The sequence below is a fragment of the Homo sapiens genome, chromosome 7, assembly GCF_000001405.40.
Source record: "Homo sapiens chromosome 7, GRCh38.p14 Primary Assembly".
NCBI classification, from domain to species: domain Eukaryota; kingdom Metazoa; phylum Chordata; class Mammalia; order Primates; family Hominidae; genus Homo; species Homo sapiens.
Genome location: NC_000007.14, coordinates 63541544 through 63612544, shown reverse-complemented (window position 1 = coordinate 63612544; position 71001 = coordinate 63541544). Strand labels below are relative to the sequence as shown.

Here is a 71001-nt window from a genome sequence, read left to right as displayed (position 1 = left end):
CTCGTGTGAACCATCCCTTTGTAAATAACCCTCCTTGAATTACCCTGATCTCAATCTGCTGTTTTCTGTTGAGGTCTCAGAGAGGCGAGAGCCACCAAAAAACTTTATGATCAAATAAAACGTGGTGGCCCCGGGATGACCACGTAGACCCTGGGGTGGAGCAGAAAGGGTACTGAGCTGCCAGGAGACGGGACACACTCAGGGTATTTCTCGGGTGTGCAGAGTCACTCTTGGATACTCTACTTCATCATCAGTAACACGAAAGTTCACCTAAAACAGCACAACATCTCTCTGGTCCTAACTCCTACAGCATCCTTTTTTTTTTTTTTTTTTTTGCCTTGAGGCAGGGTCTTGCTCTGTTTCCCAGGCTGGAATGCAGTGGTACCATAATAGCTCACTGCAGCCTCGAACTCCTGGACTCAAGTGATCCTCCCACCTCAGCCTCCCGAGTATCTGGGACCACAGGTCCATGCCACCACACGCGGCTAATTGTTGTGGGGTTTGTAGAGATGGGCTTTCACCATATTGCCTGGGCTAGTCTCAAACTCCTGCGCTCAAGTGATCATCCTGCTGGGAGGATCCCAAAGTGCTGGGATTACAGGCATGAGCCACCATGCCCGGCCTGAACATCAATTCTTGAGAGCAGCATATTTCATGTTTACAACATTAACTTTATTTTATTTCATTTTTAAGAGTCAGGGTATGGCTGGGCATGGTGGCTCACACCTGTAATTCCAGCACTTTGGGAGGCCGAGGTGAGCAGATCACTTGAGGTCAGGAGTTCAAGACCAGCCTGGCCAACGTAGGGAAACCCCACCTTTACTGAAAATATAAAAATTAGCTGGGTGTGGTGGTGCACATCTGTAATCCCAGCTACTTGGGAGGCTGAGGTATGAGAATTGCTTGAACCCAAGAGGTGGAGGTTGCAGTGAGTTGAGGTCTTGCCACTGCATTCTAGGCTGGGCTACAGAGCTAGACTCTGTCTCCAAAAAAAAAAAAGAGTCAGGGTCTCACTCTTTTGCACAGGCTGGAGTGCAGTGGTGCGATCATAGCTCGCTGCACTGTAGCCTTGACCTCTTGGACTCAAGCTATCCTCCTGCCTCAGCCTCCTGAGTAGCTAACAGGCATGCACCCCCACGCCTGGTTAACTTTTTGTTTTTGTAGAGATGGGGTCTCACTATGTTGCCCAAGCTAAATAACATAAAGAACGTAAGCATCCTCCGGCCTTGGCCTCCCAAAGTGCTGTGATTATAGCCATGAGCCACCCACGCTCGGGCAGAGGGAAGTTCTTAAAAAGGAAGCCTGGTGAGATGAAGCAATGCACACAATATAACATTCCGTGGGAATGCAGAATGCGCGTTGCTTTATGAAATGTGTGTAAAAGTCAGGTTTTGTTGGGTGAAATAAATATGCATATGGGGGAGATTGGGAAAGAACTCTGTCCTTAGCTAAAAGTTCAACTGTGAAGTCTTGGAGCACTTGCCTGTGGAGCTGAGGTGAGTGTGAGAGTCACATTTCACAGGACCCTCCCCACTCCCCCAAGATGTCAAAGGGACTACGTGGAAACTGCTCTGTGGCTCCCAACATCTTGTTCTAAGCGAAGTTTGTCGTTATCCCAGGGATGCCAAAACACTGAGAATTCCTGCCTTCTGCAATACGTGGATTAACTCCCCATGAACTTAATGTTTCCTTTTTTTTTTTTTTTTTTTTGAGATGGAGTTTTGCTCTTGTCGCCCAGGCTGGAGTGCAGTGGTGTGATCTCAGCTCACTGTAACCTCTGCATCCCGGGTTCAAGCAATTCTCCTGCCTCAGCCTCCCGAGTAGTTGGAATTACAAGTGCCCACCACCACGCCTGGCTAATTTTTGTATTTTTAGTAGAGACTGGGTTTTGCTATGTTGGCCAGGCTGGTCTCGAACTCCTGACCTCAAGTGATCCACCCACCTCAGCCTCCCAAAGTGTTGGAAATACAGGTGTGAGCCACTGCGCCTGGCCTTAATTTTTCCTTTTTAGCCAAAGGTTGTGAGTGGTCTGATGGCTTCTGATCCAGTCCCATCTCAGTTTTCTTGGGCTTGTAAGGACATTTAATAATTGATGGGGTGGCTCCCTTCTGAGCCATCAGGAGCGGAGGGCGCTTTGGATTCTGGTGCTTTGACCTGCAGGAGGAAGAGAGTGTCTCTGGGACTTTATCGCCCGGCACCCTGCACTGTATGGCCTTGGGCAAGTCATGCCTCCTCTTGGGGCCTTGGCCATCAAGTCTATGAGATGGGCCATGTTGTCCAGGCTGTTCTCGAACTCCTGACTTCAAGTGATCCTCCCACTTCGCCCTTCCAAAGTGCTGGGATTACAGGCATCAGCCACCACCCACACAGCCACCCACTTTTATCTCCCAGGAGGGCCCAACCCTTCTCCCTTGGTTTCAATATGAAAAATCCCAGGGGAGAATCTGATTGGCCCAACTTGGGTCACATGGTTGCCCGGGGCCAGGAGGGTGGGGCAGCAGGACGGCAGCCATGTGGCTGGGGTTGGGGAGGTGGGGCTCTTCCTGACAAGGGGTGTCTGTCCAGAACAGAGAGCGTCCCAGCTTTTGAGTGATGGAGGGTTGCACTACAGCCTCTAGAGTCTTCTTCAGAGGGAGGAGAGAGTGGGAAGCTTGGGAGAAAAGGCTTCCAGGAGTTAAGTGGGAAACAGAGCTCCTCGTCTATTCTTGTCCCTTTGATCCTCAATGGTATTGTCAATTCCATGACAACGGGAGACGCTTTTAAGTCACAAGTGATTTTCGCAAGCAACAAACTATATTTTTATCACTCCGAATCCTCCCAAATGACTACTTCCTCAAGGGCTGTGTTTGGGGCCTGCCAGAGTCTCCTCTAGGATCCACAGTGCCTCCAGGTGGGTGACACCCCACTGGTCTTGGGGCGCTCTTGGAATCTGCCGGGTGATGTCATTTCTGCTGCCGGTCGCTGCGTCTGTCTGGCTCCTGCCTCCCGCCCCCTCTGCTCCTGTCTCCTCTGCCTCTTGAAGGACATTTGCAAGCAAATTGAGCTTTGTAGTGGAGAGCGTCAGCCTCAATTTCAGTTGAAACCATCATCTTCAGTTTGAGAGGCCACACAGTCACATGAACACACACAGACACAGTGACACACACACACACACAAACACCCCCAAAACACTGTCACACACAGAAATGCATATGTGCTTGGACACACACATAGACACACACAGACATACACATGCATGCAAGACACACACACACTGAAGCACACTCAGCCACAGACACACACAGACACATTCAGACACACAGAGGCGTGCACACAGATTCAGATAGGGATAGACAGATGAGCAAAGCAGGAGATAAAGGCACCGCACAGATGGACAGACCCAGACACACACATACAAAGACACACACTCAATCTCACGTAGATGCACACACTTGTCAGTCAGTGCTGGACTGGTCAGTATTTAACACACCCAGCGTTCTGACTTGTAGCAGTTGCTAATTTCCATGGTGTCAATATTCCCACCGGATTCCAGCTATCATTATGAGGTCAGAGTTGGGGACAGGGCACACAGTCGTCTTTGGAGCTGGGAGGAGTCGGCTCTGACACCTGTGGCCACTGCCAGGCTCACACAGACACTCACAACAATAGACACACACACGTGTGCTCTGCTGAAAACTGTCACTTCCCTGGTGTCCCAGCAGTCCTGGATTCAACCCCTGGCTATGCTGTGTGTCTTTGATCACATTTCTCAACCTCTGTGAGCCTCCCATTTCTTGTAAAATGGCAAAAGCCCACCCAGGGCTGATGGAAGGATGGGTGGTCATTTGGGAGTGCCCCCACATGGAGCCTGGTACCCGGTGGTGGCTTGGCCTTGCACAGAAGAGAGAGTGCTCTGTGACCATCTGCTTGGTCCTAGGGTCTGGGCTCTGGGCTGGCACAGACACCTGTTCAGCTGCCAGAGCCCCAGGGCCACAGCTGGTGTGTGCCCACCAGCCTGTCGGCAGCCCTTTGGCACTCTTCTGCTCTTGGGCAAGATGTGGGGTATGTCCCCTGGTCTAATTTAGGGCCCCCACCCTCTACGACTTGGTCCCTCACGCTTCCCAGATTTGTGTCTTGGGCTGGTCTCTCTGCCTGGAGGGTCCTGCCTCTGGCTCCTCACCCTTCTGACCATCAGAGTTCATGCTATAGCTGAGCATGGTGGTGCCCATCTGTAGTCCCAGCTACTTGAGAGGCCGACATGGGAGGATCGCTTAAGCCTAGGGGTTCTAGACAACAGTGAACTGTGATCATGCCACTGCACTCTAGCCTGGGCAACAGAGCAAGACCTTGTCTCTACAGAAAATTTTAAACATTAGCATTAGCCAGGTGTGGTGGTGGTGAACCTGTGGTCCCAGCTACTTGGGAGGCTGAGGGGGGAGGGTCTCCTGAGCCTGGGACATCTAGGCTGCAGTGAGGTATGATGGCACCACTGCACTCCAGCCTGGGTGACAGAGCGAGACCCCAACTCTTAAAAAAAAAAAAGAAAAAAAAAAGAATTGGCCAGGTGCGGTGGCTCAAGCCTGTAGTCCCAGCACTTTGGGAGGCCGAGGCAAGTGGATCACCTGAGGTCAGGAGTTTGAGACCAGCCTGGCCAACATGGTGAAACCTCATCTCTACTAAAAATACAAAAATTAGCAGGGCGTGGTGGCATATGCCCATAATCCCAGCTACTTGGGAGGCTGAGGCAGGAGGATTGCTTGAACCTGGGAGGCAGAGGTTGCAGTGAGCCAAGATCTTGCCACTGCACTCCAGCCTGGGCAACAGTAAGACTTGGTCTCAAACAAACAAAAACAAAAAACACACAAAAAAAGAGGCCGGGCTTGGTGACTCATGCCTGTAATTCCAGCACTTTGGGAGGCCAAGGTGGGAGGATCACCTGAGATCAGGAGTTCAAGACCAGCCTGGCCAAAGTGGTGAAACTCTGTCTCTACTAAAAAATACAAAAATTAGCCAGTCGTGATGGGGTGTGCACCTGTAATCCCAGCTACTAGGGAGGCTAAGGCGTGAGAATCGCTTGAAACAGGGAGACGGAGGTTGCAGTGAGCCAAGATCGTGCCACTGCCTTCCAGCCTGGATGACAGAATGAGACTCTGTCTCAGAAAAAAAAAAAAAAAATTACCAGAGAGATTCCACAAACTGTCTCCAAAGGAGAGGACACAAGAGGTGTGCTTCCAGGTTTCCAGAACCTTCCCTGCATCTCCTCGCCAAACCTACTTCCCCTCAGCTTTGGGAAGGGCTCAGGGCCTTGCCTGTACCCCAAGTTTACTCTACATATGGCTGTGATCTGAACTGGGGTGAGGCCAGGGGATGACCCTGTCCCCCTAGTCTGGGCTGGAGCTCCTATTTCCCAGGCTCATGCATGGCTGTGGGTGGGCCCTGAGGGACCCTTTGCTGGCTGGGTCACAGATACAAGGTCCTGGTCTGTGAGCAGCCTGTTCACCGGCTCATGCAGTACAGGGGCCCTGTGGAGTGGACTCGTTGTCCTCCGGCCCACCTCTCTCTGGCCTGGGAGGAGTCTGGGCAGGCCCCTGCCCCAGGGCCAATTCCATCCTGTGGCCTCTTTGCTGATGGAGCCGTCTCTTCCCTCAAAGGGTTTCCTGCTGCTGGAGTGGAAATAATTTCTTCTGAGATTTCAGAGGCAGAAGACATTTCTCACCTTCCCAAAAGCCCGGAGGATGGAGATTAGAATGAGTGGGGTCGTTTCATGAGCAGGGAGGCCAAGTGGGAACCCTGTGACTGATCCATTTGTCCTGGTTCCCGGAAGGATGTCACCCAGGCAGGGCTGAGGGGAGGAGGTGGAGATTCGGGGGTCGAGGGGCTCCCACAGCCCAGGCCTGAATCCGCTGCTGGGTTCCTCCACCTCCCAGCTCTGCCTCTGGAGGAGGGAGAGGCTAATCTTCCTCCAAACACTTCACGCTTCAGGAAATCACAGGCTCTCAGAGTGCAGGGCCCCTCTTGGCCGAGCGAGTGTGATTTTTCCCGGGAAGTGGCTCTTATGAGACTCTCTAAGGGGTCCCTGACCTGAAGAGAAGGTTCAACAGCCCTGCCTCGGAGGAGGAAAATGAACATTCGCTGTGCGTACAAAAATAGCTTACATGCTCAGAGCCTGTGTTTGAGGGGTGCAGGCCTGGCGCACAGGGGTCTGGGTCCAAGCCCCTGCCTCGCTGGCACTCTCAATGAACTTGGGAGCAGGTGCGCCCGTCTCCAGCAGGTTCGTTCCCCATCAAGGAGGGAGAAACAGGCCATCTTCATAGGCCTGGGCAAGGCAGGAAGGGCTGAGTGCAGTGAGGGCCGAATGCTCGCTCCTCCTGGATACCATGGCCCTGGCAGCTGTGGGGAAGATTCAAGGCATATGTGGCTGGATGGGAGTTGTTTCAGCTCTGCCCCAAGCAGGGAACCACGGTGGTGGGCGGAGGGGGTCCTAGCTGGTCAAGTGATGTCTTCCACTCCCAGACTCTAGGAAGCAGGCCCAGCCTCGGGAGGGCAGACATGTTGTTTGTACCGGGCACAAGTGGCCAGGGAATGACCAATGGCAGGTTGCTGCTGACCGGAAGGAGGACAGAACCAGGACAGTGGAGGTCTTGGTTCTAGTGGCTGCTGTGACATTGCCCTCTCCTCTCTCTGCTTGTCTCTCTCCCTGTCCTCATCCTGATCCCCACCCTTCCTCTCTCCCTCTCTTTTCTCCTCTGCCCTGGAGTCTCACTCTGTCGCCCAGGCTGGAGTGCAGTGGCACGATCTCGGCTCACTGCAACCTCCGCCTCCTGGGTTCAAGCGATTCTTCTGCCTCAGCCTCCCAAGTAGCTTGGACTACAGGTGCCTGCCACCATGCCCGGCTAATTTTTGTATTTTTAATAGAGATGGGGTTTCACCATGTTGGCCAGGCTGGTCTCTAACTCCTGACCTCAGGTGATCCACCCATCTTGGCCTCCCAAAGTGTTGGGATTACAGGCGTGAGCCACTGCACCTGGCCTAATTTTTGTATTTTTAATAGAGACAGGGTTTCACCATGTTGGCCAAGCTGGTCTCGAACTCCTGACCTCGTGATTCCCCTCTGCCCTTTTTTTTTGTTTTGTTTTTGTTTTTGAGACAGGGTCTCGCTCCATCCCCCAGGCTGGAGTGCAGTGGCACAATCTCAGCTCACTGCAGCTTCCAACTCCTGGGTTCTAGTGATCCTCCTGCCTCAGCCTCCCACATAGCTGGGATCACAGGTGCATTCCACTATGTCTGGCTAGTTTTTTGTAGAGATGGAGCCTCACTGTGTTGCCAGGCTGGTCTTGAACTCCTAGGCTCAAGTGATCCTCCTGCCTCGGCCTCCCAAAGTGCTGGGACTATAGGTGGGAGCCACTACGCCCAGCCCCCTCAGCCTGTCTTGCCCCAAAAGGTGGGTGCCAGCCAACATGTCCCCCTGCAGGTGCCAGTCACCTTCCTCCTGAGGGCATTCCCGGTGCAGGTGCACAGCTGGGGCTGGCCCTAGGAGCGGCCCTCGCCCATGATGGGTGGCGGCTGGTGGATAAACTCGGGGTTCCTGGTGCCTGGGTTGGGACAGCCACAGCAGCCCAGGGGCTCCCAAGAGGGTTGAGTTCCTCTTGCCCACCGAGGCTCCAGCTGCCTAAAGAACAGCCTTGCCCAGACCCACAGCCCTTCTCAGGTTGCCTGCACGCTTGCTTCAGGGTTGCTTTGGGGACACACCCCTTCTGGGGCTTCCTGCTCCCAGATCACTTCTGCTAAGAAGGGTCTCGGAGGCTGGGCATGGTGGCTCACACCTGTAATCCCAACACTCTGGGAGGCCATGGCGGGTGGATCACAAGGTCAGGAGATCGAGACCATCCTGGCTAACACGGTGAAACCCCGTCTCTACTAAATATACAAAAAATTAGCTGGGTGTGGTGGCGGGCGCCTGTAGTCCCAGCTACTCAGGAGGCTGAGGCAGGAGAATGGCATGAACCCAGGAGGCAGAGCTTGCAGTGAGCAGAGATCGCGCCACTGCACTCCAACCTGGCGACAGAGTGAGACTCCGTCTCAAAAAATAATAATAATAATAATAAAGAGGCGTGTTTGTGGCTGGGAGCGGCGGCTCATGCCTGTAATCCCAGCACCTGAGGTCAGGAGCTCAAGACCAGCCTGCCCAACATGGCGAAACCCCATCTCTACTAAAAATACCAAAATTAGCTGGGGCATGGTGGCACACACCTGCAATCCCAGCTACTTGGGAGGCTGAGGCAGGAGAATCACTTGAACCCAGCAGATGCAGGTTGTTGTGAGCTGAGATTGCACCATAGCACTCTAGCCTGGGCAACAGAATAAGACTCTGTCTCAAAACAAAACAAACAAACAAAAAAAGGCATGTTTGTGTTGGAGACATTCTGTAGCAGGAGCTAAGGTGGAGGCCCAGGGCACCCTGCAGCCATGACTCCTTTCATTCAGCTTACGTGAGCAGCCACTGTGTGCCTGGATCTGTGCTGGGCCCAGGGATGGTGAGATGAAGCAACCGATGACACCTGTCCTCGGGGGGTTCCCAGGGTACTGGAAAAGGCAGGTGGAGGAGCCGGCAGGCCTGAGATGAGCAGGCTCTGGGGGCCTACTGCCTGCAGCTGCATCCAGGGTCTCCTGCTATTGTGTGAGTTAGTACCTCTCTCCATGCCTCAGTTTCCTCATTTGCAAGGGGCACAATAAAAGCCTCCTCCTCAAAGGGCCATTGTGAGGCAGAAATGATTCCTGTGAAGCATCTCCGGTGGGGCCTGGACTGTGGTCGGATCTCAGTCGCTGTGAGATGTCAGCATTAGGAACAGGGCATTGAGCAGGCCTGGAGCTGGGCCAGGGACCCCTGGGGAGGGCTGCAGAGAGTGGCCACCAGGCAAGGGCTGGGCATGGCGGATTGAAGCAGGGTCTCTCTGTGGCGGGGCCTGCCAGGTTCCTGGAGAAACTGCCCTGAGTTGGTGATGAGATAGGAAAGCCTGTTAAAATGAAATGTTTAATTAATTAATTTATTTTTTATTTTATTTTACTTAATTATTTTATTTTTTTGAGACAGAGTCTCCCTCTGTTGCCCAGGCTGGAGTGTAGTGGCGTCGTCTCGGCTCAGTGCAGTCTCCACCTCCTGGGTTCAAACTATTATCCTGCCTCAGCCTCCCCAGTAGCTGGGATTATGGGCACGTGTCACCATGCCTGGCTGATTTTTTTTTTTTGAGGAGGAGTCTCCCTCTGTCTCCCAGGCTGGAGTGCAGTGGCGCAATCTCGGCTCACTGCAAGCTCCGCCTCCTGGGTTCACGCCATTCTCCTGCCTCAGCCTCCTGAGTAGCTGGGACTACAGGTGCCTGCCACCATGCTCGACTAATTTTTTTTTTTTTTGTATTTTTAGTAGAGATGGGGTTTCACCGTGTTAGCCAGGATGGTCTCAATCTCCTGATCTCGTGATCTGCCCGCCTCGGCCTCCCAAAGTGCTGTGATTACAGGCATGAGCCACCGCACCTGGCCTGATTTTTGTATTCTTTAGTACAGACGGGGTTTCACTATGTTGGCCAGGCTGGTCTAGAACTCCTGACCTCAAGTGATCTGCCTGCCTCGGCCTTCCAAAGTGCTGGGATTATAGGCATGAGCCACCGCGCCTGGAATAACTCTTGTTTTAGATACTGAGGGCACACATGCAGGGTTGTTACATGGGTAAATTTTGTGTCATGGCAGTTTGGTGTACAGATTATTTTATCACCCAGGTAATAAGCACAGTACCCGACAGGTAGTTTTTTTGATCCTCACCCTCCTCCCCAACTCCACCCTTAAGTAGGCCCTGGTGTCTATTGTTTCTTCTTTGTGCAAATACGTATAACAGAGTCTCGCTCTGTCTCTCAGGCTGGAGTGCAGTGGTGCAATCTTGGCTCATTGCAGCCTCGACCTCCCAGGCTCAGGTGATCCTCCCGCCTCAGCCTCCCTGAGTAGCTGAGACCACAGGCGTGCACCACCATGCCTGGCTAATTAAAAAAAAAATAATAATAAGGCCGGGTGCGGTGGCTCATGCCTGTAATCCCAGCACTTTGGGAGGCTGAGGCGGGTGGATCACAAAGTCAGGAGATCAAGACCATCCTGGCTAACACAGTGAAACCCCATCTCTACTAAAAATATAAAAAGTTAGCCCGGCGTGGCGGCGGGCACCTGTAGTCCCAGCTACTCGGGAGGCTGAGGCAGGAGAATGGCATGAACCCGGGAGGCAGAGCTTGCAGTTAGCCGAGATAGCACCACTGCAGTCTGGCCTAGGCAAAAGAGCGAGACTCTGTCTCAAAAAAAAAAAAATGTAGAGATGGGGGTCTCACTGTGTTGTCCAGGCTGGTCTCGAACTCTTGGGCTCAAGTAATCCTCCCATCTTGAGCTTCCAAAGTGGTGGGATTACGGGCCCACCTTGGCCTCCAGAAGTGTTGGGATCACAGGGATGAACCACCTCGCCTGACCTGCAATTTTTTTTTTTTTATAAAAGGAGTTTCTCCCCATTACTGATGCAAACCTGCTGGAGAGCTCAAGATATGCTGCATGGTTTTCCAAAGGAATGTGCTATATTTATGTGTGTCTATTTCTGGGCTTTCTATTCTGCTCCATTGATCCATCTCTGTTTGCTTGCCAATTCCACAGGGTCTTTATTTATTTATCTTTTAGACAGCAGTTCTCACTCTGTTGCCCAGGCTGGAGTGCAATAGTGCAATCATAGCTCACTGCAGCCTTGACCTCCTGGGCTCAAGGGATCCTCCTATCTCAGCTTCCTGAGTAGCTGGGACTACAAGTGTGTACCATAGTGCCTGGCTAATTTTTTATTTTTCATTTTTGTACAGATGGAGTCTTGCTGTGTTTCCCAGGCTGGTCTCAAACTCCTGGCCTCAAGCCATCCTCCCATATTAGGCTCCCAAAATGCTGGCATTATAGGTGCGAGCCACGGTACTGGTTCCCCCACCTCCTTTTTTATTTTTATTTATTTGTATATTTATTTATTTTTTGAGACTGAGTCTCGCTCTGTCGCCCAGGCTGGAGTGCAGTGGCACAAACTCGGCTCACCACAACCTCCGCCTCCCGGGTTCAAGTGATTCTCCTGCCTCAGCCTCCCGAGTAGCCAGGATTACATGCGCCTGCCACCATGCCAAGCTAATTTTTGTGTTTTTAGTAGAGACAAGATTTCACCATGTTGGCCAGACTGGCCTCGAACTCCTGACCTCAGGTGATCCACCCACCTTGGCCTCCCAAAGTGCTGGGATTATAGGTGTGAGCCACTGCACCCAGCCCTGTTTTTATTTTTATTTTTTAAGAGATGGGCTCTCTCTGCATTACCCAGGCTTGAGTGCAGTGGCTATTCACAGGTGCAATCGTAGTGCACTGCAGCCTTGGACTCCTGGGCCCATGCCATTCTCCCATCTCAGCTTCCCATATAGCTGGGACCACGGGTGTCCACTACTGTGCCTGGCTTCTGCCTTGATTACTGTAGTTTTATAGTAAATATTAAATCAGTCTTCCAACTTTCTTCTTCAATATTATGTTGGCTATTCTGGCTCTTTTGTCTCTCCATATAAACTTGAAAATCAGTTTGTCATTATCCACAAAATAATTTGCTAGGATTTTGATTGGGATTGTGTTGAATCTATAGATCAAGTAGGGAAGAGCTGACATGTTGACAATATCAAGTTTTCCTATCCATGAACATGGAATATCTCTCCATTTATTTGGTTCTTCTTTGATTTATTTCATCAGACTTTTATAATTTTCCCCATATCAATCCTGTATATATCTTGTTAGTTTCATAGGTATTTCAGTTCTGAGGTGCTAATATAAATGGTACTGTGTTTTAAATTTCTTTTTTTTTTTTTGAGACAGTGTCTTGCTCTGTTGCCAGGCTGGAGTGCAGAGGTGCCATCTCAGCTCACCACAACCTCCGCCTCCTGGGTTCAAGCGATTCCCCTGCCTCAGCCTCCCAAGTAGCTGGGATTACAGGCACACGTCACCACGCCAGGCTAATTTTTTGTATTTTAGTAGAGACGGGGTTTCACCATGTTCGTCAAGATGGTATCGATCTCCTGACCTCGTGATCCAACCGCCTCAGCCTCCCAAAGAGCTGGGATTACAGGTGTGAGCCACTGTGCCCGGCCTGTGTTTTAAATGTAAGGCCAATTGTTCATTGCTGGGACTTAGGAGAGCAATTGACCTTTGTAAATTAACTTTGTATCCTGCAACCTTGCTATAATCGCTTATTAGTTCCAGGAAGTTTCTGTGTTGATTCTTTGTAATTTTCCATATAGGTAATCATGTCATCTTGGAACAATAATGAAGTCATTGGCTTTAGAAATATTTGTGTTATTGAAAAATTCAAATTATACAGAAGCCAAGAGAATAAAACAATGAACCCTTATGTCCTCACCACCTACCTTTGGCAATTGTCAACTCATGGGTGAGCTTGTTTCATCCATACCTGTACCTGTGCCTCCTCCCCTCCACATTCCAGACTTTGAAAATCCCAGATATCATATCATACCGTCCGATTATATATCAGAATCTACTTCTAAAAAAGGATGCCTTTGAAAACCATCCCATAAGGCTGGGTGTGGTGGCTCATGCCTGTAATCGCAGCTCTTTGGGAGGCCGAGGCAGATGGATCGCCTGAGGTCGAGAGCTCAAGACCAGCCTGGCCAACGTGGCGAAACCCTGTATCTACTAAAAAAAAAAAAAAAATACAAAAATTACCTGGGTGTGGTGGTGGGCACCTGTAGTCCCAGCTACTCGGGAGGCTGAGGCAGGAGAATTGCTTGAACCCAGGAGGCAGAGGTTGTGGTGAGCTGAGATTGCACCACTGCACTCCAGCCTGGGCGACACAGGGAGGCTCCATCTCAAAAAAAAAAAAAAAAGAAAAAAAGAAAAAAAAAAAGAAAACCATCTCATGATACCATTATCCCCCATTATCCCCCAAAACAAATTAACAATGTTTCCTTAACAGCATTGACCATCCAATCAGTGCTCAAATGTTTCCAATTGCTTCATGAACTTTACAACGTTTTGTTGTGAAATTTTTCAATGTCACAACATGTCTAGAAGAACAGCATGATGAACCCCTGCAGGCACTTCACCTGTTTTCACTAGTTGTTGAGAATGTTACCTTTCATTATTGATGCAAGAGTTTTACTAGTAGGGACACATCGTTTTTAGCCATTCCAAATGAGTCATTACCCATTGCCTCGATTTCTTTTTAATAGTCAAGTCTTTTTTTGTTTTTGTGTTTTTTGAGACAGTCTCACTCATTGCCCAGGCTGGAGTGCAGTGGCACAATCATGGCTCACTGCAGCCTCCACCTCCTTGGCTCAAGCGATCCTCCCACCTTAGCCTCCTGAGTAGCTGGGACTACAGGAGTGTGCCACTATACCTGGCTAACTTAAAACAATTTTTTATAGAGATGGGGGTCTCATTATGTTGCCCAGGCTGGTCTGAAACTCCTGGACTTCAGCAATCCTCAAATCTTGGCCTCCCAAAGTGTTGGGATTATAGGCATGAGCCATCGTGCCTGGCCAATAATCGGTCTTTATACCAATAGGCTTATTCCAATGTCTTGGATTGTTACTGCCTTTTTTTCCTATAAAAAAGTGGTAAATATTTTCTTTTTTTTCTTGTTTCTTTTATATCCCTATAAAATTTGTAATTATTCATTTGCTAACAAATATTTCCTGAGCCACTCCAGATACTGTAGCTGTTTTTCATATAAATTGTATTAATTTCATTTAATTAATTACTCAGTGTTTTATGTCTTTGCTGCTATTGTGAGTGATTTCCTGCCAGTCTTGTGGTGTCTCCCCTCCACCACTGTTTTTTCTAATCTATCATTGCTGGCATGTAGAAAATGATTGATTCTGCCAGGTGTGGTGGCTCACGCCTGTAATCCCAGCACTTTGGGAGGCTGAGGTGGGTGGATTGCCTGAGGTCAGGAGTTCAAGACCAGCCTGGCCAACATGGTGAAACCCCCGTCTCTACTACAAAAATACAAAAATTAGCCAGGTGCGGTGGTGGGCGCCTGTAATCCCAGCTACTCAGGAGGCTGAGGCAGGAGAATCACTTGAACCCAGGAGGTGGAGCTTGCAGTGAGCTGAGATCATGCCACTGCACTCCAGCCTGGGTGACAGAGTGATTCCGTCTCAAAAAAAAAAATTGATTCACGAATATTACTTTCATAACCGGACAGCTGAGCATTCTTTTTTTTTTTTTTTTTTTTGAGACCAAGTCTCACTCTGTTGCCCAGGCTGGAGTGCAACGGCGCGATCTCGGTTCACTGCAAACTCCACCTCCCGGGTTCAAGTGATTCTTGTGCCTCAGCCTCCCAAGGAGCTGGTACTACAGGTGCCTGCCACCACACCCAGCTAATTTTTTTTATATTTTAGTAGAGACAGGGTTTCACCACATTGGTCAAGCTGGTCTTGAGCTCCTGAACTCAAGCAACCTGCCTGGCTCGGACTCCCAAAGTGCTGGGATTACAGGCATGAGCCACCACGCCCGCCTCTTTTGGTTTTAATTGTGGGGAAATATACACAATATAAAAGTGACTGTTGCAGCTATTTTAAGTGAACAATGCAGCGGCATCGTGTGCATTCACGATGTTGTGCAAACCATCTGATTACATAACTTTTTCACCATTCCTAACAGAAGCTCTCCACCCATGAAGCAAACCCTCCACATTTCAACCTCCCCCAGGCCCTGGCAAGCACCTGAGCTCCCTGGATACACCAGACATCCTGAGCCTTCTTCAGGAATCTCTCTTGACTGAGCAGCTCTTCAATGATTTCCTTTTTTTTTTTTTTTTTTTTGAGACGGAGTTTCACTCTTGTTGCCCAGACTGGAGTGCAATGGCACAATCTTGGCTCACTGCAACCTCCACCTCCTGGGTTCAAGAGATTCTCCTGCCTCAGCCTCCCGAGTAGCTGGGATTACAAGTCCCAGCTAATTTTTGTATTTTTTAGTAGAGATGGGGTATCACCATGTTGGCCAGTCTGGTCTCAAACTCCTGGCCTCAGGTGATCCACCTGCCTCGGCAGCCCAAAGTACTGGGATTACAGGAGTGAGTCGCCGTGTCTGGCCAGTGATTTGCATTTTGAGCCGTCTCTTTTCTTGCATCTCAAACAAATTCAAGGTCAAGTCGCAACTGGTGTGGATATTATACTGCAGCCCCAAGCTAGAGCCTGGATCTGGGGTCCACGTTCCTGGCCCCAGGTGCCATAAGACAGCCTTCCTGCTCTCACATTTGAGAATTCGCCTCTCTTTCTTTTGAGCTCAGCCATGTGTTTATAGCTGGGGGATCTGTATCCACCTGGTACATTTCTGTTGCTAAAACCCTCCACATTTTTTCTCACCCTCCCACATAACCTCTGACGGCAGCCTTTCCATTTACAGCGCAGAAATAATGGTGCCTACCCCCCCAGACGTGAGCTGGGACCGTAGGCTGGTGCGTCGCTTCTGAAAAGTGAATACCGAATGTATTCCAGGTCCAGCTGAAACGCAAAGTCAGGCCACCACTTAAGAAGATTGGAGGGCCGAGCGTGAATTTAAAATGACTACTAGGTAATCGCACCTTCTCTTAACTGGCCTGCTTCTTTGCTGGGTTTTATTTTAAGCGCTTCGGAGCATTTGTGTTGCTTTTGTGATCCTTCGTTCGTTCGTGGCTCTTTTGCAGCCAAACCCTCCCCTGGCTTATGCAAATATGAGTCCCCCAGAAGGCAGCCCCCACACCAACTGCGAGGGACAGAGATAGTAAATTCCAGAGTCAGGTTCTCGGTTTCGCCACCATCAGGAGAGATGAGGCCTGGAGTTCGGGGCTGGGGGCAGGGAACAAAGCCCCACCTAAAATATCCCCACTGCCCACAGAGCCCCCCTCCATCAGCTCTTCTGCAACAGAGGGTACATGCCTTTGGACTGTTGTTACCAAACCAGAGTCTACCCGCCTCGCACAGCAAAGCCTAATTCTGACATCAGGGCTGCAGTGAAGAGAAAATGAGGCGTTTCGTGCAGGACTCCAAACAGGGAGAATTGGGCAGCTCAGCTCGTGCTTAAAACCCAGACTCCCTGACGGCTTCCCAATGGCTTGTGGGCAAGGGTTTTTAAAGGTGGGGAGGATCTGGGCACGGCAGCTGACGCCTATAATCCCAGCACTTTGGGAGGCCGACGAGGGTGGATCACTTGAGGCCAGGAGTTCGAGGCGAGCCTGGGCGACATGGTGAAACCCTCTCTTTACTGAAAATACAAAAAATTAGCTGGGTGTGGTGGTGCGCGCGCACCTGTAATCCCAGCTGCTCCAGAGGCTGAGGCAGGAAAATCGCTTGAGCCCAGGAGGTGGAGGTTGCAGGGAGCCAAGATCACACCATTGCACTCCAGCCTGGGAGACAGAGCGAGACTCCATCTCAAAAATAAATAAATAAATAGAAGTGGGATATCTCGAAGCAGGGACCCACAGGTCATAGGAAGATTTGAAATGCTTTTTTTTTTTGATGGAGTCTCGCTCTGTTGCCAGGCTGGAGTGCAGTGGTGCGATCTCAGCTCACTGCAACCTCCACCTCCTGGGTTCAAGCGGTTCTCCTCCCTCAGCCTCCCGAGTAGCTGGGATTACAGGCATGCACCACCATGCCCAGCTAATTTTTGTATTTTTAGTAGAGACGTGGCTTCACCATATTGGCCGGGATGGTCTTGATCTCCTGACCTCATGATCTGCCTACCTTGGCCTCCCAAAGTGTTGAGATTACAGGCATGAGCCACCGCGCCCGACCTGAAGATTTTCTAATTTGCAATTGCTTTAAGCAGGTGAAGCTTTGTTTAAAAATCTGGGATCAGTAGAAAAGAATGTTAGCTCTGGCCTGTGGACAGGACCTCCTGCCGGCCCGTGGGGAAATAATTTAGAACAAAGAACAGGGGTCAGAGTTCTGTCCTCAGCTCCCCCTGAGGTCTAGGCCTGTCAACAGATCGTTTGGTGGGGGGGTCCAGGTTTCTGAAAAACAACTCAGGGACATATGTTAAGATGTCATCTTTGGGAGGCTGAGGCAGAAGAATGGCGTGAACCCGGGAGGCGGAGCTTGCAGTGAGCTGAGATCTCGCCACCGCACTCCAGCCTGGGTGACAGAGTGAGAATCCGTCTCAAAAAAAAAAAAGATGCCATCTTTAGCTGGGTGCGGTGGCTCCCGCCTGTAATCTCAGCACTTTGGGAGGCCAAGGTAGGCGGATCACCTGAGGTCGAGAGTTTGAGACCAACATGGAGAAACCCCATCTCTACTAAAAATAAAAAATTAGCTGGGCATGGTGGCGCATGCCTGTAATCCCAGCTACTCGGGAGGCTGAGGCACGAGAATTGCTTGAACCTGGGAGGCGGTGGCACCAGAATTCTTGAACCTGGGAGGTGGAGGCATGAGAATTGCTTGAACCTGGGAGGCAGAGGTTGCAGTGAGCCACGATCGCGCCATTGCACTCCAGCTTGGGCAACAAAAGCGAAACTCCATCTCAAAAAAAAAAAAAGAGTTTGAGACCAGCCTGGCCAACACAGTGAGACCCCCGTCTCTACTAAAAATACAAAAATTAGTTGGGCATGGTGGCACGTGCCTGTAATCCCAGCTATTAGGGAGGCTGAGGCAGGGGAATCGCTTGAATCTGGGAGGCGGAGGTTGCAATGAGCTGAGATTGCACCATTGCATTCCAGCCTGGGTGCTAGAGCGAGACCCTATTGAAAAAAAAAAAAAAAGGATGGGCTGGGCACAATGGCTCACACCTGTAATCCCAGAACTTTGGGAGGCTGAGGTGGGTGGATCACCTGAGGTCAGGGGTTCAAGACCAGCCTGGCCAATATGGCGAAACCCCCATCTCTACTAAAAATACAAAATTAGCTGGGCGTGGTGGTGCATGCCTGTAATCCCAACCATTCGGGAGGCTGAGGCAGGAGAATCACTTGAACCTGGAGGTGGAGGTTGCAGTGAGCCAGAATTGCGCCATTGCACTCCAGCCTGGGTGACAGAGCCTGACTCCATCTCACAAAAAAAAAAAAAAAAGAAAAAGAAATAGGGTGAATGCAGATGTAATTAGTTAAGGGTCTTGAGATGAGGTTGTATTGGATTTAGGGTGGGCCTTAAACCCAATGACAGAGGAGAAGACAGAGACACAGAGAGGAGACAGAGCCTGGAGCGATGCAGCCTCAAAGCGAGGAACACCTGGAGCCACCAGAGGCTGGAAGGGGCAGGAAGGATCCCCACAGAGACCTTGGAGGGAGTGTGGGTGGCCCTGGCAGACACCTCAATCTCAGACTTCTGACCTCCAGAACAGTGAGAGAATCAAGTTCTGTGGTTGAAGCCACCCAGTCTGCAATACTTTGCCATGGCAGTCCTAGGACATTAACCCAGCTGGCATGTGGTGGCGTTGGGATTTGAACTGTGAAGATTGATCATCTGAACTGGGTCATTCTTGTCATACTCAACTAAAACAGCGTCAAGAGGCCAGGGGGGAAAAACTGACACAGAACCATGCTCCAAAAATGTCATTCTCCGCAAGCCCCAAGGCTGGCACTGCTGCTGTAATTTGAGGCCAGTTTTCTGTACAGCTGCTGAGATAGCTCACTGCAACCCTAGGACTAATTTTGCCCACCTCTATCACCTGTCAATCAGAGCTTCCCAGGTTCCCTTCCTGGGAACCTCACTAGCACCAAGGATCTTTCTCAAAGAGCAGTATGTGCTGGGTGTGGTGACTCACACCTGTAATCCCAGCACTTTGGGAGCCTTGAAGCAGGAGGATCACTTGAGGCCAGGAGTTCAAGACCAGCCTGGGCAACATAGCGAGACCTCATCTCTACAAAAACAAATAAAATTGGGCCGGGCGCAGTGGCTCACGCCTGTAATCCCAGCACTTTGGGAGGCCGAGGTGGGTGGATCACCTGAGGTCAGGAGTTCGAGACCAGCCTGGCTAACATGGTGAAACCCCGTTTCTACTAAAAATACAAAAAATTAGCCAGGCGTGGTGGCATGCGCCTGTAATCCCAGCTACTTGGGAGGCTGAGGCAGGAGAATCACTTGAACCCGGGAGGCAGAGGTTGAAGTGAGCTGAGATCGCGCCATTGCACTCCAGCTTGGGCAACAAGATCAAAACTCCATCACAAAAAAAACAAAAACAAAACACACACACACACACACACACGCACACACACAAAGAAAATTAGCTAGCGTGGGCCGGGCATGGTGGCTCACGCCTGTAATGCCAGCGCTTTGGGAGGCCAAGGCGGGTGGATCACCTGAGGTCAGGAGTTCAAGACTAGCCTGACCAATATGGCGAAACCCCCATCTCTACTAAAAATACAAAAATTAGCTGGGCATGGTGGCACATGCCTGTAATTCCAGCTACTTCGGAGGCTGAGGCAGGAGAATCACTTGAACCCGGGAGGTGGAGTTTGTGGTGAGCCAAGACTGGGACATTGCACTCCAGCCTCGGCAACAAGAGCGAAACTCCATCTCAAAAAGAAAGAAAGAAAGAGAAAATTAGCCAGCATGGTGGTGCGTGCCTGTAGTCCCAGCTACTTGGGACGCTGAGGCGGTAGGAGTACTTGAGCCTGGGAAGTCCAGACTGCAGTGAGCTATGATTGAGCCACTGCACTCCAGCCTGGGCAACAGAGTGAGACCCTGTCTCAAAAAAAAAAAATTAATTCTAAGAGCAATACGTAACATTTCCCTTCTCTCTCTCTCTCTCTCTCTCTCTCTCTCTCTTTCTCTGTAAAACCTCCTACCTCCATTTTGTTCTTGGACAAACCTAGTCAGTGTGAATGCCCCGAATTACAGTTCTGTCTTCCCAAATAAAACACTGTATTTTCTTTATTTTTTTTTTTGAGATAGGGTCTCGCTTTGTCACCCAGGCTGGAGTGCAGTGGTGCAATCTTGGCTCACTGCAACCTCCATCTCCCGGGTTCAAGCGATTCTCCTGCCTCAGCCTCCTGAGTAGCTGGGATTAAAAGTGTGCACCACCACGCCTTGCTAATTTTTGTATTTTTGGTAGAGACGGGGTTTCACCGTGTTGACCAGGCTGGTGTCGAACTCCCGACCTCAAGTGATCCGCCCACCTCGGCCTCCCAAAGTGCTGGGATTATAGGCGTGAGCCACCCCACCCCACCCAATTAAAACGTTTTAATTTCAGAGATTCGTCTCTGCATTTTTCTTTCTTTCTTTTTTTTTGAAATGCAGTCTTCCTCTGTTGCCCAGGCTGGAATGCAGTGGCGTGATCTTGACTCACTGCAACCTCCACCTCCTGGGTTCAAGCGATTCTCCTGCCCCAGCCTCCTGAGTAGCTAGGGCTACAAGCATGCTCAAGTGATCCACCTGCCTTGGCCTCACAAAGTACCTGGCCCTGCATTTTTATCATGACTTCAAAGAACCCTGATTTACCAAATCAGAGTGGACACAGGTCTTGAGCTCCTTAATACTGGAAAGAAGCCCTAAGAATCGAGCCTCTTACCTCTGTGATGCTGCATGCAAAATTCTCCCTGCTGTTCAAATAGCCCAGGCCCCTCACTGTGTCCCCGGGCCTGCCCTCGGCCTGCAGGCTAAGGCTCTGAGCCTGTGGCCTGGAAGGGGCTGCTCTGGGCAGGAGATGAGGAAGGAAAGCCCTGGCCGCTCCTTCTGGGCACACTTCCTCGACGGTGACAAGGCAGCCGCGTGGCCAGAGGGGCAGGGGCTTAGGCTGAGTGTGTTTTCTCCTTGCAGTTCAGGGCGAGGTCTGGATTTGCCACGGCTGTGGCCTGCAGGGCTTGTGGCCAGCAGGCTCCCAGGAGGCCCTGCTGGGTGGTACTTAAGTGAGTGATAAATGAGATGGACTGTCTGCATCGATCCACCCTGGGCCTCACAGAATGGGAACTGTCGGATAGATACTGTGGCTGCCCAGGAGACGGGGCCTTCTGGGAGCAGCTGTTATCGTGGCTGCAGCTGCCTCGGCCCCCACCACTCAGGCAGGCCTTGGCCATAGTCGTGGTGGGGAAGCACCCAGGCCCTGTAGCTCAAGGGCTCCAGGCCGCCCACCCAGATCTGCGTGATCAGTTTCACAGCAGCCCCCACACCACCCTCCTGGGGAAAGGCGGGAACGTAGCATCATCTGCTGACTCAGTGGATTCCAGGGGGACCCTGCTCCACCAGCTCCAGGATAATCCTCTCCAAGCGGGACCAAGGCCAGGAAGTGTGTTCGTTTACTTCTTACTCTCTCTTTTCAAAATGGCTTTATTTAGGCCTGGTGTGGTGGCTCACACCTATGATCCCAGCAATTTGGGAAGCCGAGGCTAGTGGATCACTTGAACTCAGGAATTCGAGACCAGCCTGGCCAAAAAGGTGAAACCCTGCCTCTACTAAAAATACAAAAATTAGCCGGGTATGGTGGCGCACGCCTGTAGTCCCAGCTACTTGGGAGGCTGAGGCATGAGAATCGCTTAGACCCAGGAGACGGAGGTTGCAGTGAGCTAGGATTGAGCCATTGTACTCCAGCCTGGGTGACAGAGTGAGAACCTGTCTCAAAAAAAAAAAAAGGCTTTATTGGTTGAGCACGGTAGCTCTCACCTGTTATCCCAGCACTTTGGGAGGCTGAGGTGGGTGAATTCCTTGAGGCTGGGGGTTTGAGACCAGCCTGGCCAACATGGTGAAACTCTGTCTCTACTAAAATTGCAAAAATACAAAAAAATTAGCTGGGCGTGGTGGTGCATACCTATAGTCCCAGGTACTCGGAAAGATGAGGCAGGAGAATCACTTGAACCCAGGAGGCAGAGGTTGCAGTGAGCTGAGATCATGCCACTGTACCCCAGCATGGGTGACAGACCCAAACTCTTAGCTCCAAAAAAAAAAAAAAAAAAAGACAGAGTCTCATTATGTCACCCAGGCTGGAGCGCTATGGGACAATCACAGCTCACTCCAGCCTCAAAATCTTTGGCTGAAGTAATCCTCCTGCCTCAGTCTCCTGAGTAGCTGAGACTACAGGTGTGCACCACCATGCCCGGCTAATTTTTGTGTTTTTTGCAGAGATGAGGTATCGCTATGTTGCCCAGGCTGGTCTCAAACTTCTAACCTCAAGTGAGCCTCCTGCCTCAGCCACCAAAGCGCTGAAATTACAGGTGTGAGCCGCCATACCTGGTCTGCACTTGAAGCTTTTGAACTGTTTACTGCTTGATGTCCAGAAATGGCCACATTCTCAGTATTGGTGCTTTCGCTATTGTCACTTTGCCACCTCCTCTTCCTCTTGGTCATCTTGGGGACTTGAACACAGGACAGAGGAGCCAAGGCTGTCTTCCTGGTTCACACGCTCTCCTTGTCAGGGGGCAGTAGGCTGTGTATTTGAGTTGCTAACCACTAAGAAGGAATACAGCGATGACGGGAGGGGGTCCCTGAAGACTTAGCTAACACAGTGAAGCTGGCAGGGCGCTGTGGTTCATGCCTATAATCCCGGCACTTTGGGAGGCCGAGGTGAGCAGATCACTTGAGGTCAGGAATTCGAGACCAGGCTGGCCAACATAGTAAAACCCTGTCTCTAGTAAAAATATGAAAATCAGGCGGGGATGGTGGTGCACACCTGTAATCCCAGCTACTCGGGAGGCTAAGGCAGGAGAATCGCTTGAACCTGGGAGGCGGAGGTTGTGGTGAGCCGAGGTCATGCCACTGCATTCCAGCCTGGGCAACAGAGGGAGAGACTCCATCTCAAAAAAATAAATAAATAAAAAGTAAACACAGTGTAGCTGTGGAGCACGGCAGGGCACTCACAGGGGAGCAAGAGCCCCCAAGGCCTATTTCTGCAGTGAGGAAGGTGTCGGCCTAAACAGAAGAGATAGAAAATCGCCAGGCTCCCTGGGAAATGACTGTGTTCAAAATCAAACAAGCAATCTTGGTCAAAAAGACAGGGGAGCACCTGATAGGGTCAGGCTTTGGGAGGCTGTGAGAATAGTGAGTTCAGAGTTTGCATGAGCAAATTGGGTTTACACAGTTCTGCATGGCAGATGATGGGAATTTTCTGAAAAACCCAGGAGAAAATTATATTTAGATGTCATATTCTAAATACATCCTCTAGGATCCTGTGACTGTGTCTGCAAAAATGAACAAAAAATCTTTTATTTCCTTCCATTCACGGGTCCTGTCAAATATCTGTGGATCGTAAAGTGTCCCACACTCAAGAAAACTGTGGAGTGGACCTTGAAGGGCTTCCCCACCTGTGCAGGAGGGAAGACTCACAACAAACTGCAGGGTGGCCAGAGAGAACTCCTGACCTCAAATGATCTGCCCACCTCAGCCTCCCAAAGTGCTGGGATTGCAGTCGTGGGCCACCGTGCCTGGCTGTATTCTGCTTTTCAGACTTAGTTCAGTCTGTGTTATATCATGTGTACTGCCACATGGGATGGGCTTTTACTTTTATTTTCTATCTTTTTTTTTTTTAAAGACAGAATCTGTCCTACTGCCCAGACTGGAGTACAGTGGTGAGATCTTGGCTCGCTGAAACCTCTGCCTCCCAGATTCAAGCGATTCTCTTGCCTCAGCCTCCCGAGTAGCTGGGATTACAGGTGCTCACCACCATGCCCGGCTCATTTTTGTATTTTTAGTAGAGACAAGGTTTTGCCATGTTGGCCAGTCTCGTCTTGAACTCCTGACCTCAGGTGATCGGCCCACCTCAGCCTCCCAAAGTGTTGCAATTATAGGCATGAGCCACCATGCCCAGTCTTCTATCAATATTTTTATTGTATTTATTTATAAGAGACAAGAGTCTTGCTCTGTTTCCCAGTCTGGAGTGCAGTGCTGATTGTAGCTCACTGCAGCCTCGAATTTCCAAGTTCGAGCAGTTTTCCTGCCTCAGTCTCCTCTGAGTAGATGGGACCACAGGTGCACACCAACACACCTAGCTAATTTTTCTTTTAATAAGAGACGGTGGTCTCAGCCGGGCGCAATGGCTCATACGTGTAATCCCAGCACTTTGGGAGTCCGAGGCGGGTGGATCACGAGGTCAGGAGTTCGAGACCAGCCTAGCCAATATGGTGAAACCCCACCTCTACTAAAAAAATACAAAAAAGTAGCCGGGTGTGGTGGCAGTCGCCTGTAGTCCTAGCTACTCGGGAGGCTGAGGCAGAAGAATCGCTTGAACCCAGGAGGCGGAGGTTGCAGTGAGCTGAGATTGTGCCACTGCACTCCAGCCTGGGTGACAGAGCGAGACTCCGTCTCAAAAAAAAAAAAAAGCGGCAGCAGGAAAGGTGGTCTCACTGTGTTGCCCAGGCTGGTTTCAAACTCTTGGGCTCAAGTGATCCTCCTGCCTCGACCTCCCAAAGTGCTGGGATTACAGGTGTATACCACCACGTCTGACTAATTAAAAAAAAATATTTTCATGCAGATGGGGTGGGGTCTCCTTATGTTGCCCAGGCTGGTCTTGAACTCCTGGGCTCAAGCAGTCCTCCTGCCTTAGCCTCCCACAGTGCTGGGATTATAGGCGTGAGCCACCATGCCTGGACATCAGTATTTTTTTTTATTTTTTGAGACAGAGTCTCACTCTTGTGGCCCAGGCTGGAGTGCAGTGGTGCAACCTCAGCTCACTGCAACCTCTGCCTCCCGGGTTCAAGTGATTCTCTTGTCTCAGCCTCCCAAGTAGCTGGGATTATAGGCTCGTGCCCTCACACCTGACTAATTTTTGTATTTTTAGTAGAGATGGGGTTTCACCATGTTGGCTGGGCTGGTCTCGAACCCCTGGCCTCAAGTGATCTGCCTGCCTTGGCCTCCCGAAGTGCTGGGATTACAGGCGTGAGCCACCGCGCCTGGCTGTCAGTATTTTTAAATGGTTGAATGCCATTCCACTGCCTGCCTGTCTCCCACCACTGACCCTGCTGGCGGTTGGTGGTTTGGGTGATGATGGTGTTTTGCTGTCATAATTACCAAAGCAGGCAGTGTCTCTGTTTTGCTTACAGAACTTCTATCACATCGGAAATTATTTTCTTATTTACTTTATTTTTTTTTTTTTACAAAAAAGTAGGGGAAGGCTCCCAGCCGTGGGTTTTCTGATCAAAGGGAAAGAAACAGTTACTGGTTTTATCTGATTATAACAGTAATTTGGAAGATAAAAGAAAAATCCATTCAGGCCTTTTTTTTTCTGCTGTCATTTCCTTTTGTTCCCCCGTGGGTACAGCTGCAGGGACATGTACCAGGAGCTGCAGCTATCTGCTTAATGACAGATCCCAGAGATAAGGGGACAGCGCCACTAACATTCCTTCAGCGCCTAAGATGCCTCTGATTCCAGAAGGATGACTTGCATTAAAGAGTTCAGCAGCAACAAGAAAATAAAACACACAGACACACACATACACACACAAACACACATACATATATATAGTCTCCCCCCCCAAAATGGGGATTAAACTGTATATTCTTTTTCCCTAGAACATGCCATTTTTTGTTTCTTTTAATGCTCTTTGCTTTGACTTTCATTTTGGATATGGACACTGTGACTTCTGTTGTTGTCTTGGTAACATTTTACCATTATTATCTTTATTTATTACTTTTCTACCTCTCCTGGCCTTGACCATTTGTTTTTGTTGTTGTTGTTGTTTGTTTGTTTTTTGACACAGAGTCTCACTCTGTCGCCCAGGCTGGAGTGCAGTGGCACGATCTCGGCTCACTGCAACGTCCGTCTCCTGGTTCAAGCGATTCTCCTGCCTCAGCCTCCCAAGTAGCTGGGACTACAGGTGCGTGCCACCATGCCCGGCTACTTTTTTATATTTTTAGTAGAGATGGGGTTTCACCGTGTTAGCCAGGATGGTCTCGATCTCCTAACCTCGTGATCCGCCCGCCTCGGCCTCCCAAAGTGCTGGGATTACAGGCATGAGTCACCGCGCCTGGCCTTCTTTTTCTTAATTTTATTTTATTTTTGAGACGGAGTTTTGCTCTTTTTTGCCCAGGCTGGAGTGCAATGGCATGATCTCGGCTCATTGCAACCTCCACCTACTGGGTGCAAGCGATGCTTCTGCCTCAGCCACCCGAGTAGCTGAGATTACAGGCACCCGCCACCATGCCCAGCTAATGGCCATTTGTTTTAGACATGTTCCTTTTAGAAAGTGTAGATTTTTTAGCTGGGCATGGTGGTACATGTCTGTAGTCCAAGCTACTTGGGAGGCTGAGGCAGGAGGATTGCTTGAGCCCAGGAGGTTGAGACTATAGTCGGCTGTCATTGCACCACAGCACTCCAGCCTGGGCAACAGAGCGAGAACCTGTCTCAAAAACAACAACAAAACAGAGAGTGAGAAAACGGAGGCAGCCTACAGGCCCTTCTCATCGCGGGGGTGGTTAAAGTAAGTGCATTACGGTTTCTCCATACCTTGGCTCAATAGGCTGCTGTTAAAATGAAGCTCCTTTTATATGTATCAGTCATGTTAGGGGGGAAACGTTGCAAAGCAGGACTATTGGTAAATTCCCACTTTTTTTTTTTAAATACTGTGTCTGCATGGTTGTGTCTGCGTAGCCTTCATATTTACAGGGTTGTGTGTGCTTGTGGAAAGTTCTAGAAGGATATACCATGCTGTTACTAGTAGCTGACTCTGTGGAGTTGGTAGGAGGGTCACTGGAGAGGAACTTGCAACATATATACACTTCAGTGTTGTCTTTTTTGGGCAGATGGGGCAACAAGTAATATATACTAGTAATAAGATAATAAACATTAAAAACAGCCTGTAATCCCAGCACTTTGGAAGGCCAAGGCAGGAGGATTGCTTGAGGCCAGGAGTTTGAGACCAGCCTGGGCAACATAGGAAGACCCTGTCTCTAAAAAAATAAAAAATAAAAACTTAGCTGGGTGTGGTGGTGTGCACCTGTAGTCCAGCTACTCAGGAGGCTGAGGTAGGAGGATAACGTGAGCACGGGAGGTCGAGGCTGCATTTAGTGGTGATGGTGCCACAGTCCTCTGGCCTGGGCAACAGAGCGAGACCTTGTCTCCAAAAAAAAAAAAAAAAAGCCGGGCGGGCGCGGTTGCTCACGCCTGTAATCCCAGCACTTTGGGAGGCCGAGGCGGGCGAATCACAAAGTCAGGAGATTGAGACCATCCTCGCGAACACGGTAAAACCCCGTCTCTACTGAAAATACAAAAACATTAGCCGGGTGTGGTGGCGGGTGCCTGTGGTCCCAGCTACTCGGGAGGCTGAGGCAGGAGAATGGCGTGAACCCGGGAGGCGGAGCTTGCAGTGAGCCGAGATAGCACCACTTCACTCCAGCCTGGGTGAGAGCGAGACTCCGTCTCAAAAAAAAAAAAACAAAAAAAACCCCAAAACCAAAAAAACTTGCAGGGAGAGAGAGAAGGGGCGTTTTGTTCCTCCTGGGAGGGCACACTTGGGGTGGCACAGAACTTGGGAGTGAGTGAGTCAGGGGGACAGGAGTGCTGCCTGCACTTTCCCTGCTATTTCATGGATCCTCTCTGCTGCTTCCTCCTTCAGAAGAAGAAAGGGAAAGAGGCCATGCCAGGAGCTGGGCTGCTGCCACCCCAAGCTCCCGCCTTGCCCTCTGAGGCCAGGGCTCCTCACGGCATCTCCCTGACTGCTGCCAGAAGGAGCAAAGCCAAGGCCAAAGGGAAGGAGGTGAAGAAGGAGGTGAGGCTCACCGTGCCCTGGTGGGGGGCTGTGGGGGGCTGAGCCATGCTCCTGTGGTCGGGGCCAGGGGCTCCACCTGCTGCTCTGTATTCATCCCCCCTGTAGCTGTGGCTCAGAGAGGTTGCGGGTGACGAGGGTGACGTGGCTGTCCCCATGCTCCAGGGATAAGGAGATACTGGGGACTCTGCTCCTGTCCTCAGGAAATGTCTGCTCTAGCGGGGGCGAGGGACACTGGAACAGAGACCAGGAGACCTGGGTGACAGGCCCTCAGCCCAGCACCAGGTCCTTACAGGGCCCTCAGGCTTGGGTGAATCTGCCCAAGTGGCAGATGATGGCATGCCCACTCCCGACACCTGCTAGCCCCTGCCCAAGTGGTTTTTCCTCAAGCCCATTGGGTGGAAATGCTGGAGATGCTGCTGAAGTTTCTCTAAGAAGGGAACGGAGGCACCTGCCATAGTGATGAACAGAGGTATGGTAGTGAGTACTGAGTGCTGAGTGCTGATACTGAGCACAGAGTACTGAGTATTGAGCACCAAGTACTGAGCATGGGCCAGCTGGGTTTTGGGCCCATTTCACCCTCCCCCTGGCCTCTGGGGTGCCCCTAACTGGGATCCCTGCCATGCACATGACAGATTCCCCCTGTGGCCTGACTGTGGCTCCAGGTTTCCAGAGAGGGTCCCCAGCCCGGCAGGACCCCCGTTCAGGTCCTAAGTCATTTGTCGGCCATGCTCTGTCCCCAGAACCTCAGCAAGGGGGGCGCTGTGAGCAAGCTGATGGAGAGCATGGCAGCCGAGGAGGACTTTGAACCCAACCAAGACTCGAGCTTCTCTGAGGACGAGCACCTGCCACGTGGCGGGGCTGCGGAGCGGCCGCTGACCCCGGGTGAGTGGCCATGATGCCACATGTGCCGGGCGGGGCTGCTGGAGCCTCCCCTGGGGGAGGCAGATCTGAGCAAGGCTTGAGACGGACGGGCTGGGCTAGCTGGGGCCAGGGAACCGCAGGAGCAGAGATCCTGAGGCTGTTACCCGGGTGGATGAGAAGGCTGGACTGGCTGCAGCTTAGTCAACTGCAGATGAGGCAAGAGAGCCGCCTTGGGACCAGGGAGGAGGCAGGTCCTGCGGGGCTTGGGAAGGAGTTCCGTGTTGGCCCTAAGGAAAATGAGAAGCTCTCTGAGGTTAGATGTGGGGATGTGATATGGTCAGATTGGCTTTAAAACGAGCTGTCTGGGCCGAGCGTGGTGGCCCATGCCTGTAATCCCAGCACTTTAGGAGACCGAGTTGGGCAGATCACCTGAGGTCAGGAGTTCCAGACCAGCCTGGCCAACATGGTGAAACCCTGATTCTACTGAAAATACAAAAATTAGCTGGGTGTGGTGGTGGGTGCATGTAATCCCAGCTACCCGGGAGGCTGGGGCGGGAGAATCACTTGAACCCAGGAGGCGGAGGTTGCGGTGAGCCAAGATCATGCCATTGCACTACAGCCTGGGCAAAAAGAGCGAAACTGTGTCTCAAAAAAAAAAAAAAAAAGCTGTCTGGTGATGCACAGAGAATGAGTGGGGGCCCCAGGGAAGGCAGGGAGTCCAGTTAGGAGGCTGTGCTGTCCAGGCGAGAGTGGGTTGTAGCCTGGGGCTGCCGTGGGGGCAGCAGGGAAGGAGGCGGGGCAGGGTGCACACATTAGGAGGGAGAGTGGATGGGAGGTGGGGTCGGGGGTGCAGGCAGAGGAGAGGGGAAGGGAAGGGTGAGGACAGGTGTGGGGGTGGGCGGAGGCCCTGTCCCTGAGACCCAGGTCAGGGAGGGTCATCTGCTGGGGTTTGATGACTATTGGGAAGTCATGCCCAGGCTCGGACCCAGGGGTCTGTAGCCCAGAGGTGAGATCGTGGGTATGGATGGGGGAGCGAGTGAGAAGGAGTCGGCCGCCCCAAGGCTGCATTGGTCACCTGCTGCTATGTGACAACCAGCCGCCACCTGTGTGCATCTCAGGGGCACGTAGGGCTGCTGGGTGGCCATGCAGACCCCCAGTGGCCTCGCTCCTGCGGTGATGGGCTGGCCAGGGGTCAGCTGCTCCAGGTCTGTGGTCCTCTCTGCATGCGTTGTTTATCCTGCCAGACCCGTGGCTTAAGAGGAAAAGTTGGGCTTAAGAGCTCTCTCAAGGCCTAGGCTCAGCATTGGGCCCCGGCCACTTCTGAGAGCCACATGGCCAAGCCCAACGTCAAGGCGTGGGAAGTCAACTCTGTCTGTGACGAGGCCACGTGAGGGCTCTGTGCAGGCACAGGCAGGGATAGGGTGGTCCCAACCATCCCTCTCCCAGCGAGTCATCTGGGTAATGGGAATGTCGGGGACAGACCAGGTGAAAGGTCCCACTGAGAAGGAAGGGCAGGCCCAAGTGTCTCGGCAGGGGCAGGGAGAGGGAGGGAGCAGAGAGTTGGGGCAATGAGAGGTGACCGCCTTAGGGAAGTTTGCCCCTGGGCATTCATTTCCACCAGAAAGAAAAAGTGGATGGAAAGTCTCAGAGGTAGGTGGGGTGTGGTCACATGTACCTGTAATCCCAGTGCTTTGGGAGGCCGAGGTAGGAGGATCACTTGAGACTAGGAGTTCAAGATCAGTTGGGCAACGTAGCAAGACCCTGTCTCTACAAAAAATAATTAGCCAGGCATGGTGGTGTGCACCTATAGTCCCAGCTACTCAGGAGGCTAAGGTGGGAGGATGACTTGAACCCAGGAGTTCGAGGCTGCAGTGAGCTACGATCTTGCCACTGCACTCCAGGTTGGATGACAGAGCAAGACCTTGTCTCTGAAAAGATTATTATTATTATTATTATTATTATTATTATTGAGACGGAATCTCACTCTCTGTCACCCAGGCTGGAGTGCAGTGGCGTGATCTTGGTTCACTGCAGCTTCTGCCTCCCAGGTTCAAGCAATTCTCTTGTCTCAGCCTCCCAAGTAGCTGGGACTACAGGCATGCACTGCCATGCCTGGCTAATATTTGTGTTTTTAGTAGAGACAGGGTTTCACCATGTTGGCTAGGATGGTCTTGATCTCCTGACCTTGTGATCTGCCCGCCTCAGCCTCCCAAAGTGCTGGGATTACAGGCGTGAGCCACCGCACCTGGCCTGAAAAAATTATTAAAAAAAAAGAGGCCGGGCACGGTGGCTCACACCGGTAATCCCAGCACTTGGGAGGCTGAGGCGGGTGGATCACCCAAGGTCAGGGGCTCGGGACCAGCCTGGCCAACATGGCGGAACCCCATCTCTACTAAAAATACAAAAATTAGCCAGGCGTGGTGGCGGGTGCCTGTAATTCCAGCTACTTGGGAGGCTGAGGCACCAGAATCGCTTAAACCCGGGAGGCAGAGGTTGCAGTGAGCCGAGATCATGCCATTGCATTCCAGCCTGGGCAACAAGATTGAAACTCCATCTCAAAAATAAATAAATAAATAAATAAAATAAAAAGAAAGTCCTAGAAGTTTGGCTGAGGGCAGCAGTAAGGTGAGGGCAGACGTCATGATGGAGGATGGTCGCTGTGAGTGTCCGGTGATGGCTGGAACCCAGAGCTTCATGCCAGGCCCAGAGGCTGCTGGTCTTGAGGTGGGAAGAGACAGCACGTGCAGGCTTTCATCCCTGGGTTCACACCCACCTGGGGTCTTTGCAGACATCTGGGGCCAGGCCGGGGAGGGGGCTGAGAGGAGAGGGGAGGAGAGGGGAGGAGAGGGGCTGGCCACGGCACCCTGTGCGTGCCCACTGGTACACACAGGTCTGCACGGGTACACATACAGGCAGACGAAGGAGTGCACATGTCTCAGATCCACAGGCCCACCCAGCACCAGGGCCTCCATTCCAAGGGGATGACTTGGGGGTGACAGGAGGAGGGAGAGGTGTCGCAGACACCCCTGGCTTCAGTCTTGCCTCACGATCCAACCCCTGCAGCCCCTCGCTCCTGCATCATCGACAAGGACGAGCTGAAGGACGGCCTGCGTGTGCTCATCCCCTTGGACGACAAGCTGCTGTAGGCTGGGCACGTGCAGACCGTGCACTCACCAGACATGTGAGTGGGGTGGGAGGTCCGGCGCAGAGCCCCGTGTCCCATACCCGCCCTGTGTCCCATACCCGCCCCGTGTCCTGGCCGCCTCTGTGCCCGGCTGCTTCTCCTTTCTCGGCTGTGGCTTCCCCCGAAGGCACAGGGCAGGGGCATGAGTGGGCTCAGAGCTGACGGGGAGGCCCTGGGCACTTTGAGGGAGTACCAGGTGAACCCTCCCAGGGGCTGGGCACGGCTGCTCCATGGCAGGAGCCACAGTGGGAAGGGGTGAGAGAGCGTGCTGGCCTCTCTCAGGATCTGGACTGTGCCAGCCTGGTGTGCTCTACAACCCCTAGTCCTACAGATGAAGAAAATGAACCCAGAAAGGGGGAGAATTCCCAAATTCAGCAAGTCAGCAAACCTCTGAGTCCTGGTGTCACCTCCCAGTGGTCTAGGAGGCAGTGCTGGTGCTGGTGGGGTTGAGGCCCTCTGGGGAGGTCTTGGCCTCTGCCACCTCACACCTCGTTTGCTCCTACAGATACCGCGTGGTGGTGGAGGGTGAGCATGGGAACCAGCCCCACATCTACTGTCTGGAGCAGTTGCTGCAGGAGGTGATGAGAGGGGGAGGGGCGGGGCCTCGGGAGGCTCGGGGTGGGCTGGGTGTCCAAGGCCACGGCCACAACTGTGTCCACACCTTGGACTCATCCCATGCCCTCCTAGATTATCGATGTGAGGCCAGCTGCCACTCGCTTCTTGCCACAAGGGACCAGGATTGCAGCCTACTGGAGCCAGCAGTACCGCTGTCTCTACCCAGGCACCGTGGTCCGAGGTGAGATACCTCCTCCCCAACTCTCCCCTGCCATCTAACATCTCAGTATGGACTTGTTTGGCTACTAAAACCCAACTCTAACTGCTTAAGAATAAAGACGTGTGGGCTCACATAACTGAAAACTGTATGGCCTTCAGGCATGGTTGGATCCAGGTGCCATTTAAACGATGTCATCAGGACTCCAGCTCTGAGTATCTGTCAGCAGTGCTGTCATCTGTGCTGGCTTCACACTAGCTCCTTGGAGATTGTATTTTACCATCTTAAGAAATCTTACCATTGTACGATTTCTCAGTCCCGGTTTTCCCACACAAGTTCTAGTGTGAACTGACTTGGGCCACATGGTTTTCATTGATCCTACCGCCGTGAGTCTGATCGACCGGGCCTGGGTCAGATTCTCATCCCTGGGGCTAAGGAGTGAGGTCACCTCCCTTTTATTCGTGGACTGAGAAAGATGGGAGGGTGGCTTCCCCTGCAAAGTGGACATGTTGTTAGAATAAGAGAGAATGAGGCTGGGTGTGGTGGCTCATGCCTGTAATCCCAGCACTTTGGGAGGCCAAGGTAGGTGGATCACTCGAGGTCAGGAGTTCAAGACCAGCTTAGCCAACGTAGTAAAACCCCATCTCTACTAAAAATACAAAAACTAGCTGGTCATGGTGGCAGGCGCCTGTAATCCCAGCTACTTGGGAGGCTGAGGCAGGAGAATCGTTGAAACCTGGGAGGCAGAGGTTGCAGTGAGCCAAGATTGCACCACTGCACTCCAGCCTGGGTGACAGAGTGTGACTACATCTCAAAAAAAGAAAAAAGAATGGGGGCTGGATGGAGAAAAACAACAGGTAACCTAGGAAATTTAGGTGTGGATATCAGACAGGCAAGAAAGACAGTCAAATGGTCCAACCCTTAGCTTTTGCAAAAGCAATGTATCCTAGAGAGGGGGTATGGATGTGGATTAGACATTCCCCGCCTGTGCAAAAAAAAAAGCCCACTCACATGCCAAATACAGTCCACTGCTTGGCCTACAATCCATTCATACCCAGAAGATGGAAGCCAATGCCAGCTCAGCAAAACAACAGATGACTGGTCCAGCCTGAGTAGAGGATCTCAGGCCAGAAGACTTAGTTTTTTCCATTGTATTAGTCACTCATTTATCATCCAAATTCTGAAAGTGCTGTTAATAAAGCAGAAGTTGGCCTTAGATTCGGATTTCCTGGCACACGCTGTCCCCCTGTACTGGGAGGTGCTGGCTGTGTTCTAGGCCTGCCTCATGGGTATCATTCTGGATTCTTGGGCCTTCCCTGTCCCTCATCCTGGGAACCACTTTTGTTGTGTTGCATGTTTTTCTCTTTTTTTGGTTCAGCTCCTTGTTTTAAACAGTGGATCTTTGAGTAGCTTTCTGAGGAAGAGTCTGTGGGAGTTAAATTTCTCACATCCTTGTGTATTTGCAAATCTCTTCATTCTACCCTTATTTTTTAGAGATAGTTGAGCTGGGTACCCTTATTCTTTAGAGATAGTTGAGCTGGGTATAAATTCACAACTGGAAATAGTTCCCCTCACCATTTCAAAGACATTTTTCTATTTTTCTCTTGCTTCCCATGTTGAAGACATTCAACATTGTGATTCCAAAATCATTGTAGGAGACCTGCTTTTTTATCTCTGGAAACTTTTAGGATCTTCTCACTGTCCCTAGATCTGGAATTTCGTGTGTGTGTGTGTGTGTGTGTGTGTGTGTGTGTGTGTGTGTGTGTGTGTTCTCATCATGCTTGGTATCTGCAGAGGGAGGCTTTGATTTTGAAGCAAATTTCCTTGATTCTTGGAAGCTCTACTTGTAGCACAACTTGGTTAACTTCTCTTGTGAATTTCATGTTTTCCCTGGAACTTGGGCTAGGTCCCATGGCCCCTGGTGTGTGTGTCTTTTTTTCTGTTAATATTTTCTTATTTTGTTCAACTTGCGGAGAGATTTTCTCTACTTTTATCTTCTAACCCCTTCTGTTTTCTTGAATTTTAAAATTTTCTGCTGTCATTTAAAAAAATTCTCCACCAGCGGCAGTGGCTTACATCTGTAGTCCCAGCAATTTGGGAGCCTGATGCGGGCAGATCACTTGAACCCAGGAGTTCGAAACCAGCCTGGGCAACATAGCAAGACCATGTCTCTACAAAAAGATACAAAAATTAGCCAGGCGTGGGCCAGGCGTGGTGGCTCACATCTGTAATCTCAACACTTTGGGAGGCCAAGGTGGGCAGATCACCTGAGGTCAGGGTTTGAGACCAGCCTGGGCAGCATGGTGAAACCCCGTCTCTATTAAAAATACAAAAATAAGCTGGGCGTTGTGGCGGGTGCCTGTAATCCCAGCTACTCGGGAGGCTGAGGCAGGAAGGAATCACCTGAACCTGGGAAGTAGAGGTTGCAGTGAGCCGAGATCACACTGCTGCACTCTAGCCTGGGTAACATAGTGAGACTCTGTCTCAAAAAAAAAAAATTATCCAGGCTTGGTGGTGTGCACCTGTTGTCCTTGCTACTTGGGAGACCGAAGTGGGAGGATCACCTGAGCCTGGGTGGTCGAGGCTTCAGTGAGCTATGATTGCGCCATTGCATTCCAGCCTGGGTGACAGAATGACACCCTGTCTCAAAAAAAAAAAAATCCTTAAGAGTTCTTTCTTATTCTCTGAATATTCCTTAAATTTTTTTTTGTTTTATCAACACATTTCTTTTTAAACTTTCTCAGAGGATTGTTTTTCATTTTAACTTTCTGTATTTTTTTGAGACAGAGTCTTGCTCTGTCACCCAGGCCGGAGTGCGGTGCAGTGATCTCAGCTTACTGCAGCCTCTACCTCCCGGATTCAAGTGATTCTCCTGCCTCAGCCTCTGGAGTAGCTGGGATTACAGGCATGCACCACCATGCCCAGCTAATTTTTTGTATTTTTAGTAGAGACGGGATTTCACCATGTTGGCCTGACTGGCCTCGAACTCCTGACCTCAGGTGATCTGCCTCTCTTGGTCTCCCAAAGTGCTGGGATTACAGGCGTGAGCCACTGCACCTGGCCTCATTTTAGCTTTCTGCAGCTCCCTCTCTCTTCCCAGTCCCCCCTCCTTCTGTTTGCTGGTGCTGTGCTCTTCCTCTGGTTAGAACTTCTTAGGCATCTGGGGACCCTGAATGAAGGGAACATTATCAAGCTGATGGGAACTCTGTGCACTCATGAGTCTTTGTCATAGTGGGTGGACAGGAAGGTTTTGTTAGGGGGCTGCCCAGATTCTGCAAGACTCACATCCTTGGGGATATAGTCCCAGCATCTGGCGTTTGGGAAGAGGGCTGGGCTATCACCCTTTGGGGGGCCTGTACAGCCTCCTCCCTACGCTCAGTGTCCTTCAGTCTGGAGCCTCTCTCTAGGGTGAACCTCCCAGCTCCTGCCAGCTGGGCCACCCTCAGCCTGTTCAGTGTTGAGGTCTCCCTCAGCCCTGCCTCCAGAGGTGGTTGGGGCCTCTTGAGCCCGAGCCTTGGCAGGATTCTCTTGGGAAAACCACCTCCTCCTCGTGGGTATCACCTCCTCCTAGGAGATCAAAGCCCGCTCCTGCACGTTCATCCCGGCATCTCTCCGGAAATGCCACCGTCTCCCACTGCCGCCCTCCCCTTTCCCATTCTTCATGTCCTTCAGGGTTGACACCTGTGTCCCTCCTTTGCTGTGGTTGCAGGAGGGTCTTGTGCATGAGCGGGCACAGGTGCATGTGCTCAGCTGTCTTGTGTCACCCAAAGTCAGCTAGAAATGGGAGACCCAGGCCAGGGACAGTGGCTCACGCCTGTAATCCCAGCACTTTGGGAGGCTGAGGTGGGTGGATCACCTGAGGTCGGGAGTTTGAGACCAGCCTGACCAACATGGAGAAACCCCATCTCTACTAAAAATACAGAATTAGCCGGGCGTGGTGGTGCATGTCTGTAATCCCAGCTACTTGGGAGGCCGAGACAGGAGAATCACTTGAACCCGGGAGGCGGAGGTTGCGGCAAGTCAAGATCACGCCATTGCACTCCAGCCTGGGCATCAAGAGTGAAACTCTGTCTCAAAAAAAAAAAAAAAAAAGAAAGGGAGACCCATTTCTCCTGCCCGGATGGCCTGGCTCTAACACCCACATTCTGAGCCACTGTATACCCTCCACCCATGTCCCCACTGCTGTACCATAGAGACCAGGGCTGCACAGGGGCCAGTTTCTGCCATCCTGACCTTTGTGCCTCACTAGGGAGCTGGAGGTCGGAGGGCCTCCCCTGAGCCTCCCCTCCTCCCACAGGGTTACTGGACCTGGAGGAGGATGGGGACTTGACCACCGTGGAGTTTGACAACGGAGACACAGGCAGGATCCCCCTCTCACATATCTGCCTCCTGCCCCCTGACTATAAGATCCAATGTAAGTGACAAGCTCATGACACCCGGGCTCCTGCCAGGGGCCGCCCACCCAGGCTCTCGCCCTCCAAGCCCAGCTCTGGGCTGTGTCTGAAGTCATTTGGAGCCACAGGTGATAGAAGTAGCAGAATCCATGGATGGGCTCCTGTGAGATCCCAGGGTTCCCGGGTCCTGGGTCCATGAGGACAGCACAAGCCCAGTGGCCCAGGCCATGGGAAGCTGATCAAAAATTGTTAATGGCTGGGTGTGGTGGCTCACGCCTGTAATCCCAGCACTTTGGGAGGCCAAGATGGGCGGATCATGAGGTCAAGAGATCGAGACCATACCGGCCAATATGGTGAAACCCTGTCTCTATTAAAAATACAAAAATTAGCCGGGCGTGGTGACATGCACCTGTAGTCCCAGCTACTCGGGAGGCTGAGGCAGGAGGATCCCTTGAACCTGAGAGGCGGAGGTTGCAGTGAGCTGAGATCCTGCCACTGCACTCCATCCTGGCTACAGAGCGAGACTCTGTCTCAAAAAAAAAAACAAAAAAACAAAAAAACCAACAAAAGTCAGCATCTTTATCCACCTGTCCCAGTTCCACAAAGTGCTTTGTTTTACTTCATTATTCGGGAGCCTCTGGCTGCCCCCTGCAGACGGGGTTTCCCCTGCTGGACCTCACAGCCTGTCGTGGGAGCCCACCCGGGGTCAGACACCTGGTGTCAGTTGCTTCCGCCCCCATCCCTGATCCCCGGGACAGACCACGGTCTTGGAAGCTCCAAGCTGGGGACCCCAGGCCTGACGAGCCACTCTGTCCTCTGCCCCACAGGTGCTGAGCCATCCCCGGCCCTCCTGGTGCCAAGTGCCAAGCGCCGCAGCCAGAAGACCAGCAAAGACACCGGGGAGGGCAAAGACGGTGGCACGGCTGGGTCGGAGGAGCCAGGAGCCAAGGCCCGTGGGCGTGGGTGGAAACCCAGCGCCAAGGCCAGGGGTGGTAGGTTGGCCCGGTCCCCAGGGCAGGGGTGGTGGGCGGAGCTCCTTCGTGCATCCAAACTCCAGGCTTGGGAACCTGTCGAAGTGCCTGCCTGCTGTCTGTAAGAACTCTGAGCCGAGTGCGGTGCCTCACACCTGTAATCCCAGCGCTTTGGGAGGCCAAGGCGAGCAGATCGCCTGATGTCAGGAGTTCAAGACTAGTCTGGCCAACGTGGTGAAACCCCATCTCTACTAAAAATATAAAAATTAGCCGGGCATGGTGGTGAGTGCCTGTAATCCCAACCACGTGGGAGGCTGAGGCAGGAGAATCGCTTGAACCTGGGAGCTGGAGGTTGCAGTGAGCCAAGATCACGCCATTACACTCCAGCCTGGGCAACAAGAGCGAAACTCCATCTCAAAAAAAAAAAAAAAAAAAAAAAGAGAACTCTGCACCTGCACCGCAGGGCCGTTCTGACCAGGTGACAGATGAGGAAACTGAGGCTGAGGGAGGCAGGTTGGTTTGTCAGAGGCAGAGCTGAGCTGCAGCTGGCCTGTGTTTCTTTCCAGAATCCAGAGAAAATGCTTCATGCAGGCTGAAAGCAGAGGAGGACCCGCTTTGGGGCCAACACAACTTAAGGTTGTTATAGGGGAACTGCCGAAGGAGGCCTAAGAAGGCTGCAGCCAGGTTCCACTCAAGAAGTAGCAGGGCCAGGATTGAAACCAGGCCTTTCTGCTGGGCGCAGTGGTCCACACCTATTCTCAGCACTCTATGAGGCCCAGGCACAGGGATCGCTTGAGCCCAGGAGTTTAAGACCAGCCTGGGCAACAGAGCAAAACTGTATCTCTACCAAAAAAAAAATAATAATAATAATACAAAAAATTCCCCAGGCATAGTGGCGCATGCTTGTGGCCTCAGGTTACTTGGGAGACTGAGGCTGGAGGCTCACATGAGCCCAGGGAGGTTAGGGCTGCAATGAGCTTTAATCACGCCACTGCACTCCAGCTTGGGTGACTGAGACCCCATCTCAAAAAAAACAAAAACAAAAACAAAACTCACAGAAGCAGGCCTTTCTGATGAAAGCCACAGCTCATCTCTGCCAGGAAGCCCCCGCCCCAGCCTCTCATCTGTTTTGTTTTGCAGACAGAGCTGCTACCCTGGAGGAAGGGAACCCAACAGACGAAGTCCCCAGTACCCCCTTAGCCCTGGAGCCGAGCAGCACCCCAGGTTCCAAGAAGAGCCCCCCAGAGCCTGTGGACAAGCGAGCCAAGGCCCCCAAGGTGCGCCGGGCACTGCCGCAGCCCAGTCCCGCACCACCCGCCTTCACCAGCTGCCCAGCACCCGAGCCATTTGTGGAGCTGCCAGCTCCTGCCACCACCCTGGCCCCAGCACCCCTCATCACCATGCCTGCCACACGCCCCAAGCCCAAGAAGGCGCGGGCAGCCAAGGAGTCGGGTGCCAAGGGCCCTCGGAGGCCGGGGGAGGAGGCCGAGCTGCTTGTCAAACTGGATCACGAGGGTGTCATGTCACCCAAAAGCAAGAAGGCTAAAGAGGCCCTGCTGCTCTGGGAGGATCCGGGGGCGGGGGGCTGGCAGGAGCCCAAGAGCCTCCTGAGCCTGGGCAGCTATCACCCTGCGGCCGGCAGCAGCGAGCCCAAGGCACCCTGGCCCAAGGCCACCGACCGGGACCTCGCCCAGGAACCCGGGCCGGGGCTCACGTTCGAGGACTCTGGGAACCCCAAGAGCCCGGACAAGGCCCAGGCTGAGCAGGACGGGGCCGAAGAGTCCGAGAGCAGCAGCAGCAGCAGCAGCAGCAGCAGCGGCTCGGAGACAGAAGGGGAGGAGGAAGGCGACAAGAACGGGGACGGGGGCTGTGGCGCCGGGGGCCGTAACTGCAGCGCTGCCAGCTCCAGGGCGACCTCACCGGCCTCCTCCTCCTCCTCCTCCTCCTCATCCTCCTCCTCCTCTTCCTCCTCCTCTTCCTCTTCGTCTTCCTCCTCTTCCTCCTCCTCCTCTTCCTCATCCTCATCCTCCTCCTCCTCTTCCTCTTCTTCTTCCTCCACCACAGATGAGGACTCTTCCTGCAGCTCGGACGATGAGGCAGCCCCCGCCCCCACGGCTGGCCCTTCTGCGCAGGCGGCGCTCCCCACCAAGGCCACCAAGCAGGCTGGCAAGGCGCGGCCCTCGGCCCACTCCCCAGGCAAGAAGACGCCCGCGCCCCAGCCCCAGGCGCCTCCTCCGCAGCCCACACAGCCTCTGCAGCCCAAGACTCAGGCTGGGGCCAAGAGCCGACCCAAGAAGAGAGAGGGCGTCCACCTCCCCACCACCAAGGAGCTGGCCAAGCGGCAGCGCCTGCCGTCCGTGGAGAACCGGCCCAAGATTGCCGCCTTCCTGCCAGCCTGACAGCTCTGGAAGTGGTTCGGCAAGCCCACCCAGGTGAGCAAGCTCGCGCCCGGGCACGGCCGAGGGGCCGGGGGCCTTGTCTCTCTCTGCTGGGCCCACGGCTTCACGCCGTGTCTCCGCGTGTGGTAACCTCCCAGAACCCCAGGGTGGAGGGCTGGCGTCCCACTTTATGGATGGGTACACTGAGTCTCAGAGTGTCCTCAGGCACCTGGGTCTGTCGGACTCCGATGCCTGAGTCCTTCAGAGCAGAGCGGTCCTGCCCTCTGGTCCTGCGAGGCAGAGCCACCCTCATGTGGAGCCCAGATGAAGGAAACGTGCAAAGATCAGCACAGACCCACAGGCGTCAGCGCCACGTGGAAGGGGCTTTCCAGGCCTCTGGGATTGTTTCCTTTTTCTTTTTTTGAGACTGAGTCTCTCTCTGTTGCCCAGGCTGGAGTGAGGTGGTGTGATCTTGGCTTACTGCACCCTCTGCCTCCCGGGTTCAAGCAATTCTCCCGCTTCAGCCTCCCAAGTAGCTGGGATTACAGGCGCACGCCACCACGCCTGGCTAATTTTTGTATTTTTAGTAGAGATGGGGGTTTCCCCATGTGGGTCAGGATGATCTCAAACTCTCCTGGCCTCAAGTGATCTGCCTGCCTCGGACTCCCAAAGTGCTGGGATTACAGGTGTGAGCCACCGCGCCTGGCTTTTTCTTTTCTTTCTTTTTTTTTTTTAGAGAGAGGATCTTGCTCTGTCACCCAGGCTGGAGTGCAGCGGCGCCATCATAGCTCACTGCAGCTTTGAACATCTGGGCCCAAGCAGTTTTCCCACCTCGGCCTCCTGAGTATCTGGGACTACAGACGTGTGCCACCATGCTACCCAGCTGATTTTTAAATATTTTTGTAGAGACAGGGTCTCACTGTGTTGCCTGGGCTGGTCTTGAACCCCTGGGCTCAAGTGATCCTCCTGCCTCGGCCTCCCAGAGTGCTGGGATTCCAGGTGCGGGGCCTGACAGCCTGTTGTGCGTGGCATTTTAGTGTTCCCAGCCATGCCCCGGGCTCCTGGCCACTAGTGTGGCAGTCCCAGCAGAAGGTACCTCCTTCCCGGGTTTGCTAGCAAAAGTCCACGATTGAAGCTCCTTGGCCTGGCCAGGATCATGTGCCCACCCCTGAGTGAATCAATATGGCCTGGAAAACAAAGTCCTGGCTGGCCAGGTCGGGGTCCCGTGTGCCCTGCCTGCAGCAGTGGGTTAGCTGTTCAGAAGGAGCCCTTCCAGCCTACCTGTGGCTGTCTACACACATGCACACACACTTGCACACAGTGCACTCAAAAACACAGGCACATGCACACACGCACACATGCACACATATGCATGCACATGTACACACGAATGCACATACAGCCACACACAAAAGCAAGTACACACGCACACAGACGTACATGTGAATGCAGGCACATACACGAACCATGTAAACATGAACATGCACACACATGCACACAAATACACTACACCCACCCAAACGCACTCTTGCACACGTACACAAATGTTGGCACATACATGCGTGCACATGCATCCATGCACATGTGCATGCACACATGAGTACATGTGCATACACACACAAACACGTGGGTGCACACACGAACACACGTGCACACACACGAACATGTGCACAAGTGTAGGCACATACATGCATGCACATGCATCCATGCATGAACACACATGCACAAATGCACAGATGAACATGTGCACACACAGGCACATACACGTGACAGGACCCAGTGTGAGAAGTGAGGGTGGTTCAGGCAGGCTGGCAGGGAGCCCCCAACGTGCTGTAGATGTGGGGCAGGAGCACCTGCATGTTCCAGTAGGGGTCCGTGGTGTCTCAGGCAGCATTTCCAAAGCTGCTCTAGAATGGAGTTTCAAGTCTCTCTTGCCCAGGTGCAGTGGCTTAAGTCTGTAATCCCAGCACTTTGGGAGGCCCAGGTGAGAGGATCACTTAAGCTTGGGAGGTCAAGGCTGCAGTGAGCTATGATTGTGCCACTATACTCCAACCTGGGCGATAGTGTGAGACCTTGTCTTGAAAAAAATAATAGTTTTAGCCGGGCGCAGTGGCTCACACCTGTAATCCCAGCATTTTGGGAGGCCCAGGCAGGAGGATCACTTGAGGTCAGGAGTTCGAGACCAGACTGCCAACATGGTGAAGCCCCGTCTCTACTAAAAATACACACACAAAAATTAGCCAGGTGTGGTGGTGCACGCCTGTAATCCCATCTACTTGGGAGGCTGAGGCAGTAGAACTGCTTGAACCTGGGAGGCAGAGGCTACAGTGAGCCAAGATAGTGCCACTGCACTCCAGCCTGGGCGACAGAGTGAGACTTCATCTCAAAAAGAATAATAATAATAATAACAATTTTTAAAAGATAAAAAAGGCCAGGTGTGGTAGCTCACGCCTGTAATCCCAGCTCTTTGGGTGGCTTATGTGGGAGGATCACTTGAGGCCAAAAGTTCAAGACCATCTTGGGCAACATAGTGAAACCCCCATCTCTACAAAAATGAAAATATTAGCCGTGCATTCCTGTAGTCCCATCAACTCAGGCGGCCGAGGGAGGAGGATGGCTTGAGCCCAGGAGATTGAGGCTGCAGTGAGCTATGATAGTACCACTGCAGTCCTGCCTGGGTGACAGAGCAAGACCCTTTCTCTGAAAAAAGTAATTTTCAAAAGAAAAATAAGGCCAGGTGCAGTGGCTGACACTGCGATCCTAGTGCTTTGGGAGGCAAAGGTGGGAGGGTGGTTTGAGGCCAAAAGTCTGAGACCATCCTGGGCAACATAGTGAGACCTTGTTCTCTACAAAAATAATCAAAATTAGCCGGGCATGTTGTGCGCCTGTATTCTCAGCTCCTCAGAGGCTGAGGTGGGAGAGGATTTCTTGAGTCCAGGAGTTCGTGGCTGCAGTGAGTCATGATGGCGCCACTGCGCTCCAGCCTGGGCAACAGAGGGAGACCCTGTCTCAAAAATAAAAAGTCTGGTAGTGGCAGAATCCTTAGATTAAGGGAAGCGCCTCTTGGAGACCCAGCATATCAAAGAGGTGGAAGAGGGGCTTCCCCACTTGGAGCAAGACAAGGGGCTTCCTCCTTTCCCAAGAGTTGGATAGGGGTTGACTTAGAGGCCAAGGGCCTGGAGTCCCAAGCGCAGAGCCTGCCAGGCGGCGGGCTCCTCAGGGCTGGGCCAGGGCCTGTGCCGTGACACACGTGTCCTTGCAGCAGCGTGGCATGAAGGGCAGGGCCCACAAGCTCTTCTACAAGGCCATCGTGTGCGGCAAGGAGATAATCCGTACTGGGGACTGTGCCGTGTTCCTCTCTGCCGGCCGCCCCAACCTGCCCTACATCGGCTGCATCCAGAGCATGTGGGAGTCGTGGGGCAACAACATGGTGGTCCGCGTCAAGTGGTTCTACCACCCCGAGGAGACCAGCCCAGGCAAGCAGTTCCACCAGGGCCAGGTGAGCCTGCAGCCCGGCTGCGGCCCCCCGGGCTGGGCCCCCCAGTCCTAGGCGGTGTAGGGCAGACCTGAGGGCGAGGCGTTCTGGGTGCTGGAGCATCAGCAGCCCTGCCCAGTGGGTCAGCCCTGTCCTGGGGCCTGGGGTCAGGTGCAGCAGCCCCTGGGCTCACCCAAGCCCCTCCTCTCTCCCCCACACAGCACTGGGACCAGAAGTCCAGCCGCAGCCTCCCGGCGGCCCTGCAGGTCTCCAGCCAGAGGAAGGACTTCATGGAGGTAGGTGGTGGTGGTGGTGGGTGGGTTGGGGATGGCTGCCTCCTTCCGGGCAGCTCAGACAGGGCTCAGCTCAGCATCTGCTGCTCTGTCCCCCATGGTCTCCCTCAGCCTCTGACCTCCTGTCCCTGCCACTCTCAGTGCCTGGCTCCTGTTCTCTGTCTCTCCCGGTCTCTGCGTCTATCTCTGTCTCTGGGTCTCCTCTGCTCTCCCAGTGTCTGTCTCTGAGTCTCTGGCCATTCTTGCCCTCTGACTCTCTCTGGGTCTCTCCCAACCTCTATCTTTCAGTCTCTGTGTCTCTCTGGGTCTCTCGATCTCAGTCTCGGTCTCTGTCTCTCTGCGTCTTTGGATCTCTTGTTCTGTCTATCCTTGTCTTCTGTCTCTCATTTGCTCTCCATCTCTCAGTCTCTGTCTCTCTTTTGTTGGTCTGTCTCTCCTTGTCTTCTGTCTCTCATTTGCTCTCCATCTCTCAGTCTCTGTCTCTCTTTTGTTGGTCTGTCTCTTCCTCAGCCTCTGTCTCTGACCTGGTCTCTGTCTCAGTCCCTGGCGCTCCCTCTGCTTCTGTCTCTGTCCCTGTGGCTCCCTGGGGCTCCCTCGGCCTTTGTGCCCCCTACCTGCCATCCTGATGTCCCCGCGTGCCCGCAGCGCGTGCTATACCAGTCCTCGCATGTGGACGAAAATGACGTGCAGACGGTGTTGCACAAGTGCCTGGTGGTGGGCCTGGAGCAGTATGCGCAGATGCTGAAGACCAAGAAGTACCAGGACAGCGAGGGCCTGTACTACCTCGCGCGCACCTACGAGCCCACCACAGGCATGATCTTTTCCACGGACGGCATGCCCGTGCTCTGCTGAGCCCGCCGGGCTCTGCTGGCCACCGGCCACCTGTGCCCCGAGGGCGGCCAGGGACCCCTCTCCATCACTGCCATGGTTTGGAGACCATGTGCGTTGTGTGCATGCGAGCGCTCCTGCAGGCGTGAGCATGGGGCCAGGTGTGCACGTGGACGCCCGGGTGAGCATGTTTGTGCATGTGTGTGCCCGTGTGCATGCACGTGTGTGCATGCACGTGTGTGCATGCATGTGCACATGCTTCCAGCCCCACCTTCCAACCCCTCAGTGCCCCCAGGACAGGGGCCCCTCTTAGCTATCAGGGTATGGCCCTGCTGTCCCCCTCAGGGCAGTCTCAGCCGGGACCGGCCCTTCCTGCCCAGCACATTGCAAGCACTTGGCCAGGCCGGCCCTCCAGCCTGCTGCTGCATGGGGGCCCGGGTGCCCCCAGGCCCATGCAGACTGGGGATTCAGTGGGGAGGGGCGCTTCTAAGGAACCAAACTGACGCTCACTCTGGGCTTCCCGGGCACCCTTAGCATGGAGCCCACCCCAAGGCCTCCCACTGTGCATGGGATGGGGTGGCCCGATGCCAGCTGGCCTACTGACTGTGCCAGGGGCCTTGCCCCCACCCTCTCAGGATGGCCTAGACTTGGGGAACACAGCAGGGTGGGGTTGCAGCCCGGGGTATCAAAGGCACCAGGTGGAGAGGGCCCGGCACAGGCCCACCCTGGTCCAAACCCTCACACTACAGAAAACCCCAATGGTGCTGAAACCCTCGCCCGGCCACGCCCGGCCCCTCCCCACCCAGGAGGGAGGTGGCACTTCTTAACCTGTACAGTTTTATTGTACCAAGAGACTCGCCCTGCCCCTGTATCATAAGCCTTTAAATGGAGTCAACTTTTTAATTATATATATAAAGATAAATATATATAAATATATATAAACTTTTTAAAACTGAAAAATAGCTATAAAATTATAAAAAAAAAACACATTCTGATGTGCAGAATATTATTTTTTATTTCCTATTAGATTGTAGTGTCTAGCACCGGCTTCACCAGCCTCCCGGTCTCCAGCACACCCCCCGCCCACCCCGCCAAGTGTACCGTACTCACCCCCCAGGATAGAGAAGTGTTAGGGAGAGCAGGAGCCGGCCCGAGCCCAGGGTCCCTGCTTGGGCCCCAGAAAGCACTTAACCAGGCCCCAGGCCTTCCAGGGAAACCAAGGCCTCGACCAGACAATCTTGAGGGAAGGAATAGCCAGACTTTGGGTTTGTTTTTTGGGGGAATTATTGTTTTTTTTTTTTTATGTTTCTTTTGGAATTTTGTTTGTTGGCAAATTCTGTGTGATCTTTTTTCATTAAAAAAAAAGAAAAGATTTAATTGGAAAAATAAAATTGTCTGGAGTGGTTTATTTCAGGAGCTGGAGTAGGGGTGGTGTCTGGGGGCATTCTGCCATATCAGGGCACCAAGAAGCAGGATTCGACTGGAAGTTGGGTGCCACCCGTGCAGGGGCAGTGACCACATGCAGCCATCTAAATGAGCTATTCGGCCGGGCACGGTGGCTCACGCCTGTAATGCCAGCACTTTAGGAGGCCGAGGCAGGAGGATCACTTCAGGCTAGGAGTTCGAGACCAGCCTGAGCAATGTGGTGAAACCCCGTCTCTACTAAAAATACAAAAATTAGCCAGGTGTGGTGGCCCACACCTGTAATCCCAGCTACTCGGGAGGCTGAGGTGGGAGAATCACTGGGACCCGGCAGGTGGAGGTTGCAATGAGTTGAGATTGCACCACTGCACTCTGGCCTGGGGGTGACAGAGATTATCTCAAAAAAAAAAAAAAAAGAAATTGAACAAATTTACCTGAGAAAAAATTAAAAGTTAAGTTGGCTGGGTGTGGTGGCTGATGCCTGTAATCCCAGCACTTTGGGAGGCCAAGGCAGGCGGATCACTTGAGGTCAGGAGTTCGAGACCAGCCTGGCCAATATGGTGAAACCCCATCTCTACTAAAAATACAAAAAAATTAGCTGGGTGTGGTGGAGCGTGCCTGTAATCCCAGCTACTTGGGAGGCTGAGGCAGGAGAATCGCTTGAACCCACGGCAGATGTTACAGTGAGCTGAGATCACGCCACTGCCCTCCAGCCGGGGTGACAGAACGAGATTCCATCTCAAAAAAACAGTGCCAGGCATGGTGGCTCACGCCCGTAAGCCCAGCACTTTGGGAGGCTGAGGAAGGTGGCTCACCTGAGGTCGGGAGTTCAAGACCAGCCTGACCAAAATGGAGAAACCCCGTCTCTACTAAAAGCACAAAATTAGCCGGGCATGGTGGCACATGCCTGTAATCCCAGCTACTCGGGAGGCTGAGGCAGGAGAATCGCTTGAACCCGGGAGGCAGAGGTTGCAGTGAGCTGAAATCGAGCCATTGCACTCCAGCCTGGGCAACAAAAGCGAAACTCCTCAAAAAAAAAAAAGCAAAGCTGCACATTCCCAGCCATGCCTACCACAAAATGATACTAGAAGAAAATGATACTAATGCTAAGAGTGGCCCCAAGCCCTCACCTAGATGGGGGTGGATGGCATCTCTGCACTGGGGCCTAGGGAAGCTATAAGTGGGGGTCTGGCTGCCCAGTGACTGACCTGGTTAGTGTGGGTGGCCTGCAGAGGACATTCGGGGCTTTGCAAAGAGGGTAACCCAGGGAGGGCAGTCAGCCGGCCTCGGGCAAGGGAAGGGCCCGGCGTGGGCTCTGGGAAATGCTCTGGTGTCACCTGGCGCAGTCTTGGCCCAAGTGGCTGCCCACCTGGACCCCAGGGAGGATGCCTGCCAGAGCACAGGTGGCCCTCGTGCCCTCCTTTAAGGGACCCACATCAAAACCTGGACCAGCCCCATTCCTTGGGGAAGCTAAGGACAGAACAGGCTGGGCGCAGTGACTCATACCTGTAATCCTTGCACTTTGGGAGGCCAAGGCAGGGGGAACACTTGAGGCCCAGAATTTGAGACCAGTCTGGGCGCAGTGACTCATACCTGTAATCCTGGCACTTTGGGAGGCCAAGGCAGGGGGAACACTTGAGGCCCAGACTTTGAGACCAGTCTGGGCAACAGCAAGACCCCATCTCTACACAAAATAAAAGAACCTAGCCAGGCGTGTTGGCACGCGCCTGTATTCACAGCTATTTGGGAGGCTGAGGTGGGAGGATCACTGGAGCCCAGGAGGTGGAGGCTGCAGTGAGCTATGATGGCACCACTGTACTCCAGCCTTGGTGACAGAGCGAGAGCCTGTCTTGTAAAGAAAGAAAAAACAAAAATGAGGCACAGGCCAGGTGCAGTGGCTCACACCTGTAATCCCAACACTTTGGGAGGATGAGGCAGGTGGATCACTTGAGGTCAGGAGTTCGAGACCAGCATGGCCAACATGGTGAAACCTGGTCTCTACAAGAAAAATTAGCCAGGTGTGGTGGTGCGTACCTGTAATCCCAGCTACTTGAGAGGCTGAAGCAGGAGAATCACTTGAACCTGGGAGGCGGAGGTTGCAGTGAGCCAAGATTGTGCCACTGCACTCCAGCCTGGGCGACAAGAGCAAGACTCAGTCTCAAAAAAAAAAAAAAAAAAAGAAAGAAAGAAAGAAACGAGGCACAGAACAGTGCAGGATTTTGTCCAAATTGCACAAATCAGCAAAAGAGATGAGGCTCGAGGCCAGGAGGCTCTGACTCCTAGGATGCAGTGCAGTCCCCAAGGGGCAGGGGCCAAGCTGCGACCGCTTCGTTTCCCCTTCAAATGGGCTGCATGCGGCCATCCTCCCTGATCCTCATGAAGACTGGGGGGCGGTCATCAAGGTGAGCGACAAACCCCAAGTGCTCCCAGCTCTCACCCCACCACCCAGCCCTGCCCACAAACCAAGCCTACCCGGTGTGAGGACACCCTCCTGCTCCCTGATCCACCCGGCCTACCTCACAGATGGGAAGACTGAGGACCGGCTTATCCGGGGCAGCCCAAGTTCCACCGGGATCCCGAGATGGCAGTCCCAGCTCCCGTCCATGCACAAACTCTGCTTGCAGGCGGCGGTGCAGCCGTCTGCCTTCATCTTTTAATGGCTGGTGTGGTACAGTTAGTGGACAGACGGGTGACGGGACACAGCAGGGGTGAAACAGGGCAGTCACAGCCGGGGCCGGGGATCTGGAAGGGTGGGCAGTCCTCCCCCTGGAAACGCCGTCTCTGGAAGGATACCCTTAGGATTCCCTGAACTCAGGGTGCCACCCACACGGGCCTGGTGTTCTGGGAGGCCCGGGCTGGAGTGACCCCCAACCCCTCCCTACATTCTAGGGACCCTTGGGTCTGTCGGGTCCCTTGCTGGATGAGGGTCAAGACCTAGGTCAAGCTGACTTCAGCCAGGGTGGGGGGCCCGGCTTCGAAGTCCCCAGACTTACCTCCCCTCTTCTATCCTGGGCCAGGAAGGCAATAGGAGGGCTCCCTAGTCCGGCACATCCCCCGACCTGTGGCATCACGTGGGTGTGTGGGGAGGTCCTGACGTGCCCAGCTGGCATCACCGCTGTGGTTTCCCAGAGGCTGACGCAGACTGCAGGCGGGTCCATTCGGACCCAGGGCTCCGACTCCTTCATGGCTAACGCGTTTTGTTTGGGAGAAGCAGTCTCTAAGAATGAGGACAGAAGGGGAAGCCCTGAGGGTGACAAGGTGGGGGACTGCCCCTCTCCTCTCAGGGCTCCAGGGTTCATGAGGAGGGGTCCCTGATGGAGGCTGGGCCAGGTGGTGCCCTGATCAGTGCCAGTGGGTGATGAGGGCCGGGGTGCAGTCACTGGGCACGCACACTCTGGCGGGTGTCTGCTGTCCTGGGTGGTGACATGGTGCGTATGACCCTGCAGAGTGCTGGCTGGGCTGGAGCTGGGGCCGCCGGACACAGATAGAAGGTAGACGCAGGTATGAGACCAAACACAGAACAGAGTGCTGGCCAGAGCCCCGGGTCGCAGAAACGTGTTCTGGTCCTCAAAGGACTTTGCAGAACTTCAGTCCAGGGTGGGGGATGGCTGGACCCTGAGGGAGTGGTGCTGCTGGCACAGGGGGAGGCTCAGGGCCCCGCAGGCACTGAGGTGGGGATGGGGGAGGGGCCCTCAGGCCTCGGGGCCCCTGGTCAGGCCCTCGGCGTCCCTGGCAGTGGGCGGGGCTGGCTCAGAGGCCTGTGAGGATGGAGCCATTGGCGGTGGAGGCGTGCAGGCAGCTGCCGTGGGCGTTGCGGGTGAGGCTGTAGCTGCAGTAGGCCACGGCGGACCCCAGTGTCAGCCCTGACATGTAGGACACAGTCATGGTGTTCCCTGTGGACAACACTGGCCTGAGGGGAGCAGGGCCAGGGCGGCCACCTGGTGGCCACGGCTGCTCGGGTGTGAGGTGCGGTGACACCTGCATGAACCGTGCCACCCCTCCAGGACCCGCTGCCCCATCGCTCCTCCTGGGAGCACCCTCTCCAGATCCTGTCCTTCCTCGTTGCTTCTTCCCGAGGCCATCTGCTATGCACTCCAGGCCTTGCCTGCTTCTCTGAGTCCCCCAAGCCCCCATTTTTAAAATTTAAAGACAAGGTCTTGCTCTGTTGCCCAGACCAGAGTGCAGTGGTACAACCATAGCTTCCTGCAGCCTTGACCTCCTGGGCTCACGCGATCCTCCCACCTCAGCCTCCCGAGTACCTGGGACCACAGGCATGCACCACCACGCCTGGCTAATGTAAAAAAATTTTTTGTAGAGACTCGGTCTCGCTATACTGCCCAGGCTGGTCCCAAGCAATAGTCCTACCTTGGCCTCCCAAAACACCGTCCTGAGCCAGTGCGCCTGGCCCCAACCCTCCCCGTTTTAATCTCCAGTCTCAGCCAGGTGTGGTGGCTCACACCTGTAATCCCAGCACTTTGGCAGGCTGAGGCAGGCAGATCACCTGAGGTTAGGAGTTCGAGACCAGCCTGGCCAAGATGGTGAAATCTCACCTCTACTAAAAATACAAAAATTAGCCAGGTATGGTGGTGGGCATCCATAATCCCAGCTACTCAGAAGGCTGAGGCATGAGAATTGCTTGAACCTGCGAGGCAGAGGTTGCAGTGAGCTGAGATCATGCCACTGCACTCCAGCCTGGGGAACAGAGCAAGACTCCATCTAAAAAGAAAAAAAAACTCCACTCTCCGACCTACAGCTTCCTCCCTATCAGGGACAATTTGGGATGTCCGATGGGCACCTTGAATGTACCAAGTCCCAAACCCAACCCCAACCCCTCCCTGCGAGGCCCCTTCCCATCTCAGTCTGTGCCAGTGCCAGCCTTCTTGCCTTGAGCAGTGGACCCCAAACCTGGAGCCCCCTTCCCTCTCTCACACCCTACCTCTCAACCCATCAGCCGGTCCTTTGGGCTGCTGTCCAAACAAGACCTGGAATCTGGCACCTCCCAGTGCCACGTCAACCTCCTCCAGGTTTGAGCCCCATTCTCAAGGGCTTGGACTGGTGAAGTAGCTCCTCACTCACCTCCATGCCCACGGCAGCTGGGGGGATGCTTTATCAACCATCAAACCCCGTTCCTCTTCTGCTCTGTCCCCTGGCCTCAGTGCCGCAGGATCTTTGCACATGCTGTTCCCTCTTCCTGGATGCCTTTCCCTTGCATCCTCACATGGCTATCTCTCTTGCTACCTCCTCCAGGTCTTTGCTCAAAAGTCACCTCCTCAGTGAGGTCTTCCCAGATTGCTCCTTTTACACTGCTGGCTCCTGAGCCTGACTCTCCCATCCCATCACTCCTGTTTCTCTGCTTTATTTTTCCCCATAGGACTTACTGCCATTCAACCAGTCACGCCGATCTGGGATCTTTTTTTTTTTTTTTCAGACAGGATCTTGCTCTGTCACCCAGGCTGGAGTGCAGTGGCGTGATCACAGCTGCAACCTCAAACTCCTGGGCTCAAGTGATCCTCCCATCTCAGCCTCCCGAGTAGCTGGGACCATAGGCACACGCTACCATATCCAGCTAATTTTTTAAACATTTTTGTAGAGAGGAGAGGCTCTCACTGTGTTGCCCAGGATGGTCTTTAACTCCTGGGCTCAAGTGATCCACCCACTTTGCCCTTCCAAAGTGCTGGGATTGCAGGTACGAGCCACTGTGCCCGGCCTGGGCTGCCTCCACATCTGGACAGTCAGTCCCACAGCACATGGAGCGCCGTTTTGTCGCCACTATGTCCCCAGTGCCTTGAAAAGCACTTGGTCCACAGGAGGGGCTCACCAAGTAGTTGTGGGATGAACGAACGAATAAATGAGTGAATAAAGTGGCTGAGAATGTCCCCACACCTATGGCCTCCCAGACATTGACTGTTCTGAACACCCGGAACCCAAATGCACCTTCTTGTGGTCTGGCCTGGGTTTCCTCGCAAGGTGGGCATTGCGCTGCTGGGAGGACGCCCCCACCCCCATGTCCCGCGGTCCTCACCTGCCGGCTCCCGCTGCTTGGGGCTCACTTTGCCTGCTGCCAGGATCATGGGCACGCTGCCGAAGGAGCCGTTGCTGATGCCCATGAGCAGTGAGAAAATGCAGGGCCAGGCGGGGTGGCGGAGGGCGGGCATGCCGCTGGGGTAGACGCACAGGGTGAAGAGGGGGATGAAGACCACACGCAGGCAGGAGCAGGCCAGCAGGTGGGTGCCCCGCCAGTACACGGGCAGGGCTACCAGGATCTGCAGAGAGCCAGGCACGTGGCCGCCCTGTCCTGGCCACAGCCCCACTCCCCTCATACCCCCGACAGCCTCCAGCCACATCCCCATCCTTAAACACTCCTGGGCCTGTCCAGCTCAGCCTGCACCCCTGCCCTTCTCCGGATCGCCCCTCTAAAACCCCCCAAATTCCACTTACATTTTTTTCCCTTAGAGTCAGGGTATCGGTCTAACCCCCAAGCTCGAGTGCAGTGACACGATGGTGGCTCACTGCAGCCTCAAACTCCTGGGCTCAAGCCATCCTCCCACCTCAGCCTCCCGAGTAGCTGGGACCATAGGCACGCACCACCACGGCTGAGTGATTTTTTTTTGTTTGCTTGCTTGTTTTTTGAGACAGAGTCTCGTGCTGTCACCCAGGCTGGAGTGCAGTGGCACGATCTCGGCTCACTGCACCCTCCACCTCCTGGGTTCAAGCGATTCTCCTGCCTCAGCTTCCTGAGTAGCTGGGACTACAGGCACACTCCACCACTTCCATTAATTTTTGTATTTTCAGTAGACACGGGGTTTCACCATGTTGGCAAGGTTGGTCTCGAACTCCTGGCCTCAAGTGATCTACCCATCTCTGGCCTCCCAAACTGCTGGGATTACAGGCATAAGCCACTGAACCTGGCCATTTCTTTGAGCCATTTCTAAGTGTCCCTGCCCTCTCTGGGTCCCCTCTGGGGCATCCTCCTGTGCTCATCCCCGGGGGATCTGTGACCATGAGGCGAGAGGGTGAGGGCCACGCCTGTCCTCTGAGATACAGCTGACACTCCGGAGCGCCCCAGTGAGATCAGGCCGGAGCTGTCCTCCAGAGGACACTGTCCAGGATGGTGCCACTGCATGGCTCTTGCCCTTTCCACCTGGGAGCCACATGCATCCTTCACTCAGAACCCTTCCCGGATGGGCCAGGGCCTCCCCGTCACCCCCACCCCATGGTGTCCCCCGACACCGGGCAGGGCAGGCAGCCCACCTTGCCCACGAAGTCTGACAGGTTGAACACAGCCATGATGAGGATGGGCAGCCACTCGCCCAGGATGCAGTGGCAGATCTCAGACTCAAGGTCGGGGAACAGGCACAGCGTGATGAAGTAGGTCACGGCGATGGAGAGCATGTCGGCCCAGATCACCCCTGCCACCACGTAGCGGTGCAGTAACACGGCTGGGCGGTGGCGGGTGGGGGTCAGAGGCAGCGCCCACGGGGACCCCTGCCTGCCTCCCCCACCCCCTCACCCCCTGCCTGGGTGCCAGCCCCAGGGCTGCAGAGGGACCTCCCGCACTCACCTCTGAAGGTGGGCCAGCTGCGCTGGACCCTTGGCCACAGTACGTCAAAGCACATGTAGGCCCCGCCGCTGCCGGTCACCTCATGGGCTGGGCTGTCCTTTGGGGACCCGTTGGGGGCCAGGGCCGGGGCTGGGTGCTCCTGGAGGGAGGATGGAGTGGGATGGGGTTGGAGTGGAGGGGAGGACAGGAGACACGGGCCAGGAATTCAGGCCCAATCAGAAGAAGAGCCACACTGGGGCTGGTGCTGACATTCAGGTGGTGCCTACTATGTGCAGACACCCCTCCCCCAATTTATCAAGGTCTCTCACTTCACATTTCTTTTTTGTTTTAGAGAGAGGGTCTTGCTCTGTTGCCCAGGCTGGAGTGCAGTGGTGCAGTCACAGCTCACTGCAGCCTCAACTTTCTGGGCTCAGGCAATCCTCCCACCTCAGCCTCCCAAGTAGTGGGGACTACAGCCATGTGCCATCACCCAGGCCAATTATTTTTGCTGTTTTCTTTTTTGTAGACACAGGGTCTTGCTATGTTGCCCAGGCTGATCTCAAACTCTTTGGCTCAAGCGATCCTCCCAACTTGGCCTCCTGTATAGCTAGTATTGCAGCTGTGAGCCAATGAGCCTGGCTGTCTCTCACACTTCTGATGCAGCAAATTCCATCTCATCACTCCCGTGAACCCTCTACCAGCTTCTGACCAAACCAACAAGAGCATCTAGTCCCCCATGACCCCTTTGCTTCTCCCCTCCTCTAAACCCAACGGAGCTCCTCCCAACCTCTGAGCCACTGCACACACTTTTCCCTGTGCCCCAACACCCTTCCTGTGGGTCAGGTCTTAGCCCAAAAGTCCTTCAGGGAACCTCCCTGACCATGAGAGGGACACACCCCTCCCCTGGCTTGTCCCCTTCCATCCTGGGCCCCTCTCTGGGTCTGGGGGCTCCCCTGGGGATGTGTTTCTGGCTCACTTCAGTGTCCCCAGCCAAGTGCCCAGGTGACTCACTGGATCAAGACCTGCATCAAGACCGTTCTGGTTCTGGACCCTCAGGAATGAGGACCAATGGCTCCCTCGACCCGCCTCTGCATGGCCTGGCACTCCTGACCTCACCCTGCAGGTGTCCCCAGGCCTGTACAGCTGCCGGCCCTGACCCTGGGGGTCTGTGCAGTGCTGCTGCCACCAGAGGGCACCCCAGCCCCCCAAGGACAGCTGCCTGCCCAGGGATGGTGGGATAGGGCACCTCCTGGCAGGGGCTGTCTGTGCTGGGGACCCCGTAGGGGCAGTGCCTCTGTGCTGTGACAGGGAAGCCCAGCAGAGCCAGGGGCCACAGAACCAAGCCCCTGGCCCTCCCTCTCCGCCTGTCTATCCCCACCTGGGAGACCACTCCCTTTCCTGGCTGGTGACTTCTGTGGGAAATTCTGGGGGCCCCGCCACACCCCCTCAGGGAACCCAGGGTTATCCCTGAGCCCTGACTTCCCTCCTGGCGTCCCGTCTCTAGGGAGGAAGAGTGTGAGCTTCCTAGAGAGTTTGCTGCCAGGCTGAGCCTGCAGGAGGACTCTCCAACGTGGGTTGGCGCAGCCAGGAGGGCTGAGACCCTCAGAACGAACGTGGGCTGTCCCAGGGATGGAAACTTTAGTGTACATCATGTGGGGTGTCACTGCGGACAGGGACCATGCACGCCCCACACCGTGGGACACAGCAGCTGGGCAGATCTCCGGACCACAGATGCGGGTGGAGTGGGGCCTTAGGCCACGAGACGTGGGGTGCCACTAAGAACCCACACCTGAGTCGACAGAATAAAGGGTGCTGGCGGGAAGGATTCTCCACCACAGCAGGAGGCCGCAGCCTGGGATGCAGGGCAGGGGCTGGGCCCCAGGTACTTCCCTACGTCGCGGTGGGGACAGAGGAGGGAACGGAGGTGGGCGGTGCGCACTTACGAAGTGGACGTCCCCGGCGACGACGTCGTGGTGCACGCGGTAGCCAGAGCCCCTGCCCAGGCCTGGCCTGCCCCGGCGGCTGTCGCGCGGCCGTGTGGTATAGAAGAGCACGAAGCCACTGCACCGCACTAACAGGTGCAGCAGGAAGCACAGCAGCTCCAGCGCCACCGACACCAGGAAGAAGATGAGCATGCTGGCGCGCTCGTCGGGCAGCAGTAGCTCCGTGAGGATGCGGCTCAGAGAGATCATCACGCCCGCAGTGCCTGGGGAGCGTGCACAGTGGGCCGGGGGCCTAATCCGCCCAGCTCCCTGCACCGCCCTGCCCCGCCCCAGCCCCGCTCCGCCCCGCCCCAGCCCCGCTCCGCCCCGCCCCAGCCCCGCCCACACACAGACCCCTCCCCGCCGGCCCCGCCCTCCACCACCGGCCCTGCCCCAACCCACAGGCTCCTCCATCACCGCCGGCCCTGCCCACTGCCACCACCCAACTCCCACAACCAGACCTGCTCCACCAGCCCCTTCCAGCAATTCCTACAATGAGTGGTCCAGCTGCATCCCGCCCCCCACTCAGCTCCGCCCCCACTCAGCCACGCCCAGCTGCATCCCACCCCCCGACTCAGCTTGGCCCCACACAGCCCCGTCCCACCCGCTCCCCCAGCTCCCCGCCCTACCTCCCTTCCCAGCCCCGCCCCCTTCCGCTCCCTCTAAGTCCTGAGTCCCGTCTCTCCCACCCCAACTCCGAGTGTCCTCAGCTCCGCCCCAGCCACAAGAGGAGCTGCCCCTCACAGCGGCCGCACCCCGACGCCGCTCACACACCCCCACCATGGGGCATTTACCCAGTGCCTGCCGTGTCGCTGCACCCTCCTGCTCTGAGGACGCAGTAGGGCCACAATGACACACGGGCGCAGGGTGGGAAGAGGATGGATGCAACAAGATTGTGCGTGATTCAGGCAGGGGGCAAAAAGGAATGGAACAGAGGGCGCGCAGAGGTGGGGGGCAGTTAGAGGACCCCTGTCCCGTTGGGGGCCTTTGACGCGGAGGTCTGCAGGACAGGGCCGGGAGTGCAGCCTGGGGACGGGTGTTCCTGGGCGGGGCCTGCTGTGAGCTAGTGGTCATGTTTGAGGTGCTGGAAGCCGCGATTAGGGTCACGAGGCTGGGAGGGAGGGCCTTGGGGTGGGCAGGCTGTGGGATTTTTCTTCGTATGGCCATGAGCCACTGCCCAGTGTGAGGCAGGGTGGGTCAGGGCCATGGTGGGCCACCCCGTGAGGGTGGGCAGGGCTCTGAGCACGTCTTCTCTGCGGGGCCCTTGGCTCTATAAACCACGCGACATCAGTGTGCCGACACAATTCTGCACCCACTTTCGCTCAGCCACACCACAAAATCTACCGGCCAGCGACAGGAACCAGGACCTCCCAGATGGGAGTCTGGAAGCTCCGGGGCATCTGGTCGACCTCAGCACCAGGCAGAGGGTTGCAGAACGCCCCCCAGGAGAGAAACGAGCCAGGCCCACGTGGGTCTTGACCTGGGCTTCCGCTTCCTGCCTGGGCAGCACTGACCCCGGGCAGGTCCAGGCACAGAAGGAAGAATGGGGGGCTGGGGGAGATCTCTCATGTAAAGAAGAGCCAGCAGCATCTTAAATGTTGCTTAAGTGTCCTGGTCCTCCAGGACTTTCCACATCTTGGCTTCCTGCTTGGTTTGATCACGACAGAGAATAACCTATGGTGTGGTGGAAAGAAAGGTGCTGACTTTGGATTTATTAGTGAAGGTTTGTGATGTTGATTTGGTTTCTATCCAGACTGTGTCAGATACTTGATGTAGGAGGTTCTCATGTTTATAATCACAACAGCTTAACAAGGAGGGAGTTACTACCCTCACTTAATAGACGAAGAGACCAAGGCTTCAGTATATATATATATATATATATATATATATATATATATTTTTTTTTTTTTTTGTGACAGAGTCTTGCTCTGTCACCCAGGCTGGAGTGCAGTGGTGTGATCTCAGCTCACTGCAACCTCCGCCTCCTGGGTTCACACCATTCTCCTGCCTAACCCTCTGAAGTAGCTGGAATTACAGGCATGTGCCACCATGCCTGGCTAATGTTTGTATTTTCAGTAGAGACAGAATTTCACCATGTTGACCAGGCTGGTCTCGAACTCCTGACCTCAGGTGATCTGTCTGCCTTGGCCTCCCAAAGTACTGGTATTTACAGGTGTTAGCCACTGTGCCCAGCCAAATGCTTCAGTATTTAAATAACCTGCCTCCCAGTCACCCAGCCAGTGTGTGCTGGAACTAAGATTCAAACATAAGTCTGTCTTTCCATCAAAGCACATATTCTTTCCATCAACCATGTGGCCCCCAGCCCCAGTGCACAATGCTGGATTTTATCATATCACTAGGAAGGGCCAGGGGCCAGGTTCCAAGTGGCTTGATGGGTTTCTGCGTCTGAGAAGTGGAGCTGGTGAGGCAGCGACTCCTTCGCTGTTTTCCAACGGTCACCACGGCTTTGATCTTGACAGCAACCAAGATGTATCGCCCCACTTTGCAGATGAAAAAACTGAGGCCCAGAGAGGTTGATTGAACGGCCCAGGCAGAGTACCTGTTTTATGCTGGAGCTGGAAATCAAACCCTGGTCTGCCAAAAACATACCCAGGCTCTTGGCTGTGTGTGGCATGGACTTGCCTACCACATGGGCATGGTACACTGGAGAGATGAGCCTTTCTTATTTCAAAATACACAGCACTTCTTGGCCAGGTGCAGTGGCTTACGCCTGTAATCCCAGCGCTTCGGTAGGCCAAGGCCGGCAGATCACTTGAGGTCAGGAGTTCAAGACCAGCCTCAGCAACATGGCGAAACCCTGTCTCTACTAAAAATCCAAAAATTAGGCGGATGTGCTAGCATGTGCCTGTAATCTCAGCTACTCAGGAGGCTGAGGCATGAGAATTGCTTGAACCTGGGAGGCGGAGGCTGCAGTGAGCTGAGATCATGCCACTGCACTTCAGCCTGGATGACAAGAGTGAAAATCCATCTCAGAAACAAAAAATACACAGCACTTCTTAAGCCTCGGTTACCACCCCCACAGATGATCTGAAGTCCAGTCTTTCCGATTCACACCTTGGTGATCTGGGGCCCTTGTGCAGTCCACATCCTTGTCTCCCTCTGTGCCTCCCACCTGGCATGCCAGGTACCCTGTTGTGCAGCACATGGGGAGGCACCCACTGGACAGCTAGTCTCCTGGTGCACCCCCCACCCCCACGCAGGTCCCCAAAGCCTGCTGCAGCCCAGTGCACAAATTACTATTATCCTTTTTACCGTGAGCTTGGTGAGCAACAGTGGTGGTGAATAGACCATGCTCTAGTGAGGTTTTGGACTTGACACTGTGCGTGCAGTATGCCTTGGAACAGTCATAGCATGTTCTGTGCCCATTGAGTGCTAGACCTAATTATAGGCATTTGCACACAATCCTATTGAAAGCTTACAAGAGGTTGGCCAAGCACAATGGCTCACGCATGTGAGCTCCCAGCTCTTTGGAAGAGGTGGCTCCCTGCACTTTGGGAGGCTGAGGTGGGAGGATCACCTGAGGTCAGGAGTTTGAGGCCAGCCTGGCCAACATGCAAAAATTAGCTGGTCATGGTGATGAGCCCCTGTAATCCCAGCTACTCAGGAAGCTGAGGCAGGAGGATCACGTGAACCCAGGAGGCGGAGGTTGAAGTGAGCTGGGATCACGCCACTACACTCCAGCCTGGGCAACAAAATTAGACTCCGTCTCCAAAAAAAAAAAAAAAAAAAAAAAAAGATATTCATCCACAAAAAATGAAGTGTTCTCTCTATGTTGCCCAGGCTGGTCTCAAACTGTTGGCCTCAAGCAGTCCTCCTGCCTCAGTTTCCCAAAGTGCCGGGATTGCGGGTGTGAGCCACCACTCCCAGCCTGAGCCAAAATGCATGATAGAGCCATGCCTTAATCCAGTCTTCTGATTTCAAACTTAGTGCCCTTTTTACTTATATGATCTTCCCCTCTTCCCACTCCTGTCAAAAATAAACAAGCTTCAAAACAAACACACAAAAATCCCTCAGCTCTCAAGATATTGGTTGTTTAGTCTTTATTTTTACTGTATGTTACTCTCGCTCAGGCTGGGGTGCAGTGGCACAATCTCGGCTTACTGCAACCTTTGCCTCCTGGGTTCAAGTGATTCTCCTGCCTCAGCCTCCCAAGTAGCTGGGATCACAGGCAAGGGCCACCTCGCCTGGCTAATTTTTGTATTTTTAGTAGAGACAGGGTTTTGCCACGAAGGCCAGGCTGGTCTCGAACTCCTTGCCTCAAGTGATCCTGCCTTGGTCTCCCAAAGTGTTGGGATTATAGGTGTGAGCCACTGTGCCTACACATTTGTCTTTAAATGTAACACTTATTACATTTAAAAAGAAAAACTCAACCTTATGAAATTGATGTTGCTGAAAAGATAACCATGGAATCCAGCAGCAGTCATTAGTGTGGATGTGTGGGTCACTGCAGGAAAACGGCTGGAGAGCACCATTGTGTGTGTACAGTGGAGAAACACACCTCCCAGGAGCTACTGCCAGCCAAATGGCTGTCATTGTCTCACAGCACACAAAACAATGCTTACTACACAGAGAACTCTTTACATGTTAAGCATTTTCTATTTATTTATTTATTTATATATTTTTTGAGACGGAGTCTCACTCTGTTGCCCAGGCTGGAGTGCAGTGGTGTGATCTCGGTTCACTGCAACCTCCACCTCCCAGGTTCAAGCGATTCTCATGCCTCAGCCTTCTGAGAAGCTGGTATTACAGGTGCCTGCCACCCCACCCGGCTAATTTTTGTATTTTTAGTAGAGACGAGGGTTCACCATGTTGGCCAGACTGGTCTTGAACTCCTGACCTCAAGTGATCCACCCACCTTGGCCTCCCAAAGTGCTGGGATTACAGGCGTGAGCCACCACACCCAGTCAAGAACTCTTTACATATTGAGCATTTTCATAAAGATTTAAACCTGGATTCCTGAACCCTTGGGTCACATCTGCAAACCATGCAGTTGGCCATTGAGGAAAATATTAAAAGCATATTAAACACCCACTGTGTGCCCATGGTCAGGAGGAAAGGCGGTTGATGCTACAGCTTAGTTTTCCAGGAATTCAGGATCCCTGAGTCAGGCAGCCTTATCTGTCATCCTAGAACTCCAGGACAGTCCCACATTGTGTTGGGAGTGGCCACGACTGGGAGATGGATCTGCTCTGAGCCCTGGGATCAGGGTAGCATTCCTGGGAGGCGCCTTACAGGCAGAGGGGAAATTGCTCATGTGTTCCGGGAACTGGGAGTGACTGGGTGTGGCAGGAGGTGAGCCTGAAAAATAGGCTATCCCTCAGAGCAGGACAGGTTTTACCCAGGGCCACAGGCCAGTGTCTGACGTTTCTAGATCCGTCCCAGTTTAGCTTCTTCTAAATGGTTTTGTGTCTGTGTGAGAGCGGTGTGAAATGGGGTTTTGCTATGCTGCCCAGGTTGGTCTTGAACTCCTGGGCTCAAGCAATCCTCCCACCTTGGCCTCCCGAAGTGCTGGGATTACAGGCATGAACAACTGTGCCCGGCCCTAAATGGTTTTAAGGGCATGGTACCTACCTCAAGCTAACGTGCACGCAGGCATGAGGGAGCCGGAACCCTAGCCTGGGATCCTCTCTTCAGCAATCCTTGCATTAAGACCTCGCCCTAGACACTTGCTCATTCGCAGATCCCTCCCCTTCTCAGAGGGAGCTGTGTTACCAAGCCTTGGCTTGCACCTCCAAGGCATGCAGTGGACGGGCTGGGCTCCCTGCAGGGAGGTGGGTGGGTGCGGGCCATGAAGATGAGCACAACACTGTCCCTTCCTCCCTCCCTCCCACGGGTGCTCTTCCTGGCCAGTAGCCGTGTGGACACCTGGAGGGAAGCTGTTCTGTGTGGCAGAGTCACTGTGTTGTATCTGGTACTGGGGCCCTCGCCAGCGTAGGTCAGCGACTCGTCCAGCCCCAGGAGGTGGCTGCTGTCTCCTCCTCATGCAGATGAGGTGGGGCTGGCATTCAAAGGCCTGGCTCCCTCCCTCCCTTCAGACTCAGAACAGCCCAGGAACCCAGCTCGAGGTCTGGGGGAAGTGGTGTGTGCATCGGGTCTTGCAGAATAGATAGGTTTTGAGTGGAGAGGCCAGCCAAGGGTGTTCCAAGTAAGCAAAGCACGGAACACGGAACTAGGCTGCAGCAGTGAAGTCACAGGAAGGGAAAGCCCACCACAGACTGGGTGAGCTGCAGAGGGAGGATGGACTGAACTCCACCTCCAGGGTCATTCTGTTTTTTTTGTTTTGTTTTGTTTTGTTTTTTTAAAAAAACCACAGTCTCGTTTGGTCTTCCAGGCTGGAGTGCAGTGGCTCAATCATAGTTCACTTCAGCCTTGAGCCCCTCCCACCTCAGCCTCCGAGTAGCTGGGACTACAGGTGTGCACCGCTGTGGCTGGCTAATTTGTATTTTTTTGTAGAGATAGGGTCTCGCTATGCTGCCCAAGCTGGTCTTCAATTCCTGGGCTCAAGTCCTCCTCCCACCTCAGTTTCCCAAAGTGCTGGGATTACAGGTGCACACCACCATGCCTGGCTAATTTTTGTTTTTGTTTTTTGAGACGGAGTCTCGCTCTGTCGCCCAGGCTGGAGTGCAGTGGCGCGATCTCGGCTCACTGCAAGCTCTGCCTCCCGGGTTCATGCCATTCTCCTGCCTCAGCCTCCTGAATAGCTAGGACTACAGGCGCTTGCCACCACGCCTGGCTAATTTTTTTGTATTTTTAGTAAAGATGGGGTTTCACCGTGTTAGCCAGGATGGTCTCGATCTCCTGACCTCGTGATCCACCCGCCTCGGCTTCCCAAAGTGCTGGGATTACAGGCTTGAGCCACCGCGCCCGGCCAACTAATTTTTATTTTTGGTAGAGATAGAGTCTCACTCTGCTGCCCAGGCTGGTCTTGAATTCCTGCCTCCGTTTCCTAAATTGTTGGGATTACAAGCATGAGCCACTGCGCCCAGCCTTGGGGCCCATTCTTGTCTGTGGGGCTGAGGGGACTTCATCATTTAGAAAAGGATCTTTTAAGTCATCTCTTTTAAGAAACCTCATGGCCCATTTGCATACTGAATTAATTAAACCCATCGACCTGACCATGTTCCTCAGGACTGGGCTGGAATTTCCCTGTGTTAGTGGAAGAGGGCATGGGGAGAGGTCTGAAAGTCGTGGTCCCTGTGATACAGCTCCAATGGGTGGAGGAACACTAGGGTTTTTGGTTTTTATGCTAGTTTAGACAAAACGACATGCTTGGAGTGGTTTTTTTTAATTAATTAATTAATTTTTTTGTGTGTGGGGGATGGAGTCTTGCTCTGTCGCCAGGCTGGAATGCAGCGGCATGATCTCAGCTCAGTGCAACCTCTGCCTCCTGGGTTCAAGCAATTCTCCTGCCTCAGCCTCCCAAGTAGCTAGTATTACAGGCTCCCACCACCACGCCTGGCTAATTTTTGTATTTTTGGTGGAGACAGCATTTCACCATGTAGGCCAGTCTGGTCTAGATCTCCTGACCTCAGGTGATCCACCCACCTCGGCCTCCCAAAGTGCTGGGATTACAGGTGTGAGCTACCATGCCCAGCTCAGCAGAGTGGTTTTAAAACACCGATGTCCACGGGGCTGGTTCCTTCTGCTGGCTGTAGGGGAGAATCTACTGTGTCCCTGTCCCAGCTTCTGGTGGTTTCCTGGTCATCTTTGTCTTGTAGATCATCAGCCCAGCCTTTCCTTTGTCTCCCTGTGACATCCTGTCTATGTGTCTGTCTCTGTGTCCACGTTTCTCCTTCTTATCGGATCCTATTGGACGAGGGCCCAGGCTAATGACCTTGCCTTATCTTGATCACCTACAGAGACCCTAGTTCCAAATAAGGTCATCTTCACAGGTATTGAGGGTCAGGACTTCATCATCTTTCGGGAGACACAATTCAACCTGTTACAGCCCCGAAGTGTGCCATGTAAATTACCAAACCCCACATCCCTGGGAATAACATAGTTGACAGGAGGACAGAGTTCAGGATCCTTCCAGATCCCAGCCCTTGCCTCCAGGAGATGCAGCCACCTAGTACCCTCAGTCGGAATACCTGGGAAGTGAAGGGCCCTCCCTAGGCAGATCCTAAGCCAGGAAGAGAAGCCTCTGTGTGGCTGTCAATCAGTACGGACAGCAGCCAGGGCATCTGCCCAGCTTTCTGGACAGGCTCTGCTACCCACCTGCCTCTCTTAGAAGGGCCCCAGGGAGTGTTCCAATTCGTCTGGAGAAGCAACTCCAAATCCGTTGCTTACTGCAGACATCTATAATATGTGGGCTTAGGTACAGTTGAAACAGTACCATTTAGACAGTTCCCAAAATTTGTAATGGATATTGAGAAAGATACATGATACGACAGGTAAAGAAAGCACACTGCACAATCTTATGTATAGGTTGATTTCGAATATGTACATACACACACCCGTTTTAAGCAGCTTGATTGAGATACAATTCACATACCATATAATTCACCCATTTAAAATCTGCAGTTCATTGACTTTTAGGATATTCACAAAGTTGTACAGCTGTCACCCCAGACAATTGTAAAACATTTTCATCACCCAAAAGGAAATCCCACACCCTTCAGTTGGCATCTACCAGCCCCTCCTTCCTGCCCACCCCCAGCCCGAGACCACTCTAATGTATAATACATCAGTCTCTTGTGTGTCTGCATTTCATGTCACTGATTTATTTTTTTTTTTGAGACGGAGTCTCACTCTGTTGCCTAGGCTAGAGTGTAGTGGCATTATCTCAGCTCACTGCAACCTCCGCCTCCCGGGTTCAAGCGATTCTGCCTCAGCTTCCTGAGTAGCTGGGATTACAGGTGCATGCCACCACACCCAACTAATTTTTGTATTTTTAGTAGAGATGAGGTTTCACCATCTTAGCCAGGCTGGTCTCGAACTCCTGACCTTGTGATCTGTCCACGTTGGCCTCCCAAAGTGCTGGGATTACAGGCATAAACCACTGCACCTGGCCGCAATGATATTTTTTTGTATAATTAGGAAAACAAACTTAGAAATACAGACCTCACAGTCTGATTCCTGCCTGTGAGTGGCACACTGTAATTATACTTTTAATTTTTTTCTATATATTTGATATTTTTCTGATCACACAATGAGTATGAATTGCTAATAAAGGGGGAGGGAGTTATTTTAAAAACAAAGGGCGGTCATGTCATATTAATAGTCCTTGCAGGCAAGGCATGGTGGCTCATGCCTGTAATCCCAGCACTTTGGCAGGCTGAGGCGGGTGGATCACCTGAGGTCAGGAGTTCAAGACCAGACTAGCCTGGCCAACATGATGAAACCCTATCTCCACTAAAAATACAAAACAAATAATTAGCTGGGCATGGTGGCGCACTCCTATAGTCTCAGCCACTTGGGAAGCTGAGGCAGGAGAATTGCTTGAACCCAGGAGGCAGAGGCTGCAGTGAGCTGAGACTGTGCCACTGCACTCCAACCTAGGCAACAAAGCAAGCCTCTATCTCAAAAAACAGTCCTTGTAGAGTGTTCTGAAACTCTACTCAACACCAAATTCACAACATTTTGTGTGTGTGTGTGTGTGTGTTTTGTTTTTTTTTTTTTAATTTGAGACAGGGTCTCACTGTGTTCCCCAGGCTGGAGTGCAGTTGTGTGAATACAGCTCACTGCAGCCTCGAACTCCTAGGCTCAGGCAATCCTCCCACTTCAGCCTCCCAAGTAGCTGGTATTATAGGTGCATTGCCACCCCACCCAGCTAATTTTTTTATTTTTTATTCTGTAAAATTTTTATTGTTAAATTTTAATTTGTAGATACCTCATTATTTTTCCCAGGCTGGTCTTGAACTCCTCAGCTCAAGCCATCCTCCCATCTCACCCTCCCAAAGTGCTGTGATTACAGGTGTGAGCCACCACAACTGGCCTAGAATCACAGCCTTAACTTATCAGGTTGGGGGGCGGGGGGCAGGGGGCGGTGGGGGGGCGAATGTGTCTGAGTTCCAAACAACTGACTTTCAAATTGGAATCTTAGTGCACAGCTTGTTAGAAGTTGGAAATGCTTGCATTACACTAGTCTGCTATGCATTTGATTTTCTAGGCCCAGCTCCCACTAGCCCTCATCCCCTAGTCCTGAGAACCCCACATCCTTAATCAGGGGACCTCTCTCAGCCCTTAACAAACTGCCAGGTGGCTCAGCTGAAAGGCCCTGTAATTAAACCACATCTTTTTGCCTCTTTAATAACATCAGAGACAGCATAGTTCTAGGAAGGGACAGAAGGAATATATAATTTACTGTCCTTTGCCTGAGCCAGTATGAAATTGGTGCACGTGCAGTCTTGTGTGTTTTGGCTGTAAAGCGTGATCTGTTGTCTCAGCAAGTGTGTAGGTAAGCTAAATATTCTAATAAGTCGGTCCAACCACGGCAGGCTCTTTGCATGTGCGTCCGGCACAGCTGAAGAATAGACGTCTACGCTGGAGGAAACTGGCTCAGCTAGTCAGTTCACAAAACAAACCAATCCTGGCCACGATCGCAAAACCTCACCAGTTACCTAATCTGGAATCCTGGGCATCGTCCTCGATTCGCCTTGTTCTTCTGGGCCTCACATCAACTGTGTGTGCCACTGATCTCTCCAGCCGCCCTCTCGTCCTCCTCAACACCCACAGCCACTGCCCAGCATGTCTCCCTTGGATGAGAGCAATGACTCCAGAGTGATCTCTTCCTCCTTGCCGCCCCCTGTGCTCTTTTCTCCCCGACTGCTGCCCAGGTGATGACGGTCACCCTGCACCACTTGCTCTTGTGCCCCTCACGATCTGACCCCATTTGCTTGCCCAACTGCGTCACCCACAGATCCTGCATATGTATCCACGTTCCCACCCGGCAGACTCTCGTGGGTCCCCTATCCCCCATGGTGTGTTGTAGCCCCATTGGTGGGCTCTTAATCTGGACTCCAGGAATGGAGCACAAGCTGACATGTGAATGAGTATCTCAAAAGAGAACACATAGGTCAGGCGCAGTGGTTTAGGCCTGTAATCCCAGCACTTTGGGAGGCTGCGGCGGGTGGATCACCTGAGGTCAGCAGTTTGAGACCAGCCTGGCCAACATAATGAAACCTCATTTATACTAAAAATACAAAAATTAGCCGGGCATGGTGGTGGGCACCTGTAATTCCACTACTCATGAGGCTGAGGCAGGAGAATCTCTTGAACTCGGGAGGCAGAGTTTGGAGCCGAGATCGCGCCACTGCCCCTCAGCCTGGGAGACAGTGCAAAACTGTCTTAAAAAAAAAAAAAAGGAATTTTATGAAATTCTTTGCTCCGGGCGTTTGAGTATGTTCTTCCATTTACATGCGGTGTCTTACCCATCCACTGGGGTGAAATACTTTTTAAGACTCTGCTCCAAGGTCACGATTTTCCTGCCTGAGGTTCCCTTCTCCATGTCCCCAGGGATTTAATTACTTCTTAATTACGTACCTGTTTCCCTACTAGACCCTGAGCTCCTGGGGGTAGGAACTGTCTCTTCCGCCCACCCCCGGCCCCCCAGCAGTGTCTAGCACATGGCCAGCTCTTAGTACTTGCAGAAAGAAAAAGACCACGAAGGGCACGCACGCCAGACCATTCTCTATGGAAGACCCACCCAGTGTTCCCTGCTGTATAGTGAATGGCTCCATATTCCCAAATCTCTGCTCCTGCCTCTTTTACCTTCATGAAAGGGGCCTTTTTGTGGTTTGCAGGCATTTCCTCTAAGAGGTTGAAGCCCAGTTGTCAAGCATCTACGCGGAGGAATCAGACTTCCCCTTGCTGCGGGACTTCACTAGATGTGTAATGCTTTGTAAATTACCTCTTGACAAATATTGAGCTCTTTGTTTTCTTTTCTTTCTTTCCTTTCTTTCCTTCCCTTTCAGATTGACACGTTATTAAAAGAAGCAAGGAAGCTGAAGCAGCTTTCTTGAATGTCTACAAAAGATTGATTGACATCCCAGGTAAGCCCCAGCACTGATGTCCCACCTGTGGCGGACATTGTGTCTGGTGAGTCGGTGAGTTTGGGGTTCATTCTTCTTGGCTTTCCCAAGGAAAATAAATACACCATCAGTGGCAACTTCCCCCAGGAAACCAGGGAGTGCTGCACACGTGAATTCTCCACAACCCACACTTTGGATATGGAGGGAAATTGGTTGCACTTGTTGAAGTACTCACATAATCTCCAGGGGATGCCTTCGTAAAAGCAGAGACTGAAATCTCTGGGGCTACAGCATAAAACGCTGCACGTCCTGCAGAGAAGATGCAGACCTGGTGTGTGTGTGCTGTGCAGAAGTCCCTTGTACTGCCCAATGCCATCTTTAGGACTTTAGGAATGGCCCTACTAAGACACCTGGAGTGTACTGCTCCCCTGCCAGGTCCACCAAGATCAGTGGCCCCTAGACAAGGCTTTCACTTAAGGGTTATGGACAGAGGGTAACTGATAATCCCTGCAGCTACAACCAAGTATACCAGTTGTTTATTTTTTTTTTCTAATTTTACTTATTTAATTTTGAGACAGGGTCTTGCTCTGTCACCCAGGCTGGAAGGCAGTGGCGCAATCTCCACTCACTGCAACCTGCACTGCCCGGCTCAAGCAATCCTCCCATCTCAACCTCCCAGGTGGGTGGGAGGTGCATGCCACCATACCAGGCTAATTTTTGTATTTTTACTAGAGACAGTAAAAATACTGTCATGTTGGCCAAGCTGGTCTTGAACTCCTGACCTCAGGTGATCCGCCCGCCTCAGCCTCCAGAAGTGCTGGGATTACAGGCATGAGCCACCACATCCGGCCAGCTGTGGCATCTTGAGATAGCTTCCCAAGGCCATCAGATAAGAGATTTTGGAAGTGCAGAATTCTCCAAGGGCTCACAGCAGCACTGGCAGGGAGCCCCTGTTCCTAGACTGCTGCTCTGTGATGTTTGTAGACATCTCTAGTGAAAAGTCAGGGACAGTGGATGATGCACACAGTTCAGAGACCCTGACTCTGGTCCCATCTGTCCCCAGGTGTGGCCCCACAAAGCCCCTCCCTCGGCCACAGCACCCACCTCACTAGTACTACAACAGGATCAGACCAGATGCCAGGCAGGATGGAGAGCCAGCCCATTTGTCAGCCCCTTGCACTTTCTTGCCCAGTTCTACTTCCCAGAGTCCTGGATCTCTGATACTGTCTCCCAGCAGGGCCTGTTTGTGGAGTGGCCTTCAGGCACGGCTGCATCCAGGGCACCCAGCAAAGCATGAGTAGTGATGGGAAGAAGCTGGGTGGCAACATTGTAAAGACCTGGGTTTGATTCCCCACTCCATGAATTATGTAACCTCCAGCAGGGCAGGAGGTTTAAATACTCGGGCCTTAGTATTTTCATAAGTGAAATGAAAGAATGCCATACCTCGCCCGTAATCCCAGCATTTTGGGAGGCTGAGGTGGGTGGATCACTTGAGGTCTTGAGTTCGAGACCAGCCTGGCCAGTATGGTGAAACCCCGTCTCTATTAAAAATACAAAAATCTGCCAAATGTGGTGGCGGGTGCCTGTAATTCCAGCTACTCAGGAGGCTGAGGCAGGAGAATCACTTGAACCCGGGAGGTGGATGTTGCAGTGAGCCCAGATAGCGCCACTGCACTCCAGCCTGGGCAACAGAGGGAGATTCTGTTTCAGAAACAAAGAATGTCATGCCAGTGCCTGGCACAGGACCTGCAAGGCACCTGGCATCACCTGGCACATTTGAAAAAGGTCTGCTTACCTCCCCTTGCTTAAGGTCTCTCCCCACTCGAAAGAATTCTGTCACTTTCCACGATGAATTTGTAAAAATCATTATCTGCACTGCAAGACCTACTCATCCATATTAGCATGCCACAGCAGGGAGAGCCAGGTGAAAGGTTTTGTTTCCCATCATCTTCCTCAGGGACCCTAAATTTTAAAATCTGCATTAGTCACCACTGAGGTGCCACTAATACGGTGGCCAAAAGTCCAAGTTCAAACCATTACAAAGCTGCAAATGCCTTCATAGATATGTCTCTAAAAAGTCAACACTGGGGTCTGGTGCGGTGGCTCATAGCTATAATCCCAGCAATTTTGGAGGCCAAGAGATGCAGATCACTTGAGGTCAGGAGTTTGAGACCAGCCTGGCCAACATGTTGAAACACCGCCTCTGCTAAAAACACAAAAATTAGCTGGGTGTGGTGGCAGGCACTTGCAATCCCAGCTACTAAGGGATTACAGGCATGAGCCACCATGCCCAGCCATTTTACCAACTTTTATAAATTAACTAGGGAGATAAATGTATGTTTCTTTATATTTAATGCAACTGCACAGAAGAAATGTGTCATTCTTCTCCTTTGTTCCAAGCATTTTGTAATCCAATTTTTCTATCGCTATCACTGAGGTGGGAGAATCGCTTGAACCCAGGAGGCAGAGGTTGCAGTGAGCTGAGATCGTGCCACTGCACTCCAGCCTGGGCGACAGAGCAAGACTCCGTCTCAAAAAAACTAAAAAATATGTAGTGTTGAGAATGCTTGCTATCAAAATAGCCTGAAGCACAAAAGCACAGCTTATTCTTGAAATTTTATGGGATAGCCTATATTTTTACCTTTTCACTTCTTCTTATTTGGACAATATGTGCTTTGATGCATTTCTGTGATCTTCCCATCCCTAAAAAAAAATCTCTGCAGGCTGGGTATGGTGGCTCACACTTGTAATCCCAGCACTTGGGGAGGCTGAGGTGGGTGGATCTCGAGGTCAGGAGTTCAAGACCAGCCTGGCCAATATAGTGAAACCCCATCTCTACTAAAAATACAAAAATTAGCCGGGTATGGTGGTGCATGCCTGTAGTCCCAGCTACTAGGAGGCTGAGGCACGAGAATCACTTGACCCTGGTAGGCAGAGGTTGTGGTGAGCAAGATCATGCCACTGCATTCCAGCATAGGCAACAGAGTGAGACTCTGTCTCAAAAAAAAAAAAAACACCTCTGCAATTTGAAGGATTTGCTGAATATATAGATGACCGGCTGCTCTGTGGTTTCCATGGAAAGCCGAAACATAATTACAAATCCAATTTCCTATGGATTTTTACAATGGAAAAAGGACCAGTTGTGTTAAGTGGCTAATTCTTTTTGTACACAGATGGTTGATTGTCATTTTCTTATAGTAGCTTTCTGAATTTTTGCGGACTGCCAAAAGAAGAAAAACTTGTATATAAAAATTGATCAATTGGCCGGGTGCAGCAGCTCACA

General features: G+C 52.9%; 2 pseudogenes; one reads left to right on the top strand and one right to left on the bottom strand.

The window, feature by feature from the left end:
• On the top strand, positions 27471-46172 carry TNRC18P2 (trinucleotide repeat containing 18 pseudogene 2; annotated as a pseudogene).
• On the bottom strand, positions 49757-55949 carry SLC29A4P2 (solute carrier family 29 member 4 pseudogene 2; annotated as a pseudogene).